This window comes from Thalia democratica, chromosome 5 (genome assembly GCF_965202585.1).
Source record: "Thalia democratica chromosome 5, ktThaDemo2.hap1.1, whole genome shotgun sequence".
Lineage (NCBI taxonomy): Eukaryota > Metazoa > Chordata > Thaliacea > Salpida > Salpidae > Thalia > Thalia democratica.
Window position 1 is genome coordinate 47,093,375 of NC_139169.1, and position 72,089 is coordinate 47,165,463.

At 24.5% G+C, this 72,089-nt stretch overlaps 1 protein-coding gene across 2 annotated transcripts; it reads right to left on the reverse strand.

Annotated features, from left to right (window-relative positions):
• Window positions 1-2,357: 2,357 nt before the first annotated feature.
• Window positions 2,358-36,174, reverse strand: LOC145835671 (pleckstrin homology-like domain family B member 2). 2 transcript variants are annotated; one of them, XM_082943362.1, is made up of 25 exons: window positions 35,971-36,174; window positions 28,521-28,612; window positions 28,087-28,218; window positions 27,487-27,563; window positions 24,495-24,672; window positions 24,194-24,367; window positions 22,589-22,749; window positions 21,196-21,298; window positions 19,302-19,571; window positions 18,997-19,049; window positions 18,602-18,712; window positions 16,346-16,483; window positions 14,708-14,836; window positions 13,420-13,575; window positions 11,079-11,189; window positions 10,534-10,785; window positions 10,277-10,367; window positions 9,670-9,927; window positions 8,788-8,911; window positions 8,443-8,617; window positions 8,170-8,343; window positions 5,030-5,154; window positions 3,702-3,796; window positions 3,302-3,384; window positions 2,358-2,949 (listed from the first exon to the last, which is right to left on the reverse strand). In XM_082943362.1, the coding sequence occupies exons 1-25, from the start codon at window positions 36,153-36,155 to the stop codon at window positions 2,794-2,796; spliced, it is 3,603 nt and encodes a 1,200-aa protein (XP_082799488.1). In that variant the 5' UTR covers window positions 36,156-36,174; the 3' UTR covers window positions 2,358-2,793. The 2 variants fall into 2 exon arrangements, with proteins under 2 accessions (XP_082799488.1, XP_082799489.1); XM_082943363.1 differs by lacking the exon at window positions 9,670-9,927.
• Between the last annotated feature and the right edge of the window lie 35,915 nt (window positions 36,175-72,089).

Below are 72,089 nucleotides of genomic sequence, written 5' to 3' on the forward strand. Positions count from 1 at the left end.
TCTAGTATATTCTTACTTATTTTACCTAGATGATTCTTGCTTGGGTTGATAGTTCTGCACTCGATGCTAAGTGGGAACTCTTTCTTATGGTCTTTAACCGTAAGGAATGCATCAACTGAGAAGAATTTAGGTATTTTCTTGTTTTTCTAGGTTAAAATGTTTGGAAGATATGATTCTCTGGGATTCAATGTTGATTTTTTCTATAATATTGTTATCAGACACTTTGTATGAAGAAGTCAGGCAGTTTTTCATTAGCCTGTTGTATGATTCTGCGCTGATCTTGTACATATTTCTACTTTTATCTGTGAATACAATTAGTTTATCTCTTTTGAATAAATTTCTCAGATCTTACCTTAAGTTTTGTTGAAATTTGGGTATGAATTTATTAAATTTAACTTAACTAATCATTTCAAAGAGGTCTTTTTCGAATTCCTTTAATTCGTTGCTGAACGGGGCCGAAAAATCAAGATTATGATAGTAAAAAAAATTGAAAAAATAAAGCTATAAACCGTGTTTTAGCTAATTCTAAAAAAATATTAGTTCTGTATGAAAAAAACTTTTTTAGGTGTTAACTAAAGAACACCTAAAACTGTTTCTTTATATTTTCAATTGTATACTACTTTTGGAGTTATAGTTCTTTAAACTTTTTTTTGATAATTAAAATTGACGGAAATTGTACAGTCGTGCACCAAAAGTTTTTTAATTTACGCTTTATTTGTTTTTCTATTTTAAATCGTTTCTTGAGTCTAGTTATTTTACAGTTTTTACATCTTAGATTGACCAGAACTTTAGTATTTATCTTAAACTTAATTTTATTTGTTTGATTGAATTTACACAGCCCGTTTAACAGAATGGAAGTGTTTAACTGTTTTTGGTATTTATATATGTTTAAATATCTCTAATTTAAAACCTTAACGAAGGTTTCAGCTCTTAGTATTTTTAACAGTTTTTGCAACTTTGAAATAGAATTAAAATGTGCTTTTATATTTAATTTGTAGATTAAGATTTATTTACTTAATAATGATTTAACTTTTATCAACATCTTACAACAAGAAACGCATTTTATAGACTTTATATATGAACATATAATGCATTTTTATGCTCTAGTTTACTTTAATTTTTCTAATAGTCACTGAACCACTTATTTTTACTTAATATTGTTTTTTGCTTTTTCTTTAATGACAACAGTAAATTTTAAACGTAGATGATCAAAAATCTGTTAAAATCGTAGTGTAAGGGAGGAAATGGTTCCAATTGTAGCTTGCGTTTTTCATTGTCAACGTGGAAGGTTATAAGGAATGCTTACAACAAATTTTAAATTAAAAAAAAAACTGCTTAAATAAAATTTTATTTCTTTAGTTTTAAAAACAAAATTACAAGACTGAAACTTTATTTATATACTTTAATCATATTTTTTTTCTTAATTTTCAGATTTTTTTAATTTAAAATTTTCATTTAATTTTAATCATTATATTTTTTTTGCTCGAGTCGTGCACCCACACATTTCTGTAAAAGTAAACATTTCTGTTTTATAGATGAGTTACTGTATAAAGAAATATTGGAAAACCCTGTTCTAGATCCTTAAAAAGTTTATTTCTACTTCATAAATTATAATCGTTTAGTTGTTTCTGCTTTTATGTCCTAAAAATATACAAATTTTAAAAATTACACAATTGTAGTTTTTTATTACTGCAAAGAATTTTAATTATAACACTTTGCAGAAAGTACTTTGTCAAAAAATGAATTATTATATATTTTTTTCTTACTCAAAAAGTTTTATAAAGTAAACTTTCTCGCTTGATAGTCTAGTTTGTTTAAACTTTCTTGACGTTTAAATATACTTTTTTTTTAGTTTTAAAACTAAATATACTCAATGAAATTTAAAATATAAATTTTCATGTGTAAATTTAGTTTATATCTTTAAACTGTTAAAATTAAAAAAATTAAATTAGTGAAGTATTTATTGTACTGAATATCAAAAAAGTTAGAAGTTGAGAAAGATTATTAGGAAGAAAATCGATAATTAAAAGTCGTTTGAGTTCATACCAAATACAATGAAGCTATGATTATTTTTAAAACACAAGCATACATAATACAAATGAATTACAAAAAGTAATAAGTAAACATTCAATATATAAAATACCTTATAGTTCATAGAAAGCACTTAAGAATACAATTTTATATAACATAATTGAAAAACTGCACCATATATAAAATTTTTAAGCAGCTAAATCTTAAAAAGAATATATATAATTAATTAATTTAAGATTAAGTACTTAGTTTTTGTCAAAGTACGTTGTAACTTAAACTTCAAATGTTTTAAACAGCTAAAAATTCATTAGAATTTGGGAGTTTTAGAAAACTTTTTCAATAAGTATAATTGAAATGTGATTTAACAAAAAATACAGTTAAATATTTTATGGATCTTGAAATGAAATATAGTTTTTAAATCTAAAAAAATTATTTATGCAGAAATTTGAATTAAAATTTTTCAAACTAATAAATAAGGTTTTAAATATTCAAACAAAATTCCAATTCTCTTCAAAAATTAGTAAATGTTACTTCAATCGATATTGAAGAAGCAAAAAAAAATTACGTTACAAAACATTTATCGAGAATAAAAAACTGTGTACATTCAAGAAGATACTTTGATACAGAAGTGATAACCTTTGCACTTAAATCTCTATGTAAAAAATAAGTCGTAAAAATATATATGCTAACTACTTTCAAAAATAAGAGTTTGAAAATAAAACCATAATAAGTAAACTACTTCATACTAGCAACATTAAACGTTCAGTTGTCTAAAGTTTTCATATAATCAGTATACCCCTGCGCACCTGTCCATATAACATCCATCCAAATTCGCATGCTGACACTAGTTGGCGCAACAACAAAGTACTGACGGCTGCGACACTTGATGCAGAACGTGTTAGGAGCGTCTGGACTATTCTGTATGCCAACATGTTTTGGTTAGAACTTTTTTTAAATAAAATATACTTGTGTTATATTTTTTTATTTTCTCAGTAATTTTTTTTAGCAAATTATCAGTTAAACAAACTCTTTTTTAAGTACTGTTTAAATTTATAACTTTAAAAAGAAAAATTGAATTCTAGTAAATGCTGCTTATAATTAAATTAATTAAAGACTAAAAGCATTTAAACTAACAAAATGACAAAATAAAGTTAATAGTATTAAATATTAAAACAAATTTTTTGTAAGTAGTGTTAAACTTTTATAAATTTAAAGACTAAAAAAGTTAAAAAACGTTCGTGAACGAAATTTTCTTAAAAAAATATATAACCTTAGCTGTTTTAAGATGATCGAAAAAAACGTCTTCAATTTGCTGAAAAGGAATAGCTCCACGAAGTTTAGTCTCATGCTTATCTTTAAATACATAATATGTCTAAATTTTAAAAATGATAAAAAACACTCGATGTTAAAATGTAATAAACTACTATTTTTAAATTCTTAATACCAATATATTTAGTGCAACAAAAGTATTGAATCTTAAAGTGATAAGTTTATAAAAAGTTATATTTAAAAAGTTTTTTTTACAGAAAATTATTTAAAACATATTGCTGATACTAAAATGACTAGCTTAAAGTTCATTTGTACAATTTGCATATTTATTTAGTCATTAATGTAAAGTAAGAAGTATTTTATTCATATATTACGTATATATATATACCTAAAATACTTACTTTTGTAATAATGCATGGTTTTGTTTATTCTGTCAAAAACAAACCATCTTCGTTTCCACGTTTTTATTGTTCCTCCCATTTTTGTTAGGTAACCTCTAAAAAATATTAGCATTTAGTACTGGTCATAAAGGTAAACAATTTATATTTGTTGAAAATAAATGGTTTAATAGTTTAAATGGGAAAAATAAAGATTTAAAAAATTGTGATGAATGAAGACTTTTGAGTTTTAAAGTTTATTGTATTTTTAAAGAAAAAAAAAAGTATTACTAAATTATGCTTGAAATTAATCAAACCATAAACTTTAAATTTATATTTCAGTTTAAATTTACTTTTTAATTTTAGATTTTATCTAAAACTAATTTCTAAACAGAACATAAAAAATTCAACCTTTAATCGTTTAAATATTGCAAATATTAACAAAATAATAAAAATTTCATTGAACAGTGTGTAAAAAACACTTCATAAAAATTTATTTAAACTTAATTACAAAAACTAATACAAAGACTGTAGTTTTTGATATTGATTTTATTTGTTTCTTTTTTCTACAGTTTAAATTATGATTTAAGTACAAGTTTGCGCATTAGGAATTATAGAACTTAATTTAGAAAGACTTACAAAACTTTAAGGTAGCAAAGACTTTTTTAAATTTTATAAAAAATAGCTTCTCAGCTTTTTTTTGGAACAGGTCAAACGTGCACGAAGACATTTTTTCACAAAGGGACATTTTTGCACGGAGGGTCATTTTTGCACGATAGTAAAAAAAATTAAAAAAAAGTTACTTACCGAGAGTAAGGGTTAGGGGTAACAGTGATGGTAAAAAAACAAAATATAAACAAAAAATAAAGTAAAAATAACAAAACAATAAAAAACATAAAAGAAAAAAAAAGTTACTGACCGAGGGTAAGGGTTAGGGGTAACAGACATATTAAAAAAAAACCTTATAAAAATTATTAAAAAACAAAAAAAAAAAAAAAGTTTCAAACAAAACCAAAAACAAAGAAAAGAAAATTACCGACCGAGGGCAAGGGTTAAGAGTAAAAGTGATAGTAAAAAAAATCAAAATTAATTAAAGTTAATAAAAAAATAAATTGAACACTTTCAACCCGTGCAAAAGTGACCCTTGTGCAAAACTGACGACGTGCAAAAGTGTTTTCGTGCAAGAATATCTCTTTTTGCAAAAGTGATCCTTCGTGCATTTTAGATTCCTACTCGTCTTTTTCTAGTTATTTGTAATTAAGTAGTAAACAATGTACTATAAAGTAAAACTTTGTTTAAGTATGCAAAACAACGCCAGTTTGGTAAGAATAAATAATAAATTGGAATTAAACTTGCAACTGGTAGTAGTAATGCTGGTGTTGTTACACATGTGAGGTTGGTGGCCTTGTTGCTCAATGTGTTTTCGTAAATCAAAATTTGCTGTCATCACTGGAAGAAACCTGGTCATCGGACGATTCTGCGTAGTTACAAGAATTGCAGTCAAATAAAGATCGTTTAAAATCTTAGCGTTGTATCATTTTACTAAAATTCTAAATATCTTAAAAAAACATATTTAAGTTTTGTATCAAGCAATACAAGAAGTCTTTGTAACAGTTTATAACTTTTTTATATTTGTGAAAAACCACAATAAGTATAATATATTTTCATTGGCGAAGATCTCTTAACAGTTGTAACAGTGGTACGGTAACCTCTCGCGAACCTACGCACTTGCTTGGTTACGCACTCTTGCATTTTAGAACTCTCAAAAAAGAAAAAAGAAAACTGAAAAATTCTTTTAGGTTTTTCAGCAACAACGATAAAAAGAACATTTTAAGAAATTTTAAAGTAAATAGTTTTAAAATAAATATTATAAATTTTTAGTTTGTGCTATCCATAAGGAACCTATTGAACACTATGGCTTTGTTCTTTATGTTTTAGATGTCTTAGCCCCCCTTAGAAATATCTTTCTCTAATACAATGCAAAACAAGTTTAATCTTAGGTGGGCAAGGAACAAAAAAGAAAAAAAAAACATTGTTAAACATATAAACAAATTTTATTATAAATATTATTGTATTAAACATTTTATAAATAAGTTATATTTCTTTATTAAAATAGTTCCACATTTACGTACAAGTAATAAAGTTTAATTTTGTAAACAAATAAAGTGGGGAAGTCCTCAAACTGTATTAATTCAAATCCATTATAAGAAAACAGCCAATATGGTAGGTATATTTGCTATCTCTCGTTTACAATGTGCGTAGATTCGCGAGAGGTGACTGTACATACAAACATAACATCTTTGCTTTGTTCAAAATTAAACGCTTTATAGAGTCAAACAAAAAACATTCTTTTAAATTAGGGTTTCCCAAAGTGGGCCAAGTGGGCCCTTTGGCAGCTATGACAGATACTCAGGGGGCCACGAGGAGTAAAGGAGCCACAAGGGGGCCATGAGGTCATAATTTGTGAAACTTACACTAGATATTCTTGAGTTGCAGAAGAAAAGCAAAAAAAAGGTCTTAGGTGTTTTTAATGGTAGTTTAGAAACTTACACTAGATATTCTCGAGTTGCAGATGAAGAGCAATAAAAAGGTCAGGGCCATGGCTTTTTAAATTTCTATCTTAAAAGGGGTCCATTTGCAAAAAAGTTTGGGAAACCCTGTTTTCAATTAAAAAGTCATAATTTGACTACTAATTGAATGTTCTACTATAACTAGTTTTTCTTCTAATACTTAAAGTATTCCTTTGTATTTTAAAGTATTTTATGGTGTATTATAAGTTTTAGCTACACTAGTTGTAACAATTCATAAAATTAATACTTTATTCTTTTTTAAACATTTGCTAAATTATTATAAAATTTATTTCGTTTTAAATAATTTTTACGACAATTTTTATCAATTTTTTTTCGATGCTTATCTTTATCAAATAGCAATGTGGTGAACAATTTTACCAAAAACTTATGACTTTTTTTTTATAATTTATATTGTAGTGCAAACCTTTTTTTTAAGGTAATCTTAAAAAATAAGCTTTTCTTTAAAATCAATAAATTATTTAGGTAACTTTTTAAGCTTAATATATTGGAGCAGGTTAGAATAGCACGGCGTAACTTTAGCACGGAGGGTCACTTCTGAACGGCGTCATTTTTGCACCATTTCTTTCTCTACTATTTTTGCTTGAAGCGTCTTAATTTTTTTTTCATTGACTGAGCGTTATTCTGCACACACCAAACCTTTTTAAACCTTCATTTGAAAGTTTTTCGATATTGCATTTTCAATTATAATATTTATTTATAATTTATAAACTAGTATTTATAACTCTGTTATATTAAACACGTGTTTAAAAACTAAATTGAAAAATAAAAGTAAACACGCATTAGATTCGTTAAAAGTTCAAACTTAATTTACAACTTTGCTTTGGAAGTATTTTAATATCTTGTTAAATGTAGTATTAAGGAAACTATATCTAAACAAGTTTATGTTGTATGAAACTAAATTCAATACTTAAAAAAATTTAGTTGTTTCCAAAAATATAGTATAAAATTGTCATTTTTTTTGGTCTGATTTTTTTACTGAACTTTCTAGCCGAAAAAGAAAAGAAAACTTTAGAATGTTAAGATTATTGTATTACCATATGATATAAAAAATTAAAAAAACACTATACATTAATTACAAAATCAGTAAATAATAATACACAAGTTTCAAAAAGCGGACTTTAATTTGTTTTTAAACAATTTTGCTACTTTGTATTCTTGTGTTTTTTTACAAAGTTTTGAAAAATATCATTTTTTTTATAATTTAAAAGAAATATATTATCGTATTTATTAGTTGTTATGTTTACTATCCTATCGTACTATTTATTATTTATTTAGCTTAAAATGTGTATTATTATTAAGTACCAACTTAAACATTTTCAGGTTTGATATTAAATAATGTTGAAATATTTAATACTACTACATCTACACAGTACTAAAAAATTTAAAATTAAGTTTTCCTTAAAAAACTAATAGATAAATTAGAAAAAAAATGGTTTTAATTAAAGCTTAAAATTCCTACAGTTTTAGAGTATCAACATTTATTTTTCACCAGTTAAATAAAAACTTTCATAATTCTATATTGAAAACCTTTAACCTTTGTAAAAAGAAGGTTTCGTGCAAAAGTGAACCACTTAGCTAAAGTGACGCCGTGCAAAAGTGACGCACCCTGCTGAATTGACGACCTGTGCTAAAGTGTCGCTGTGTCATTCTGACACCCACACTGTCCTGGACAAGACATTAAAAGGTATCCAAGTGGTGTGAGACTCGATAACCAAAAGGATTTTTCGTGCACCAAGTCTTAGGACCAAACATTTTGAGTGCTTTTATTTGTCGTTCAATAAACTTTGCTTAATATATATTCTTAAAACCAATATATTTTTAATAACAAACGACTAAAGTTATTAAAATATATGCTTGTAATCTTTAAAAAATATATGTTAATAAAAAATAACAAAATTCACCTGTCTTTTACTTGCAGAAGTTAAACTACTAGGAATATCGCTATTTGAAGGTTGATGACGTAACTTTACAGGCGAAGTGACACGAACACTATTTGTTGGTGAAGATAAGTTTTTTGTTGATGACATCACATTGATCGCTTTTTGTGATGATGATACTTTTGAAGCTTCATTTTCCTGATAAAAAGATGCTCTTATTTAATGGCTACATCTACTAGTATGAAATAATTGAACAAAAAATAAGTTACAAACTAAATAAGGATTTTTTTAAATTACTTGAACTTCTCTAAGCAGCTTGCGTTTGACCATTGTAGCGTCAGCAATAAGCTTTTCCATTTGTCTTACTTTTTCCATGCTGTCCATGTGATTGGCACTGTGCACTGATGTGTAATGGCTCGATAGTGAAGTTTCCAAACTATCCATTGATCCAATTGACATGCAGTCATTCCATCTAAAATTAGCAACTTACTTTATAATCTAATTTATAAAATATTAAAAAACTTTATGTTTGTTGTACTAACATTTAACTTAATCTTATAAATTTAGTATTTCAAAGAAAAAAATTCACAACATAAACCAGATAAATTTTTGAAACGATGATTTTAATAGCTGATGACTTACGTTTTATTATCAGGATTGTAAACACCAAGAATAGCAGCATGGTTGAGAAGGTTGTTGCTTGGGTATTTGCCACCTTTTCTTCTATTCAAGTATTTATTAGAGCCACTTGAAAAGTTAGGCGAAGCTAAAAAACATTTCTTTTTAACATTTGATAAGTTGAAAAAAAAACTAAATAAAGAAAAAAAAATCTAATTAATAGATAAAGTTATTCAATGTAAGACTTGAAAAATAAACTGTGAACATTTAAGTAAAATTGCGTTGGGTTAAGTTAATCATACTTTTTTTTATTATTAAATACATAAATACTTAAAAATTTTAGTTAAAAAAATCAAAAGTTGAAAATTTTAAAAAGTAATTAAATTTTAACCAACAAATGAGCAAAACTTTTGAATTTAATACCTTAACATGAAAGAGAAATAAGCAAAAAAAAAATTTTTAACATAAACGGCTTTAGAACTTCCCGTTGATGATAGTAGAAAGTTTAAACAACCTTAGATAAAACCATCATAATGTTACAAAAATTATCAAAGATTTTAAAAATCATGTAACATCTATAAAAGTCAATAACAAACTTTTAAAAACAAAGTAAAATACGTTAAAAACTTATAAGCTATAAATGATTATTTCAGTTTAAGTTTAGTACAGTGAAGTCATGCAATAAATGACTTAATTAATATTAAAGTGTTAAAGAAAACTCTGTACTTTTTAAAATGATAAATGAACACATAATAACGTGACTGGTGACAAAACTGGCATGAGCGTCACACAATAAAACCACGTGTCACATGCTCATTTCAACTTTAAAAATGGCTAGTACCGCAAAAGATGACACATTCAGCTATTACGAAAACTCAGCAAAGACGGTTACCGTGTACTAACTACCCTGCAAATTTCGTGAGCTTCCAGAACCTTTTAGAGCTACAGATTTTAAAGATTTTGAAGAACTTCCAAGAGTTCCAGACAAGCTGAAATTACTGACAAAGTTTCTTACAGGCGCAGCCCTGAGACGTGGCATAGTATTAATTAGAGATTCATCGTTTGATGAAGTGTTTTTTGAAGATGACGTCATTTTGTTACGTATCAGAAGCTGATGATGCTTAAGCGGTGTCCAATTTTCCATCATTGAAGACGTAAGGAATACTTAAGAGAAAATTGTAAAGAAAAAAACTAGATTCCAAATGACAACAGCTATAGTAAAAAATATTCATATGTTTGTCTAAGTCAGCGATAAAAAACAGATGCAAAATTTTACTTAGGTGTAACTAAACTTATTTAAATTAATTAATTTAATTTTTCATTTTACTAAAATTAAAATAAAATAACAACTGATAGTTTTTAATGAAGTTAGTTATTTCCTAATATTGAGATATAAAACGCAACTAAGTTAATCATGTTTGGCGTTATTGACTATATCTAAATGTTAAAACAAAATAAATGTAAATAATTTTACCAATTTTATTTTAAAAATAGTGTAAGCAGACAAACTAACATGGAGTCTCATTGGTATCGATTTTTTCTTCTCCATTACTACTTTGCGGTGAAGTTGGTGACTTCAAAGTCGGTTTTTCACCAGATGAAACCTTTTTTTTAATTATTAAAGTATCAAAACAGTTAGTTATTTTGCTATAAAATGTTTTGTTCAAACATCGATATTTAAAAACTATCTAAATTGAAAAATACTAAACACAAAATACATTTGTTAAAGCCTTAAGTTTTGAACAAGACAACAAAAAATAATAAATTTACTATTTTGTTTTGTGGCATCGCTTTTGAAATGGGTCTGATATTAAGAACAGGACTTGACAAAATATTTCCGACCTCTTGATTGGAAGAGTTCGGTGAGCTGGGCATTTGATTTAGTGATTTTGGTGAGTGGGCAACGTCAAGCGGATGATTAGTAAACGACAACAATGACGAGCTCGAAAGTTTTCTAGGAGACGGAAACTTACCAGTTATCTGATAATACTTATCTTCGAGTAACGTAGATTCTTTTTGTTGCTGAAATTAAAATACACATGCTCATTAAAAATAAAAGATGATAAGACTGTAATATTGGTAATCATTTTATAAGTAATTTGAGTTAATGTTATGTAGTTGTTAAAACTTTTTTTTGAATCATTCTCGAGCATAACAAGAAACATATTTATAGCAAATTTTATTTTATCTATTTTTGCATTTGATAATTAAAAAAACTGCATGTAATTAAAATTAGTTTTGTTTAAAAAGAAGTTTAGTTATTAGAAGTATAGAAAAAATCTTAACAGTAAAAAAACTAAACAGTAAAAACAAACTTCCTGAAACTTTGAAATCATACTATCTCGGTCTATATTGAGTTTTCTATATTCTCTTCTATGCTGTTCATCTAGCCTCAAAAGTTGTTCTTCATAGCTCGCAATTTTCTTCTAAAATTTTAGTTTATTTAATAACTGTATCACTAAACATTTTTTTAATCAGTGAATAACTAATGAAACTGTGTAAGTGTCACTTTAGCACGAGAGGACACTTTTGCACGGCGTCACTTTTGCGCGAAGACACTTTTACAAAAGTTAAAAAAAAAAATTATTAACTTTATTCTTTATTATCTTTTTGCTTTCACTATTACCCCTAACCCTTACCCTCGGTTGGTAATTTAATATTTTATATTAATAGTTTATTTTTTATAATTTTTTTTTATTTTCCTGTTATTTTTTTGATTAAAAATGTTTATTAGGTACAATTTTATTCTATCACTGTTACCTCTAACCCTTACCCTCGGTAGGTAACTTTTTTTTTTTTTTTTGTAAATTTTTATTTTTACTTTCACTGTTACCACTAAGCCTTACCCTCGGTCGGTAACTTTTTGTTATTAATTTATCTTTTTATTTTTATTTTTTTCTCATTTTATATATTTTTTACTCTCGTGCAAAAGTGTCCCCTCGTGCTAAAGTGACGCTCTTGCAAAAGAGTCGCCGTGCAAAATTGTCAACTCGCGCAAAAGTGTCTCCGTACAAAAGTGTCCCCTCTTCAAAAGTGACCTGTTCCCAATAAAACTACGCATGTTTAATTAATTTATTTTTTTCAGTTTACATTAGGTTTATAATGACATCAATCTACCTACTAGTACTATAAAAACATCAAACATCCAAAACTTTTTTACATCATTATTGCAAATGGTAATTCAAACTATCGCTAATTTTAGCATGAACAAAAAACAAAAAGAACGATAATTTAACGTAGCTAAAGGGAGATCAGTTAAATTAAGTGTTATTTGTTTTATAACTATTATGTCACTTTAAAAACTAAATCAACAAAAACATCGGCAAAAGTCTACAGAGCCCAAGCCTGGACTATCGTATGCCGTGAGACAAGCTCAAGTTTAACATAAACGTTTATAATTTGCAAATTTAATAATGATAAACGTTTATGTTAAGCTTAACCTTGTCTCACGGCATACGAAAGTGATCTGATGATCGAATTGGTATGATCAAACATTATATTGAAAAATTTAAACATAACATTATATCACTAAAATTAACTGCTGTTTAATTTCTAAATGTATAAAATATTGCTATTATCAAAACTAAGCAGAAAACACTTAATACATTTCGTTTTCTTAAACTTAAAATACAGTCACAACTCGCCAATCTACGCACTCTCGTTTAGTTACGCATTTAAAATTATTTAGAAAAAAATTACTCAAAAAACCTCGTAAAGTTACGTTATCTCGTTTACTTACATACTTTTTCTGTAGACACAATGTGCGTAGATTCGCGATAGGTCACTGTACTACATAAATAAGATTGTTTAACTTTACATAAAAAATGTTTACTTTAAACTCTTGAAATTAAATAAATTGCCATTTTAAAAAGTGATATAAGCGTTTTTAACAAGTTATATGATTGCCACATAAATTAATTTACTTTTTCTACATAATTATCTTTATCAACTTTATTTTAATTTATTAATTTTTATTTTAAGTTTATTAAAAAAAAAAACAGCTAAAAAAATTGCTTCATACTTCAATCTTATTGTTTGCTCTTACTTTTTCTTTTTAGTAACCTTTTTGATTCTACTAACCTTGACTTTAAAAATATTTATCCAAGGTCTAAAATTTTTTATTTGTAATATATCCTTGTACACAAATTTACGTTAAATTATATTAGATAAAGTTTCAGAGAACCTAACACAATAAAATCATCTTATTACAAATAAAATGATAATACTTTTGTAGAAAAAAAAATTAATTTCAATAAGTATAAAACAACAAATGGTTACAAAAGCTGTATGCATACTTATGGTTATCAAAAAATATAGTCAAACTGTTTTATATAAAGTCAAGAAAAATTTTATGTATAATAAAACATATATTTAAATAAGGTAAACATATTAATTTATCAGATTATAATTTTTATATATGATAATACATATTATAGACTATTTTTTAATAAACAAAACCATAAATTTTTGAACATAAAATATAATTTTATAAAACCATAACTATAAAAATATTGCTAATCCTTTTAACACACAAATGCATACAAACAAACAGTGTTATTATTAAAATCTTCAAAAAAAATTACTAACTTTTTGTTTACACAGTTGCTGATATTAATATTTTAGGAAACAAATAGAAATGTTTTAAAAATGTAAAACCTTCCTCATATTGATGCAATCTTGTAAGAGCTTTTTTTCTTTCATGAATACTTGTTCCTGATCTTGGTGGCTTTCATCCAATTTACTACAGATTTCAAGTGCTTGGAACTCCAAATCCTCAAAATTTGTCGATTTTTCTCGATAATTTTCTTCTTCCTTTAGTTATAAAAAAGTCACTGGTTTTACTTACGGAGCTTAAATGGATATTGTTATATCAAAAGACTAAGCTTAAATTATTTTTAATCTTTCACCCACTGAATATTTTATAAAAAAAAAATAATGAAACATGTTAATTCTAAATACTTATTATCAAAAAAATGTATGAATACCATGTAGAGATGTAACAAATTTGCTCTTTGTTATCAAATTGTATATCAGTTTTCGGTCATTTTCGTTATGGGTTGGCGGTTAATGTTTTTATTGTATATAAGTGTTGTTGATGTAATTTGGACTAATTTTGTACATATTCTTATAAATTATTCTCTTATTGCTGTTATTATAATTTAAAACAAAAGAGATTAAATTATTTGTAACTCTGTAGGACTTGTATTTAATTCTATAAAAATTAACTTAGCTTTTTTACATAAAAGTAATCCATTAAGACAGGCCGTAGAGTTACAAAAGATATATAACATACACGTAAAAAATATGCTCGACAAAACTTATACAACTTATAGTTGTTAACAAACAAATTTGTAAAATACTACGTTTTGCTTTATATGATTCTTCTAAATCTAATATATTAATTATTATTATGGTTTGAAATTTAATTAAATACTTTAATCAAACTAAATATTTTAAACTTTATAAATGAGTTTATCTCAGCTGTTAAAATATCTACTCATTAGAAATTACTCAAATTTACAATAAAATCATAACAGTGTTACTAACTTAAATAAACATAACTAGAAAATTAAATAACTAATACAATCAAAAACTATTATGAATGTGTATTGAAACTTAAATGCTGTGTTTGTTTACTGAAAACTTTACAACATGTGAAAAACCACCCAGGACTTTAAAAATAATTATATCTGTTAAAAAAGGAACTATATTCATTGAAGTAATTTAAAGCATTTTTTCCTCTTGTTTGAATGTAATTTTTTATTGGACACAAATGTCCATAATACTTTTGAATTTTTAATGCAGTATACTCTTAAAGCTGAAAGTTAGGAATAATCTTTACAAACATAATAATAAAACTATACTTAAAACAACGGATAGTTTAGTTAGTTCAAACATAGCTAGGCTGCTATATTGAAAAAAATGACTAAAACTTAAGTTTCACCTGATTTAATTTTTCCTCCATTGAACCGCGTGTGCTTTCAGGACACTTATCTATTTGTTTTTTTATGCTTGATACATTACTTTCTATTTCTATCAACCGATTCTTTTCTTTAGACACAATTTCTTGTTGCTAAAAATACAGGTTATTAACTTTCACTAAAACAGAATGTAGACTTTATATATACTAAACACTATAAACTTATGCTATTAAAAACATTTTTCTTTAGATAAAAATAAATTATTTTATCTACCACTAAAACCAACTCTAAGACTTAAAATAAATTTACCTATTTCAACAATAACTTTAAAAATTTAACAATTTATAAAGAAAAAATAAAAATAAACAAAAGACTTGTAGCTATGTAAATAATAAGATTATGATTACGTCACAATGTCGAGTTAATAGACAATTGAGTAGTTACAGCTGTAATAATGTTATTACGGAATAACAATTTGAAAAGAGCGTTTCCTAACGAAAATAGTTAAATGATATACTAAAGAAATTAATGTGTTTGCAATCATCACAAACTAATTCTATTATATATTAAACAATATTTAGTTTTTTTGTTTTTATATTTGCGCTATATAAATATATACTTAAATTAATAAACCAATTATTCTAAACAAAAAAATATAATGATATATTTTTACAAAGGAATAAATCTTATATAAATTCTAATTAGTAAAAACATTTTTAATATCAGCACTTATAACCACTGTTGTGCCTAATATATTTAAAATACTCCAACTATTTTACTTTTGTAAATTAAACTCAATTAAAACAAATATAAACAGTTCTAATTAAGTTTAAAAATATTTTTTTATTTACTACTTAAAATGTTTTTTAAATTATAACAAAATTTTTAAAAGTTAGCAAACTCTTTATTTGGTAAAACTTCAACTAACAATCGGATTTGTAGATATGGAAACATTCAGTTATTATCAAAATAATCAACTTTAAAAAAGGTTAATTTAGGTACATTTATTTTAACAAACTAAAGAAACAATTCGAACCCGGAATAAAAACAAAAACTAGTAGATCAAAAGAAAACTAATAACTATTAATTTGATATCGTGTTTATTGATTTATCTAGCACTTATGTCACTTATTTTTATATAATTTTTTCTTTCATTGTCATAATTCTTAGTTTTTTAAATGACACAAAAACTTATTTTTAATCTTAAGAACTAAATGCCTTAGATGTATAAAAAAAATTTACAAACTTATAAACATGTTGTTTACGATATAACTAAAATTTAAATACACGTATAGATAATAATTTAAAGTTATAGTTTATGCGAAGAATAAATAAGTAAACGTTCAACTAAAAGAACACTTTGTTGTCTTTAAATTTGTTTATAACAAAGTGATTATCTTTTAATTAGTTTTAAAATTAACAATTAATACTTTTTACAGAAAAAAGCTGCACGAAGTGTAGTTAAATTAATTACAATGGATTCGTGTAGAACTAAATGCTGTTAACTACTTAAGTAAAAATAAAAACTTTGGTTTAATAAATCAAATTTTAAAATCTTATTAACTAATATCAGGCAAATTTATTTTTTAAATAATGTAACTATTAAAGCAAAACTCTTCTTAGTCAAAACTTAAATTCATGTGTAGTACAATATAACAAACCTTGGCTCGCTGTTCATGGTACTTTTCTGCTTGATACATGATCTTATCTTTTATTTTTTCACAATTTAATTCTTCTTTTTGCAAAAGTTTATGCTCGGTATTTAGCTCAGCTGTCAATAATTCTTTCTCCATATTATACTGACAAAAAAAAATTATAGCGTTGTACATCTATTAAGTAACATAATAGAAATATAGTCTAAACAAAAAATGTAATATAATTAAAATTGTACAAATTTTTCTTACATTACAAGTTTTTATAATTGCCATAATTAATTTGAGAATCAAACTCAAAGGTTAAAATTTTGAAAATTATTGCAAAGTTTATTTGTAAAAAATAAATATGAACAACAATCGAATAATTTATTTAATAAATAGTATGAATCTGGTCAATTAATATTAATCTAGATAATGATATGTGATATAAATTACAGAAAAGAACTTTAAAAACGTAACCAAAGGCAAACTTATGTGAATTTAGACTGCGCAGTACATATATGCAGCATAATTACTCAGGCAGAACCATGAAAGGAAACAGTTAGTTTTTTCAGACATACTTGCGGTTTTAATTTGTACTGGCAAGTCTGACGGTTGTCTTATAACTAGCTATATTCGAAATTGTCATAACGATAATATTATAAGTCACTTGTAGATTATTTTTTACTGGCTTTATCAAAAAATTTTTAAGAAATACCAATTTTATATTACTGACTTAACATCACAACAGCTTTAAAAAGGTTGTGTTTTAAACAATTTATAATGATGTTAGACTTTATAAAAAATACAGCCGAGCCTTATAAACACTAAGATAAATTTAGTCTTTTTGTGTTTCAATTTGGTAGCTTAAGTTAAAGTTTTTTATTAATTCCTGAATGTCTCTCAACAAAGTATTAATGATCTGTAAAACCTTTTGTACTGAAAAGTAATAAAAATACTTAGCCTAGTAAAATAAGACTTTCTTAGTTTTTTTGATATACTTTCAGAAGTATAAAGGACAACAGTTTCATAATATAGTAATATACTTTGAATCAGAAATTTTCTAAAAAATATAAAAAGTTCATCCTACATACTGAACTACCGAAATTTGATTCATGTTAAACAAACATTAAACTATAAAACAAATCAACTGCTTTTTATTCAGAAGCTCAAAAATATCATAAAATATTTTGTTACACTTCAAACGGCAATAAGGTTTAGTAGTTTATAAGAATTTAAAAAAATTGCAATGAAACTAGTTTATCTAATTTAAAGCAGTCTGCGTATCAATTTTGAAATGTTAAACAACTATTATTTTTTATAACTAACTTAATTGTATTGTAACCTCAACTTATAGTGTGTACTTTTAGTACACAATATTTTTACTAACAAATAAACATAACTAGAACATTAGTTTTACGGTATTTAAAATTTCTTTTTCATAAAAAATCATTTAAAGAAATATCATTTAGTGTATTATAAATTTGTTCTACAAAAGTAATCTGCTTAATTTTAGTAGACAAAATTATATCTAATACTTTTAAGACCAAGTAAACACAGCTTAATATTTTATCAAGTTTAATAATCAATTAACAGCGTAAACACGCTTATTACTACAAATTTAGAATTTATTTATTACTATGAATTACTATGAAAAATTTATAAATTATAAAAATGTCCGTAATAATATTTAATTATATATTGTGAGTCAACAACTCAATTCTAAGTAAGTCACCCATGCAAATTTTCAAAAAACCTAATAGTTTTTATAAAAATTGAAATACTTTTAACGATAAATTGTACATCTGTATATTGTAGTAAACATTATTGAAATAGCACTTTTAATAAACAGGTTTTTTTTAAACTTTAAGGTATTTAAAAACTCTACTTAACTGATTCATTATCTTAAATTAATTAATTAAGCATTAAAATTAGTAAACATTAAAAAAATCCTGGAATTTTTAAATATTTTTTTTAATGTTAAGAACAAACAAACTCAATATTTAATTAATTATTTAACATTTACATAATATGTACAAATAATGGTTTCACGTTATGTTTTGCGTTCATTGGACTATTAGTAGCTATTAACTGTGAAATCTTTTTATTGAAGTACATCGTGCTAAATAAACATAAATAACATTTATGTTATAAGTTAAGCAATATATGAAAATAATTTAGAAAATATTTTCAGATTAAAGATTTTTTAAATATAATTTTCATTGTACTTTTAAGTATTTGTAAAAAAAAAAACATTAGACTTTTTAATTAAAAAAAACTTACCTCTCTAACAGATTCACTAATATCTTCTTCTTTATGAAGTATATCGTTTTGAACAGATTTGAGATTTTTTGTATTTATATCTCTCAATCTCAGTATTTCATCTAAATCTGCCTGTTAAAGTATAAGATTTGGTTATTCAACACGCTTGAAATAATGAAAATTGTTAGTATTCATTTTGAATCTACAACTGCAATCAGTATTCAAAAAGTTTACATCAATAATAATAATATTTACATCTCTGAGACTATCAGCTTAGAGCTAAATAAAGTTCTTTAAAAACCAATAGATAATATTTTGTCTTAAATAAACATCGTTTTTCTGTGTCAATAAAAGATAATCTACATTACTTTCTGTTTTACGTGTTCGTTAAGTTAAATTTCATGCTAAACAAATACCTGTCGTCTGTTAAGGGGTGATTGATATGTTTTCTTTTGAACTCCATTGGCATCTAATTAAAATTATTTTATGAACTGATACAATATAAACAATTTTTAAATACGTCAGTTTTTTTCAATTGTTTTGGTAATAACATTTAAAAACTTGAAGTTATGTTATTCTCCTTATTTATAAGTTGAGAACTTTTATTGTAACAGCAAATGATAAAAGTAAACAGTGTATTTTTTGGTATTTATTTAATTTTAAACAAAAATATCTAAGTTATTATATTATAAAGCTAAAACATACAATTTTTTTAACTAACCAAATTCATGAATACCGTCAACAAAAATTGATGTAGTAGCTGAAGAGTCTTTTATTACTTCATCCTCTAACGATTGAAGTCTTCTTAGTTGGGAATTTGTGCTTGAAACTGGGAAAGCTGAACAATTGGTGCTGAACTTTGCACTGTTTGGGCTGATTGGTGGTTTATTTGATGTGTTCATTGAAACGGAATGATTATTTTGAAAGTTTATGTCGAGCTTTGAAATACTTTTTCTTGCTGGTTTTGTTGGTGGTGTCGGCTTTTTAAACTCTGTTTTTATATTTAAGATATAAAAATAAAGATTACTTATTTAGAGCAAGCTTATTTTACAAAAATAATCATATTATTCTTACGAAGTTAAATTGATAATAAAAGTTAGTAGAAAACCAATTTTTTAAATCTTAAAAGTTAAGTCTAAAAAAATATCATAATTTAAACAACCACTGTGCTGATTAATTATTTGTTATCAAGTTTCCATAGTGTTAAAAGTTTGAGGACGTTTTAAAATATTTGTGACATAAGAACACACTTTAACTTAAATATCATGTTTAAAATGTTCCAATATAAGTATTACGCACAATAAATGTCTAAAACAAACTATGATTTTCAAAATATTATATCTTAAGGTTTGTTAGAACAAAAATTTTGAATTTTTTTTTTTAATTGTTAGTGTTTCACTTTATAAACTAAGTTCTTTCAAGCATGTAATTAAGGTTAACAGACTCGTTATGACGTCAATAATTGCCGTTAGAATCGCATTAAAGTTTAATGTATGTTCATTGTTTCTAGTTTATTTTGTTTCATTTTATCAATTATTCATTTATCTAAACATTTTAAAGTTTAGTTAATACCAGACACGATACTTTAACAATAAAAAACCCATTTTTATAAACAGGATTCAAACATGCGTAAGTGTAGAAGTAGCCACTGCAAAAAATGTACATCTCTTGTACAAAAAAAAATATTTAAAACTCATTTTTTTATCTAAATTTATAAAAATTTATGTAAATTTAATAAAAATAAGTAGTTAGCTTTCCTATTAACAAATCTATAAATTAACCTACTCTAATAAATATATATATATATATAAATTATATATCTTAAATATAGTTTCTTTCTATAAAATAAAATAAAAATATTTGAGTGTTTACAATGAATATATTTTATATACCATTTGTAACTTAATATCAATAGATTATTCGTTTTGTTTTTTATATTTTATTACACAAAGCTTTTCAAAACCATACGAGTTTCATTCTCAAGTGATAAATTTTAAATGAAATTTGAAATTATTTTTTTGTTAAGTGAATGGCTTAAAAAATAACTTTAAATTATGACGTATGAATAAATTGAAATAAATACAAAAATTAGAGATTTAGAAATAAAAACTAAAGGTATGTTTATTAATAGATTGTTAATAATTCTGTTTTTCTATTTAATGCTACTTGCGTATTTATATTAGGTCGCTCTTCCTCAAATGTTTTCTTGAATGCTATTCACATAATAATAAAAAAATTTCAAATTTCATTTAAAATCTATCACTTGAGAATGAAACTCGTATGGCTTTGAAAAGCTTTGTGTAATAAAATATAAGAAACCAAATGAATGAATCTATTGATATTAAGTTGCAAATGGTATATAAATACGTTCAAAAACCTTCCTATAATAGTAAATATATTTTACATCCAATTAGAATTTATTATAATAATATTAAATTTAGTTCAGTAAAGTTATATATTAAAACTTCATCATTCAGACTTTTAGATGTGCATAAAGTTTTAATATTCTTGGCATACAGTTGTAATTATAATAAAGTTAAAACTTTAAATTATCTTTAGTATAAATATACATGTTCTTTTCATTATACATTACTAAAGTTGAACAAAAAACAAACTAGTTGTATTTTTATCAGGTATATAGTTTTCGTCATCTTCAAGTTCTGTACCATTCATCAAAGATGCGCACATATTTACTATGTTTTGTAGCCTTTCTTTTTCCTGTTTATTAGATATTTTAGTATTAAAAAAAAAGTTTGCTAAGTATAGAATATGGTATATAAGAAAGATTAATAGTAGTCTTCAAATCAAAGTTAGGTAGGTTGTCGATAAAAAAAGTGAAAAAAGTACATTTTTAACAACATGAAAAGTTCTTTAGATGATATTTTTAGCAAAAAATACTACAAACAAAGTTAATTAAACAATTAATTAAAAGCAGACAAAAAAGCGGCAGGAAAGGGGTCATAAGTTTAAAGGATATAAAGCTTAAATGAACGTTTGAACTCACGTCTACTTCAATTAAACCATGTATTAAACTATGAATAAGAATTTGTATTTACTACAAATATTTACTTATTTAACACAAGTACCATGTTTTATATTTTCCAACAAACTAAAGAAGTTAATGAAATTGTTAGTGAATATTCTTTTATTTTTGAAAAGTCAAAAAAACTTTGTAGAATTTATAAATCAATTTTTTGAAAGATGAGCAAGTAATCATTGACTAACTTCTTAGCGTTGTTTTAATTTAGGCTTTAAAAGAACGGAATCAATAAAAAACAGTATCATTTTAGGATATACTAATAATAAAAATATTATCTAATTAAACTTTTTGTAACAACTAAGCATAGTTGCCATTGTGGCTATGAGCGTAAAGCAAAAAGTTACTCGAGAATGATAATCTAGGTTAAAACAAACAACTATCCAGTATTTTTTAAATTATGAAAATCCTGCAACTAGGTACAAATTAAAATATATATTACAGTAAAAGTTAACCAAAAATGTTATTTTTAGGATAAGGATGTTAATTCTAAAATTATTTCAAGTAAGAATGCTTACTTGTTGCTTAAAATGTAAGAGTATTGTTATTATTTTATAAAAAACTTGCAAAATATTTTAAACCGAAACGAAATGTACAGGGTTGCTACTGTTTAGACATAAAAGTCAATCTGAGTGACAAAAAACTTGCCGGAGTCGGACTGAGTTTATAGAAAAACTGAAAAAGTTTAATATAAGAGAAAGAATTATTTTTAAAGTTAGTCATACTTAAATACCAAAAAACACCAAAATAGTAAGAAAAAATATAATAAAATCATTTTTTTAAGAAAAAAAATAATTCAAATCAAAAGATTATCCTGAAATCAAAAAAAATATTGAAACTTGCCTAAGATTTGCAAAAATCAAACAAGCCTGAGGTTTCCAAAAACTTTAAATTAGCCTGAGATATCCTGAGTGCGTATAAAACTTGCAAATTTACAGTTAATACACTGATTAATTATATAGTTAACTAACAAGTTGAGCAATTTTAACATCATTTTTTCTTCCTCTTATGGCATTTTCACGATAATCCTTTAGTTCATCTTCATAATTTTCACTGTCAATAGATATCAGGGACAAACTGCTTCCCCCAGTCCTTTTATTTGTTCTGCCAAGTTGCAAGGAACGCATGGAAGCTATCAAATTTTGTTTTCTTATTCTACTTTTACTTAATGTAATATAATTTATTAAAATGAAAGCGAAGAAAAACAGTTAATCTACCGGAACTTTACAACATTAAAACAAAATATCTTATAAACCAGACTGATACTTATTTGACATATACTTATCTAAAATTAGTTAATATTTCCTTCAAAGTCCTACGCTACTACTAAAATATTAAAAAAAACAATTTGATAAGCGAAAATTAATAGTTTAAATCTAAACTTTTATAACTCTCAGAAAGCACTAAACGGCACCAGGCAACCATTAACCTGATTTCGTCCATATTAGCACTTAACAGCTTGACATACTTTCGCACTGATATGTTCGTTTGGGGGTACAGTGCAAAAAAACTAAACCACTTTTAGTTTTGACTGATACAACGGTTCATTGTAACTATGTCTGCCTGGTGAGTATTAATAAGGACGAAACCAAGCATCATGTTTTGACATGGACTGGTTTTGATGGTCGTGCGGTGCAGTCTAATGCTTATTGCATAATGGCGTAAAAACACCTCAGCTTTGGTAAAGATAGCCGAAATGACTACTAGTTTAATCTTATTGCCATAAGGTTAACTGATTAAAATAAAGTATAAAATAATTTGGCTATAAGACTACATATTGTTAACCTACGTCCTAAATAGGCACTTATTCAGTAAGATTCAAATTTAATAAAATATCAGTAGATTGTTACAAGTTTTTGGCATAAATTGTTATTTAAACTGACATAGGTATTTAAATTAACTTTATAGAAATCACAACCTTTCTAATTTAATAAATAAAATGTAATTAATTATAGTTACAAAAATAAAAAATTTAAAACTGTCTAACTATTTTCAAAGTAAATGACTAAAATAACCTATTACACATTAGACTTATAACAATGTTACAGTATTCCCAAAGTTTTTTTTGTAAATTTATTCCAGGTTTTTTAAGATTAATTTTTTTGTTTAATTTTTAGTATAAAACTAAATTTAAGTTGAAAAATGTTTCAAATAGTATAACAAGATTAAAAAGATACTTCAAATGAGTTTTTTAATAATAAAAAATGTTATACAATTTTTTTTTTATAATAGATTTTCGTATCTAGTTGAAATTTCATTACGTTACATACAAAAATAGTTTAAAATTTAGGTTTTTTTAGTTTTTTTTTTTAATTTCTTAAATCAATGTTTTTCCAGTTTTTTTTTTTGCCTAAATTGTCAACTTCCAGGTTTTTACAGAATTAAAAGTTCAATGGCAACCCTGTTGTTAGCTTTTACTAAACTTACCGAACTACTTCTAATTTTTAACACTTTTGGTATTCTTTGAAACTTTATTTGTTACTAATTCTTATTTTATAATAGAAAAAATGTGCTTTATAAACAGATATAAACAGCTTTAAAAAAACTAATTATTTCGTTATAAAGTCTGAACATACATGCTTTAAAACCAAGTGTATTATAAGTAGAATCAGATTGGTTATTTACGAGAAAGTTTTCTTGAGAAGATTGTTTGTTTAAGCTACTGCTTCTGTTTTTACTTCTATTTCCTCTTTGTAAACTTCTGTGATTTTTTGATTGTAGTTCTAGTTGTTTTTCTTCCTTAGATGGAACTGTTTTATAATACAAAATAAATTTGAACAATTTTATATTCCTTAACTAGCTTATTGTGATATTTTTACATTTGTTAATAAATTCTTTACAGCATATATAAAACAAAATATAGAAAATGTAACTGACTCGTACTGTACTTTTTCGTTGTTGTAGGGCTGGTTGGAGCACTTCTATAAATGTTTTTTCTATTACGAAGAATGTTCTTGTGCTTGCTTCTTAATTGTTGTAAGTTTACTTTGTTACTTGTTGATTTACTTGAGTCTGTAGAAATGTTCCTTTGTAACAATGCTGTCTTTGTAGAAACCTGTTAAATGTTTTTTATTAAAACTTTAAAATTCTCCCTAGAATAATAATGAAAGTTTAAACTATGTTTTTGTTAAAAAAGTTCTACATAATAAAACTACATCAATTAAATAAGATTTTTTACATAAGCATAACACAGTTTATCTTTTGTAGTTGAATTATTTTTAAATGTTATTACTTTTTAGCAAGATCATTAACAGTTTTGTTAAACGACTTAAAAATTTATTTAAGATAAAAAATTGATAAAACGATTTACTTTATTAATAATAAAAAACAACTAAAAGAAAATAGTAAAACTATTTTGATAAGTATATAACTTTGAACTTACTAAATTAATGCTGATACTTAAATTAAGTTGTTAAAAAAGTAATTGTTTCACTAATCACAGAAAGTTTGTCAAAGCAAAAAAACTATCAACATAGATGTTTATTCTATACACAATCAATTTTAATTATAATTTTTTGACACTTAATTTCAATTTCTATCTTACTTATAACAATATAAACAACTAAACTAAAATAAAAATATATAAATATTAAAATGTTTTTTTATTTAATGTTAACATAACTGTAAATTATATAGTTGCCTATATATTCATATAGACTCTATGCCATAAAGAACTTTATGACAAAAATTTTAGTTTTTAAGTACACCCTAAAAATTTTTATATTATACTAGTGAAGGATAAACTATTTTAAAATAAATGTTGATAGACAAAAAGTTACATAATAAATTTTAAAGAAAATTAAAACTTATTTTTTGCAAAAAAATACGAAATAAACACTAAAACACGTCTAATAGTTACAATCATTTTTAAAAAAACATATTTATAGATTTGCTTGAAAATGTTCAATAGTAAAATTTAAGTCAGAGACTTGTAAGTTATTAAAAAATAAGTTTATAAGACTAAACTTTTTATATATTTATAATAGGGGTAGAGATATGAGCAGTCTTGATTTGGATGTGTTTTGGTATCATTAAGAAGAATTTAAAAAAAAAATTAAAAATTTCTAAAAAAAAAAACTGCACCCCAAAAAACTGATCTGGACCCAAAAAATCACATAATTTTTGATTTTTTGACTTAAATAGTAATAAAGTCACTCATACACGTCCTAGACTTATATTTTATATCTTAAATTAAAGCTAATAATTATAGTCATACACTTAATGACATTTCAACTGCTTTTGGAATATTATGACGTCATAATCACACAAAATATGTAAATTTTATCTGTAAAATGGTGCGTTTTGAAAAATTAAGAAGCATAGCTGGTTGTCTAATCTAATTAAAACAAAACATTTTAAAATAAAACTTTGTAGATATACTTACTTACCTTTAAAATTTAGGTGATCTTGTATGTATATTAATGGGATATTTGATGTCGTAATTCATTTAGCTATAAGTATTTAAAAATAACCTAAGAATGTTAGTCAATTTGCATTACAACAACATAACAAAATACAAAAAAGTTATAATTTATTATAGGCAACACAATGTTGTATGGCATTAAACATTAAGTTAATGATTGCAAAATAAATAGAGACTAGTATAATAAAGAAATAAAGAACATTGCACAATAAAACGAACATTGCACTGTATCATTTAGTATTAACACTTTTCATTACTGCAAAATGACTGATACTTTTAAAAATACTAGTATAAAATAACTGTCAAATGATTGATAAAAATCTAACTGACTATATGTACATAATACTCATAAAAATACATAAAAACTACTTTTTAACTTTATGTAAAAGACATCTGTTCTACTATTAAATCTATTTGGACATGGTTTCTCAGTGAAAAAGTAATAGATCTTTCATTAGAAACATCCCATTCCCCATCAACTTTACAATCAAGAATAGAATTTTAATGCAAGTTTAGCAAATCACGTTTAGGTGGGTGTTTCCACTTCAAATTTCTTCTGTCTTGAACTCTAATGAGGTGGTCCATCTTATAAGTCCCATCATCATTTTTACCTTCACACATAGCAATATACCATGTGTCTGATGACCCTTCACTAATTAATGTGACATAAAAATTCCCTTCCATAATATCTTCATTTTTTTCTTTCTGTATATTGGGGGAAGAACCCCCTACAATTAATAATGCATCAGTGTTTGTTGGTAAAGGATATAGAGAGCACTCATCATCTTCTGCAACGAGAGCACATAAGTTTAGAAGTCTTTCTTCGTGAGTATTACCATTAACTTTAAAAAGTTCTGGATTGTATAACACTTCAGATTTGTGAGACTCTCTAAAGTAAAATAACTCATTACGAACAATAACTTCATTTCGATCAGGATGAGATTTTAAAATAAAACGCAGCTCTTCCACGCTCACTACAGGCCCACCCCAACTTTTACACAGTTTGAGACGTTTCTGCACATATTGATCCCTTTTTTCCCTTTTTCAATTTTTTCCTTTATCTGTTTGAGCTTTAAATTTTTTTGATCTGCTACCCACCTTTGCTCCATCTCATTCAGAAATTTAACAACTTTATTAAAAATTTTTTCATGTTTAGTTTGAAAAGATTCAGATATAAGTAATGTACAGTCATTTCTTATCCCTTTTGCTGTGAATCGTTGGTTCCTAAACTTTGCCACTGCTGCTCGCCTTCCAAAACCAGCAAGGTGTCTTTCAGATTCCAAGTTGTTTGTTGGGAGTCCAACCAGTTCTTCATTACTTATTATAAACACCGTTTGTAAACGCCAGAAGCTATATATGAATATATATAAATATTTAATTATTTAACATTTAAAATTTATGTTGGAATAGTAAACTTAGTTTAAATCAATAACAACAATTTCTTACAAGTAATTTTGGACTAGTTCCTTGCAAAATCGGCTGATTTGAAGCACTATTGTTGTTCTTATTTAGGTAGTCTGCACCTTTAGTTATTTTTAGATAAAAAAATTAAGTTTTTTAATCACTGCATAATTTAATACTTATCTATATAAAAAAAATAAACTTGTTTTGATTAGTAGCATGTCTATTTTCAATACTACTAACTGGTATTTATTTTTATCACATTAAAGCAAAAACTTTCTCACTGTTATAAACTAACTATAATATATATATTAATATAAAACCCATTTTACAAATTACTGAAAAATTATCTTTTCTTTAAGGTAAAAAATAACAACATAATTTTATATACTAATTTAAAGGTTTCAACAGTTATCAATTTTTTAAGCTTGAAGATAACTTAACAAGTAGAATTAAGATTTACAAATTTCTTTTGTAGCCTAAAAAAAATCTAAACTAAAAGTTATTTGTTTGCATTATACGTTTAATATTGGTTTAATAAATTAAAATCTAAGATACATTCTAAAACTACTTTTTAATCTGTTTCAAAAAATTTTCAAATGTTTCAGAAATTAAGTGGTAAGGTTTTTAAAACAAAAAACCAACTAAAAGCAAATATATCAGCGGAAGAAGTTGTAGGAATTTCAACACCCTCCATAGTTTCTTCTGATGCAGGAGTCAAGTTTAAGTCTTCAAACCACTTAGCAAAATTTTTCTCAATCCCTATTTTGTCGTTTTCTGAAAACATAAATCTTTGTGTAATATTCTAATTTAAGCTTTAACAAAACACTATTGAAAATATGTAACGAGTAAAACTTGTTATTAATAAGTATACAAAAAGTTTTGTATGATTAAGAGTTTGGTTACGATTGTTTTTCAAGCAATATATTAAAATTTATCATTACTTTTAAAACTAACGTAGTAAAAGATTGTTTAAAAAATCTAAAACATTTTTTATCAATTCTAAAATTCTTCTAGAGAAACAAACTATTTTTATGGTATATTAAATGCATAAATGCAAAAAGTGTCATTAACATTACCTAAAATAAATTTTTCAAACTCTTGTTCTTCTTTTATTTCAGATTTAGTAGTCTCAAATTTTGGTGTTAGAGAGGAATTCAAATTAATTTTTCTGAAAAAAATTAAACATTTCAGTTACATTGATTTTTATCTTTTTTTTGTAAAAGAACTAAAAATTTTCGTTTAGTAATTAATAAATAAAAAAATTACTACCATAGAAATTTATTTTTATGTGACTTATTAACAAAGTATTAATATTTTAAAAGTATAGTTTCAAATAACTATGTTCATTGTTCATACACAATTTTATTGAAACCTTTTTAAATAAAGAACTTTGACTTTAAAATATAAGAATTAAAAGGGTTGCCAATGGTTGTATTGAAGTTTTTTTTGTACTATATAATTTTCTTCTAGGTTTTTCATAAGAGGTTTTCAAAGTATATTCTAGGTTTTTTTTAAATCAATTTTTTTGTCTCTTAAGTAAAATTTACTCAAAATAAAAAAGGTGTTTTCAATAGTTAAATTCACTTAAAATATACTGCATTGAAGGTTTTAACTTATTTAATTCATTGAAACCTAACAATTTTTTTCAATCATGTTGTTCAAAGTCCTATTCTTAATCATTTTAAACTATAGAACTAATAAAACATAAACAGCCTTAATTGCTAAATACAAATTAAATTTAGCCTTAAAATTATGTTTGATTTTCTAAAAATTAGGACACTAAATGCTCTTAATAAAAATGTTTTTTATGTACATTTCTAAGTAATTAATAAAAAAACTCATGTTTTAATAATATAAATAAATAAATAAAATTCAATATTTTGAAGAATAAAACAAATAGTAAAGCTAGAAAAAATAATTAATTAAAATGTTTATTATTAATTACTGAGATATCCTATTTGATTTGCTACTCAATAGTGAGCAGTTTTAAACAATCACTGTTGTTTAATGATGTTGTAAAAATTAAGTTGTTTTTCAAATACTTTTTATGTACTAATTTTTTTTTTTCAAAGATATATATTGGTTAATAGCAATATCATATCAAATTAATTCAATATAATTAAATCCCTTTAATAACCTCAGAACATTTTTATCATAAAGAAGTTTCATAAAAAAAGTTTATCATAAAAATAAAGTTTATCATAAAAAAAGTTCAGTTTAAAAATATGTTTCTCAGTAGAAATAGATTATTAAAAAAAAATTTCAACATTTAATATTTTTCCAGGTTTTTTGTTTAAATGTTTCTTTTTTTTCAAAGTTTTCAAATTTTAGACCAAATGACCACTCTGTATTAAGAAATATATGCATTATCAACAGCTATCAAAACATAATTGCAACTTAAGAACAGGTTTAGTAACTAAACTCATAAAAAGGTTCCTTCTACTACTATTATAAACTGTCACTAAGTTATATTGTATTGAAAAAATTGTTTGTCATTGAACACTTTTAACTTTTGTATTCCTAGCATCCACTTAGTAATATTTTTTGCAAAAATTAATGTATATATATATATATATATAAAAACAAATTATACAGTAATCTTCCTTTATTCTACCAACATATGTTTCTGTGTGTCAACGAATCAACACACTTCAACTGGGTTGTTAATAGGAAAGATAACTCAATACTGTATAATTTGGATTACTGTTAATGATTATAATAATGGAAGATTACTGTATAATTTGTTTTTATTTATATTCCAGTGAAGTTACTTTACTAGGATCTTTTATTAGCAAACAATTAAAACTATATTTTGAACAGTTATATATATATATATCGATTTTTGTACTGAATATTTGTAATGTACAATATTACGTCATACTGTTTTTTGTTTTTTTGCATAACTTTTGTATCTTTGTTTAGTACAGTGCTTTGTATTTTGAATTTAACTGGCTGATGATCAAAGCTTTATGAAAAATTAAAGCTTTGTGAAACATATGTTCCAGAATTTTTAAAATCGCCATTTGAATAAATTATTTAAAAGCCCTTCAAGTGGGCTCAGTTGAAAGTGTTTACGTTTAAACATTAACCTTATTTTATATATATATATGTATATATATTTATTTATTTAATTATATAAAAACTATAATTCAAACAGCTGTTTCACACATTGAAATGTAAAATTTCATGTGATCTTCAGTTTAATTAAGCTCCAATTTGATTTGTCGAGCACTATCGATCAGAACTTTGTATAAAACCTTTAATATATGTATATATATATATAAGCAACTTTGTAAAAACAAAATTAACCTTATTGAATAAACTATTAAGACAACATTTGAAGCAAAAAATCTTAAATTATGCAATAAAAAATAGGTTGACTAACAGGCATTTATCAAAAGACAATTAAAAAGTTATTGTATTATAGTAAACATAATAAATTATAGACTTTTTTCATGAGAGTAGTTAGAATTTAATTAGAGTGTAGTTTTAAATAATTAGTTTTGTTAAGTCATCTATACTGTGTGATTAACTTAAACTTTGGTAATTGTAACATAAAGGTTATCATTAGTATGTATAAAATGTTCAATACTTTATGTACAGTATACAATAAAGATAGATTATACTTAAATAGTAAAAAAAATAAACAAAAGATTATGTCTTCTATACATTTTACAGTGAATTATTTTCTTAACTTTTATTATATATTTTTATCTAGTTATATTATCTACCACTATGTTTTTATCTTACCAAACATTTAAACTTTATAATGTGTTTTAATAATATGGTTTTATAAAATCTTCCTAAGTTGGTTCTTATAAGTTAAGCAGTAACAACTTTGCCACAAATAACTTTTTGAGGGCTGTATTTTGTTATAAACTTCTGCAAAGCAGTATGTAGATTGCAGACAGATGAAAAACTGATCTGCTAGCTAGGTAGTGCTGATCAAACTTGATTGCTAAAATTTTATCTTTGTTTATTTTATTTTTGTTATTACCAAAAGATGCTACTTGCTGTATGTTTTAGTAAGGTGAGTTAAGAGTCTAGGCTAGGGGTGGGCAACATACATTAGTGTGCCAGATCCGACTCATGGAATGAAAATTACTAGTCCACCAATGTTTGCAAAACTTGAGTGGAATATGTCCTGCAAAACATAAAACAGCAGCCAAGAAGGATGTAAATCTGGCCTACTTAACCAAGTTTTGAAAATTACTTTATTTATAGATTCTAGTTTTGTAATGAAGAGCAAAAGATGTCTCAAGTCTAACTTATAGGAGACTAAAATTTTACTTTATATATAGTAAAAAAGAAAGGCCACATATTATTTTTTATAAGTGAATCTGATAACTGTGAAATTTTATATAACTAAATGAATTCGAAATTATCTTGTCGACCGAGAACTAAATTGTTACACATCTGGCCTGCCAGCTAATAAAGATGCTTACCCCTAGTCTAGGCCCTAGGGATAAATGTTTAGATCACTATTTTAGGGTAAAATGAATCAGATATAAAGATTTTAAATTTTAACTCTGTAGTACAGAGTTGTACTGTAATGCTGTGTAACTACTTTTCTCATTAGCACAAATAAGTTTTACATAAAATTGATGAAAAAATTCCCAAAACAGTACAACTGCAGCCAGCCAAAACTGTGATTAACAAATAAAATACTGCATTCTAACAAACTGGCATAAACTAGCTTAGCTAAAGCAAAAAAAAAATTATCCATTTATTTTTTTATTCTTTAAACCTATCTTAACAAGTAATTCATAGAGTTTCATAAATATGTGTTAAGTATTTCAACGAAGTTTAAAACAAACAATGTCAGTTAAATTAATAAATAGTCTTAATGAAAAAATTTAGTTAATAAAAAACAAGTTCAAAAACTTAAATTTCTTAGGTATAAGTTTAATATATACTTATTAAATTAAGCTGTATCTAACTTATTTGTAACTGAGTTAAAAAGAAGAAATATTCTCCAGGGATTAATAAAACAGAGTTCTTTACTACCGCACAGCGGTTAAATTGTTTACTAAAGCTGAAATTTAATGCTTATAAAAAGCTCATAAGTAAAAATCTATGTATAAAACTTGTTGGAAAATTTGTAATTTAAAGTACAAATAAAAGATAATTAAAATGTTAAGTTTTCTGTTTATCTAGTTTTTCAAAAATTTGTAACTTTTTTGTATTCTATTTTGACCACAAAATATAAAAAAACTAACATTATGTTGACCAATTTATAATAATCTACTACAAAACTTTTGAACTTACAAAGAAAAATTCACTTTATTAAGAAAATTATAGAAAGTTATTTATCCTAAATATACTCATTAATCTTATAAACAAAATTTTTAACTGCAAAAATTAAAATCTAGGTTTTTTTAAATAACTACATTAAAGTTTACTTGCTAAGCACTATTGTTTTTAGTAGTGGTTAAGTACAGTTTTTACAAACTTTGATTTACTTATAAAACTATAGTTGTTAGTTCATTACTTATAGTAAAAGTTCTTTCCAAAAAAACAAAGTGCATAAGATGGAAAACTGATAATTTTTTGCTTTTTTTATTTTTTAACATAGTTGTTTTGTTCAAGAACTTGTAAAATTTACTTATATCAAGCACTTACCATTACACAAAAATATATTTTACTGTATTTTTAAAATATTGATTAAGTTTTAAAATGCAATTAAAAACACAAAATAAAACTAGTTCTTTTTAAGCACTAAATTTAGTACAAATTTAAAAGCTTTTTTTTATCGTAACCGTGTTAGAAAATACTATTCTGTTTAAAACTCCTTAAACAAATCTCCTGTTGACTATTATTTTAATTAAAAATATAACAAATAAAAACTTTGTTATTGAAATTATTAGCTACGTTATTATTACTTTTTGATATTTGTTTATTGTTTACGAAAAATATTTATTTTAATTTATAAGTGCAAAATAATAAATAATATATTAGCTTAGAATTTTTTGGTCATATTTCTTTTACACATTTTTGTTAGAGTTAGTGGTTTATTACTTCAATACAGTGTTTCATAACGTATGCAACTGCATACAGTAGTTTGAATAAAATCTATTTAAATTCACACTGATATTTGATTAACATTAATATACCAGTGACATAAAATCGTTATTTGAAAGATTTTGACAGGTTGAAATGCCTTTATTAAAAACATAAACAAAAGTAGTAGCAAAAAAAATTTACAAGTAATCATCTAGTTTCCATTGATTGCTTTTTAGTAATTTACTTTTCAAAGCATTTAAACGTTTTGTGAACCACTGAGTCACGATAACAACCGTACAATATTTTAAATATACAACTGATAAAAAAAAATTGAAATTTTGTTAATCAGTATTTTAGATTTAAAATATATTAAAACTAAAACATTAATATAACTTACAAATTGAAAAGTATAAAAGCATTAAAATATATTTTTTACCTATGTAGAACAAAATTTAATTTTAATTTTATTCAAAATTTCAAAACGGAATAATCAAATAATTTTTAGTTTATAACCAGTCTCTTCAAATTAATACTAACTAAACAAAAATATAATTTTAGTACTAAACGTTTTAAATTATATATTTAATGTTTAAGTGTTATGTAATTCACAATATTGACAGGAAATAGTTTTAGTGGTGCTGTTTACAACATGTTATCTTTTAGTTTTGTTGTAAATATTTTCAGTATGTATGTAATTTTGTGAACAAAATTTTTCTCGTGGAGAAAAATTACAGTTATTTTGTTTAAAATGAAGGCCTAAACGTTTTATATTTTTCTCGTTCACGCTAGAGTAAAAGTAAAAACACACGATTTTATAAGATATGACGTTATTTGTTTTTTACTATTATTTTTTGTTATGCTTAAATGTGTATAGATATATTATAAAGACCATGGATATGAAACAACATAAAGATAGTTTACTTAACTATAATGTACCTAAAATGTATGTCTTGTTTGGTCTCTAGTTAACTTTGAAAAGACTATAAATATTATAATAAAAATGTAAAAGAACTGGTATTAGTTCAAAGTAAAAACATAAACTATTAAATTTGTCATATTAAAAAACAGTAACTTTAATATTTTTGAAAATTAAAACAGTTGTCTGGTATATCGTATGTATTTAAAAAAATTAAACGGTAGTAACGTATTAAAAATTATTGTGTTCTTAGTTTTATCAAAAAATGTTTAGCTGACCTTTTTTATAGTAAGGTTATTTAAAAAAAAACTCTAAAAATAGATTATGATGTAGTACTCTATATTTTAAGTTCAAGCGGATTGTCTAATCGCGGCTTTTTTAAAGCTTTTGCGGCAGACCGTCGATAGCTTGATTTTACTTCTTCATTATCTACGACAAGTTTAAGTTTTAGTTTTTATAATAACTTCGCTTACTTTTTTTTTTATCAAATGTGTAACTTTAGATTGTTATGTTTTGATAGAATATAACATTCATTAAACCCATGCTGTAAAAAATTAATATTTTGCTAAAACATTTATAAAATATATTAGGGAATAAAACTAAATATTTCTTAAGCCCATAAAACAGTGTAATAAAAGAATAAAACATTTTATATTCATGTAAATAACAGTAAATCAACTTTTACTTTTTAAAAATTTTTTACATACTTAGTAAATTTTGTAGATATTAAAGCATTAGTTACTAAATATTAGATTAGAAAAAAAACAATACTTTATTTAACTCTTCAGACATAAGTATTTTAAAATCAAAACAACAGCAGTTTTATTTCATGCATTTAAAAAAGACTGTAAGTGTCACATTAGCAAAAACATCGATGGTCATATTACGTAATGACTATTTATCAAAGATAGCTTTGTTTCAGTGAGCACATGTTATAAGTATAGAGAAAACTAAAAGCAACACCAGTTAAATAAATTAAACAAAAACATGAGACATTTTTCTCTACTTCTATTTAATTTTTCAACAGTTAACAAACAATTTAAGACAAGTTGTTACAAAATTATTTTGCAAATAATGTTTTTCATTATGTGACTGTGATAAAAAGTTTTATAGGAAAAAAACTTTATCTTAAGCTATTTTATTTCCATATCTGATAAAGTAAAATGCTATCAGTTGCTAAATCAATTTTTATTTTTTTAAGTAGCTTTTGTAATCTTTTTAATGTTAAAATTTATCACGTATTCATCGTTTAAAACTTATAGGATTTTAGTTTATTGTATTTAAAAGAAAAATTTAACGTCTACTAAGTTAAATTATCATGTTAACATAAACTATAAGCAATTAACTATGGTATGTGTAAGTTATCGAAACTTCTATAATTTGACATATCCTTACAAACTTTCACGACTAAAACTTTTTTAGTATTATACATCAAAAAAATTTAAACCTTTTTTTTTGTCTATTTTAATAAGAGTGTTTAGAAACTTATTTCGCTTTTTTTTTTGTCGTTTTTATCGAGTTCTATTGTTTAAAATTTGTAACAGTTTTGATACACACAAAACATAGCAAACATATCAAGATTACCCCACTAAATTTTCGTAACTAACTTGTCTGAGTTGTAATGAAACACATCGTCCTCAATTTCCTCAGTTTTATTAACTGGCGTCATGTTACTGTCTTCTTTAGATGAAGTAAAGTTTGTTTCGAAAGATGCTAAAATGTTGTTAAGCTCATTTTCTAAGCTCGCAAATTCAACATCGTTTTTTATTAAGTCACAATTCATATCTTTCATTTTTATCTAGAACTTTATATTTAACCTAAATTAAGCAACCTCTTTAAATTTGATTTTAGTGTGTTTTTATTATTCTCAAACAAACTTTGTCGTTTTACGAAAAAACCCACCACTAATGTGTACTATTGAAAATTATAGCGAATTTATATGTTAATATTCTAAATAGAAACATATTAAGCTAAAAAAAATTCTAATAAAAATAAGCTTTTTTCAGCTTTAATTAAATTATATAACATATTTGCATAAGCTATAAAACTATTAAAAACTAAATTTTCCTTAATGTTACTTTTATCAAATAAAGCTGAATAGTATAAACTTAAACTGTACAAAAACTTGTTTACTGTTCTAGTAATTTAAAAATAAAGTAGAAGTAGAAATGCCTTGTAAAACACTCAAAGGTTTTTAAAAGCACTTGTATGCTTATAAACTTTATGTGAAAATTTGGCACGCCTTTGCTAGAAAAGTATTCGCATGTAATATAATAAATGTTTCCGTTCTTTTGTAAAAAGTCACCTGTTTAGTAATAATTTAAAATTTTTCAAAAACGGACTGTCTTTTTATAGAATTCCACAAGCTAACAAAATCAAAAAACTTATTCATTCAAAATGAAACTAAATGCTGTCATGTCTCAAATTTACAACACAAACTTTTTCAGTTGTAAATATTCTCATCGCTTCTACGCTTGAACGAGCGTTTGGATAAAAGCATATTTTGGTGCTGAACTTTTTAAGTTTTCAGATTATTTTACTTTTTCTTTGAACTTTTAGCCCGACACATACAAGTTTATGTAAGCAACCCTTTGATCTTAAAAATGTCGAAAAAAAAAACGAAAATGTATCTTTTTTTTCTTATTTAAGGATCTAAATAATTTTGCAAACGCTTTTGTTATACCTCAGAATAAGCTTTAAATTAGGTTTAACTGCTTTAATTTTATAAGGAATTTTTTAAAAGTTCATGCTCATAACTGTTGCTCTATACTTTTCCTTACAATTATTTTCTTAAATGTTACATTTTTGATTGTTTTACTTTAAGATGTATAAAAAAACGGGTAATGATTATGATCGAAAACAACAAACTACATTTAAATTAAAAGTATACTACTAAATTTCTAACTTCTATAAAGCTTGTAAACTGTTAGCAATTTATTTAACGCTTTGATTTTCTTTAATTAGTTTTAAGGTTGTACAAAGAAGTGACTCTTATGCTGCTGTACAAATTCGTCAAAAACTAGAAAAATAAACTAATCTATCTACTTTAGTTTCAAACAAGTTAAGTTTGTTTTTAAAAGAACAAAAGTATAGCAAGAAATTAACCGATCAAGGTTAAAAAAGTGAGTCAAACAAGCAAAACTAATTATTCGTTGATTAAATATAAACAAACTAGACTCAATGAAAAAATTGACAACTAAAAGAAATTAAAAACTATTGAGTCTTTAACAAATATTTCTTTTTTTAAATCACATACATTTTCACGATTTTATATTATACTTATGTTTTAAAATATTTTTATTAGCTTTATGTCTAATTGAAGCATTACAATTTCGGTTTTATTTTTACACTGGTTGAAAAATTATCAATAATAGTTTTAAATAAACAAAGTTTGAATATTTAAAACTGTGCTTGAAAGTAAAAAATAAGTTTATTTAAGTTTTAATGAGCTAACAGAACTAAAAAGTAAACATCTTATTAAAAAATAAATTTTTCTATTATAGTGCTAATACTATATTTCTTCAGTTTTACTTTATAAAGTAAAAAAAGCGAATTATGTAGGACAAAATTTTTGCTTATTTTAATTAACTTGACAATTATTTAACATTTTCAGCGGAATAAACTGATTATATCAAATTTCAAACAGCTTTTAAATTTCAAATATAACCAAAATATTACTGTGTAGATATAAAAAAGGAGTTTTAGTTTATTTTTAAAACAGATACAGAAGTTTAATAAGTAATTATATTGACAGTTTGGCTTTTATTAAATTAAAATATTCTAACAAAGTTAAATAACTTTTAGAGAGAAAATGATTGTAGGCTTACAGATGTTTGGTATTTCGTTTGTTATAAATTTACGAGGAGTTCATTCAGATAAAAAAACATTTTTTATCTCAGTGGATAATATTTTACAAACATTAAAAAAAAATTCTTTTGTGCAAGCATAAGTTATTCTATGTCACATACATACCTTTAAATCAAGCTTTTTTTTGTTTTTGTCCTTTTTTATTTATTTGATCCTTAGTAGTTTTTAATAAAAAATGACGACCAAAATCAGACTATAAATTTTCTTAACTTAAAAAAGTAACTTTACATTAATTCATTAATTAGCAAATGATTCATTAATTAGAGAATGTATTATTTAAGGTTATAAATCAAAACATTAAGGTAATACATGTCAATACAAATATAGCATTTCAGAGCAAGAACTATAAAAATTAACACATAACATTTTATAATATACATGGAATCTTTATCATTATTGTGTAGTATTAAGTTATTTGTAATTTTAGTTTTTAATATTAAACTGATATCTTGGTAGCTAAAACAATGGAGATTATGTTGTCGGAAGGGCCTTACAACTTAATATGACTATATTTGACGCAAATGTCATACATAATTTAGACCAGAGCAATTTCTAAATTGCGGAGACATCGCGTCAAATGTTTCGATGTTTAGAAGTGTTGCTGTTCTAAAAGAAAGACAATACAGTGCTCACTTGCATCATTGCATACAGAGTTAAAACTCCAACATCGATAACAATTTAAAAGTCCTAAAGAGGAGTGCTAAGGTCGCTTTATAATTTAGAAACAATGCTCATTAAAAAAAAATAAACAACCAAGTATCTGAAAATGGAAAGATAGCCCTACCAACAATATATTAACTCAATTTTGTCATTAATTTTAGTTTGAATAGATCTTGAAAAATCTTCAAAACAATTTTAAGAAAAATCTAAAATAAGGTTCGAAAAGCATCAAATTTATTAGTTTATAAACAATATTTATATTAAGTTGCAAGTTATTTTTAAACAATGTAGATATTTTAATAGTAACCCGCTTGGTAAGATCTCAACAGCGGTTTCTCGCGACTATGCCGGTAAAGTTCATTCTTTCTTATTTTAGTTACATGATGTTTTGAATTTAGATAGAACAAAGTTTTGGTCAAAATTAAGTTAATGAACATAATTTTTTCGACTAACTTTATTATCTATTACAAAAGATATTCTTCAACTAAGTTGTACAAAACATTTGTTTAATAAGATAAACTTTTATTTAACATTAGGTGCAGTCATTACGAAATTTAATAAAAAATAATTAGTTTTGTCTCTTTAAATTTTATTTAAGTATACACGTTTTAATACATGAAGTTAACTGTATTATACTCTTTTTTTAACCTACTTCAGTCATAACTTTTTCATTTACAAGTATTATTATTTTTCAAAAAATTCCTTTATACTTTTAGAGATAAATAAAGCAAACCATGACATTATAAGAGTATTCAAACTTGTATTGCTGATAAGTTACAACATACAGTTGTGAAGTTTTCTTACATTGCTTAATTGATAAGTGCATTTTTAATCTTTATTTTTAACTAAAACCTTCAGCTTTAAAAAGTTGTGACGTTTTCCAAAATTAAATATTAAGTGAAGTTTAAATTTATACCATAGTTGTTTACACTATGGATTTGGTGCAAAACTATTTTAATAAACTTTTTTTTTTTTAATTACTTTGTTCAAGGTAAAACGTTTTAGTCTAAAGTTGATATTAAAAGTTTGTATACTCTTAATAAGCGAAACACAAAAATAAAATGGTAGAAGTATTTTACTATGTATTTTGTTTTAGATAGATTTATACATGCTTTAAATGGTTTTCTATTATAAATAACTTTTTTGAATTAAATAAAAAACTTTTAGGAATATTTTAGTCGTGTACTAAAAAATACGTTAAATTTTTTTTTATGAATTTAAATTAGTCTTTATTATTACCTAATATTTTTCGAATAATTTTTGTCAGACATGTACTTTAGAAAAACTTTAAAACATAAATAAACTTTAAAAAAATAACACAAATTTTTAAATACAGAATAGCTAATGAGAAATAAAGCAAGAATCTACAAATTGAATAACTATAAAATAATTAATATAATCTATTTTTTAGTTGAGTATTTAAAATAATTATATTAAGTTGTCAGTTTGTTTTTATTTACATAAATTAGAACTACTTAAAAATAGCATAATTGTCTTTTTAACTAGGTCATTCATACATTATTGCAATGATGTAACATTTTAAATTCTTTTTTTTTTTGTTTTTAGCATATATATATTTTATTGATCAACAAAAAAACGCTCAAACAATTGGTCATAGGACCTGGTGCACGAAAAAACATTTCGGTTATCGAGTTGTGCACCGCTTGGATACATTTTAACGTCTATTCGAGACCATAACTCATTTATTTAACTTAAGTTCTGCGATAGAAAACTGTTTATTTTTTCTTTATTTATTAAAGTTTTTAATTTATTAACTGTTTTTTCTTTTGTAAACTTTAAAAATCTAACAGGTACAGGCTTTTTGGTTCTGGTTTTTAAAAGTCGTTTCTCTGACTTCTGTCACAGAAGCAGTTAAACTTGTTAATTTTAGAAACTTTATCAAAAGTGGATAACTGTTTATTCATTTGTAGTTGAAAATAATTATTGGTATAATTGCGTTATATGTGGAATGGTTGACTGTTTTCATTTTTCTCAATAGTGTATTACAAACCACCTATAAATGGAAATTCTTAAAATGCTATTTTTTATCTAATTCAAAATCTTAATTCTATTAACAATTTTTTCTGTGAGTTTTAATTTTGTTCTTACTTTAATTTTAAGTAACATAGGATAAATTAACCGATTTGTGGTGTTACGTTTTTATAAAAATATTATTAGTTAACACACTTTTCTTAAACTCTCGTAGAAGTTAATTAAGCTTCAGTAGATATATTTAAATTCGACCTAATTTTAATATTTTTTGTAAAAAATACATTTTCTGATCTGAAGGCTGATTAATAACTTCTTGTATTGCTTCAGTAGAACATTAAATTTAAGTAGGCTTTTAAGTTTAATTACGACTATTAAAATAAAAAAACTATTTTACCAAAAATTATATTTATAACTGTTGCTTTAAAATTTTTCAATAAAACTTTATAAGCAAGACAAATTATTGTTCATTTATCGTTTGAAAGATTAAAGGAATTATTGATTATAAGAAAAAAATAAAAAAAACTCATGTGAAAGTAATCTTTAAATTAATATTTTAAACTACAAAAAAAAGAACAAAACAAAAAATACAACTTTAAACCAAAATATTACAAAATAAGTAGTAAAATAGCACTGGTAAAGAGTATCTATTAAGTTAAGAGCCTAATTGTAAGTTTTTATTGCAAAAACTTTATTTTCATAAGTTTGGAAAAAAAGTGTGTTTTTAGCTGAGTAATACCTCGCGGGCCGTAGATTTAGACTTTTAGGACCGCATTTGCCGTAGTTTGCCAACCCCTGGCCTAGATCAAACTTATTTTTTGAAAATTATTTAGTGAAGTACAAGCTTGTACTTTTTCTTCCTTACTTTGCCCTAAAGTTATAATAATAACAAAAGTATTATATACCTTTTAAGCATCTAAACTAGTGGTTCTAAACCTTTTTTCATGTTTTAGCCCTTTTTGTAAGATTTTTACCATATTTACCCCCAATATACGTATTGTTTAATTTTGAGGAGAAAACTATATTTTTTGAACTTAAAGCTTATTAAATATGAGAATTTGTAAAATCTAAAGAGTTTATTTAACACTACAGTTAAATACTACCTTATTCATTAAAAAGACAAGTAAAATGTAATAAAGAAATTTTACCCCCAAATAAAATTACCCCCAGTTGTAAATTTACTTCAGGTAAAGAATCACTGGTTGAAACTGTACTTTAGAGTGGGCAACATACGGCCTGCGAAGCACTTTTTAGTTTTAAAAACAGTATGCGTATCACAAAAAAAGTTAAATATTCTTAGGCAAAATTTGCAATGTACTCATTATTTTGTGAACATTACGTTCATTGCACAATAGTGCTTTATAAATGAAAACTTTATAACATCTTTAATTTGTAAAAAAAGTTCTTGATATTTAATGTAATTTACTGCGCACAAAATATTTTTCAAGGTCAATTTGGCCTACCGACTAGGTTATTGCTCATTTCTACTATAAACTTTCATTTAAAACAAAACTTTACTTAACAAAACAATTCGTAAATTAATTCAAGTGCTGTCTTATAACTCTTAAAGTACCGACTAATAGAATTAAAAGTAAATTGCTTAAAGATGGGTAAAAATTACAATTTTTCGTGAACAGCAGTTTTGGTTAAACATAATATTTTGACGTCTATTGCACTTTATAGCAGGTAGAAGCATGTAAATTAAAATAAAATTTAATAAAACTTCTAAAGATTTTTAGCTTTTAAGATACTGTTTTTATAGTTTTACCGCAATTTTTTTTTTAATATTAAGGCTATATTAAGTTTTTACAAAAGGTTATAAAAAATTAATTACTTTTTTGAGTATATGTATGTTTGAAATTTCTGAAGTACTTTTTTAATATACAAGTTTATATTACACATTGGTTAAAGTAAATTGTAAAAGTAACTTTTATAAAAGTAAAATAATCGGTTATTAAATAGTCTTAGTAGAAATTGACAGGAATAAACCTATTTGATAGAAAAAGACTTATCAAAACTGACTGTATAAGAATTTATGGTGGTTTAAAGAAAAAACATAACAACAGTTTAAAAATTACTTAATTTTTAAAAACTAACAAAGCTCCTCTATGTTAAGCTAATAATTTTGTTCGATGAAATCCTTTAAAAATATAATTACTTCAAAGAATATGAAATATAAAAAGGCTCTATACAAATGTATGTTTTATAATTATAAATAAATAATGCTGAAGTAATGTATAAAAAATAGTTAGAATTTAAAATAAATTTTAACAAGCAGCTTACTTATATTAATTACATATTAGACTTGGGGGGGGGGGTAGCTTACAGAATAAGTGGACCATGACGTATTTTTTAGTTTAAAAACAACTTGTGCAAAAAAATAAGTTTATCTATTTTATAACAAATAATATAGAATTTCGTTTGTTAAATGTTCAGTACACATCAGTTCATATTAAATATCTTCTTTTTCTTTTGCTCTTAATGAGATTTTTGTACATAAATTCTTCGAAGTTCTATGGCCTGCGAGAGCTTTTTTCTTGAAAGTCCGGCCTTCAAAGGACTTTTGTAGATGAATCTAGCCAGCTAACTAAAAATTATTCCCAACCTTATATTTTACTATAACTTTAAGCTTAGAGTGTAACTGTAAATTAAATGCCAAACACTTTTTTGTTTAAAATTAAAAAAGTCAGTTTTAGCTTCATTGTACATAACAAACAGTTTGTCTTTTTAGGAGTTAGATTATTTGGATATTAATAAGAAAATATAAATTATTGAAAGAATTGGTTTTATTTCCACTTAGTTTCTTATAACTAATTAAATCATAGTTATTCTTAATTCTGTTTTAATGTAAAACAAAGTATTTTAACTTTTGGGCCACAAAAATCTACTATAAAATCTAAGATCTACAAGTTGCCGATAAAAAATATTAAATTATTTTAACGTTACAGATAGTAATAAATTTTTTAAAAGATGTTAATGATAGTGTATATGTAAGTTATGTGTAATTTAAGTTTTTTGTGTTTTAGTTTTCTTGTAAAAAAAAACTACTTCATCGTATTATAACTAGTGATTTTTTTTTATTTGCCACTAACTCAAACACAAACTGATAATAAACATTAAGAAGAAAAAGTAAAAAAAAAAGAATGTAAAGTTTTTATTTCAGTTTTAAGTAACATTGTTTTAGAACTATATTGATCTAAAATGTCGCTTTTATTTTATTTTAAATAGTATCATCTTATTATTTCTTCATCATTTTTATGTTCTACTAGTGATACTGTAATAACACAAAAATATCTTTACGATGTTTAACTAACTTCAATACTATAAATTAAAACTTCCTTTTCTTAGTAAATTTTTTATCTAAAACTTAAAAAAAAAAACGAAAACTTATTATTTAAAGCCTTAAAAAGTGATTAAACGCACCAAGTTTTTTGCTTGTTATATTTTTTGTAAAATTTTGTATTTGACATTTTAAAAGTTATTGATCAATAAGATAGTATTGACTGTTTTAATATAAACTAGCTTCTTATAATTTTTATAATAGTTAGTTTTACTTTTTACTAATAAACAATTATAGCGTTTAAATACTTTAAGTACAGTGGTTATACTTTAATTTTATCAAAAACAAATTCTTTACATGTGAGTTCTAAGCTTTTTATTTTCGTATAACTTCATGCTTTGCTAAAAGAAACTAAAATAGGTAGCAAGGTTAAAATTGAGTTTTTCTTTGCTATTTAATTTTCAAAATTTTAGGTTATGTATAAAACAATTCAATATTTCGTTATATATTAACCAAAAAGTCTTTTTGTATATAGTACACAACTATACAAGTTTACAAGTATCTTTTTTATAAATAGGTTAGTTTAAATAGTTTTATCTAAGCAGATTAACTACATGCTTATAAATTGTATAAATTCTTGTTTCAAAATATTATGGTCACAAAATATAATATAAAAGTTTTTGGAATCAAAATTGGTATTAAGTCTTTGTATATAAATCTTTAAAAGGTACTTTCTTTTTTTAACTAATGAAACTAGTTAAGTATTCAATAAACTAGTTCAATTAATAAAAAAATACTTTTTTAAAAGGATAGAAAGTTTTGAACCAGTAAATTTTAGCAAAAGAATAAAGTTGTAAATAATATTTTTTAAATACAAAGAAGAACAAATAGCTGTACGTTTAATCTGTCTTAACTATCTTGAATATAGTATACGAAACAACTTGTTAAACGAACGAACTTCTTACATAGCCAATTAGATAAGCGCTAAGCTAAAAATAAATATCTAAAGTTTATGAAGCTTTAAAATTATTGAAAATAGTAATAAAACAGAATTATCAAATATTTGAATACTGTTAAGTTAAAATGCTGTTAAATTTAACGTCTTGTCCAGGACATCTTTAGTAAATATTACATTCGTTCGAGCTATTTTTAATCTGTTTCCATTTTCTTCCAATTTTAAAGAAAACATTTTAAGGCCTATATAAAGTTGTAAAAAAATAATACTATAAAACATAATAGCAAGCTTTTTGAATTTTTTTAAAACTATTTTAATTTATTTTAATTTAAAAATATAACAGCAGTATGCCTGAATTTAGATTATCAAGCAGGTTTTTAAATACCAGTTTTCCAGCTAAATAATTTTTGAGTTTTGACGAATACTATGTTTTTTTAATTATTCTTTTTAGATTTAAGTTTTATAATACCAAAATTTATTTATACATATGACTTAAATCACTTAAAGTATTTAAGTGGTTTACATCTCGAAACCAAATAATCTTTCTTCACATCTATTTTTCTAGTTGGTGTTTTTAGTTTTGTTTTTTAGATGTGATAGATTATTATTTTAAGTTCATTATCTACATCAAGGGCTTGCAAACTATAGTCCGCGGGCTTCATTCGAACCATGAATGCTGAAAATACGAGCTGTGCTAATGCAAACATGGCCTGCAAAAGAAAACTTTGAAAGCTTACATCAGTTATTTTTAAGTTTGAAGTGAATGAAAAAAATAACAGTCTAAAGTACAATTTACAGGAAATTTGAAAAATACAATAGATATTTTTTGGTTGATAATGAATAGTAAAAAATAAAACTACAATTACGGCCCGCGAATATGTTTTTTTATTCGCCTATACCAAATATCTACCAAACCCTAGTCTATGTCGTTGTGCTAAGAAGTTTCTTTTTTTTTTTTCGTTCTTTCATTTCCCATCAAATCGGTTTCCAAATAAAACCATTTGCAACCGTTTAAACAAAGTTGAAATTAATTAAAGAGTTTATTTGTTTTTAGTATAAAATATTTTATTTATAGCAAATTAGTTTTCGAGACGCTTTTGGGTCCAAAATTCATGTTATTTTAACTTCTCTCAACTTGTTTAATAAATTATTTTATTTTAAATGCATTATAAAATATTTTAACGCTATATACAAAGAATATCCGGCAGATTTTTACAAACCTTTCAAGAATATAATAGACATAAAATGTATTGTTAGTAAGTATAAAACGCCAATTACCATAAAATATTCAAATAGATTATAAAAACTAGATACTTTAAAATAGTTAAAATTTATCAAGAGTTTATATACATTCTACAGCAATTGTTTTCAAGAAAGTTGGCCGAAATAGTATTAAGTAGTTGTAAATAGTTTTAACCAGAATTAAATAGAAAGATATGTATTAATGGGAATTTATTGGTATAATACTTATCTCGGATTGTAATTGATCAAATGGAAATAGATTGAAATTTTATTAGCTCAGCATAAAACTAACCAGAAAAAAAAAGAGTGATCTGATGGAAATGATAGAATATATATTATCCAGGGATAGAAAATAACGGTTTTTAATTTCATCTATATCACTACCAGTAGCACTGCTACAAGTTTATCTGTGTATAAAAAAAATCTTCTTAAAAATGTTTAAATGGTATTGATTGAATATGATTATTTTCATGAACAAACTTAAAAAATCTTATATTTATTGAACAACAAAAAGCACTTAAAAAGTTTGGTCTTACGACCTGGTATACAAAAAATTTTTTTTGTTTATCTAGGTGTACTTAATAGATACAGTTTAATGTCTTGTCCAGGACTTTATAAACAAAGCTTAGTTTTGTACTCAAAAATAAAAAATTATATACGCTTTCGAGTCAAAACATTGTAATAAATTACACCTACGAAATTTAATTACAAGTATGCTGATTACTTTCACTTATTAATTGTTCTTCAGATATAACATTTACGACATTTTTTCATTCTATTAAATTAGTTTTCAAGATTGAGCATTGGGCTTTAATAATTTTTAACTTAAGCTTTCTTGGAAAATAAAGTTTCAACATTTACAAGCAACAAATTAAACATCTAGAATTTTAAAAGCAATTAAAAATTATGTTTATGCATTGATAAAGCAGTATTGACTTTTTTTTTTAGTTTTAGTCTACCAAATAAAAATATCTTTCAAACAAACATTTGCTTTAATGAGTATAAATAAATCATAACACCTGCAGTTTATATTTTGAAATTGATAAATTTAGAAAACGAGTAAAGTATCTTTCAAATTTACAAAACATATTTTCATCATATATGTTGTAATATATATATAATTTATTTAATTTTAAAGCAACATGACAAGTTTATAAAATGAATTAGTGTTTGTTCTATATTTTAAAATTGTTATAAACTACAAAGAAAAAACACAAAGTTTTTAGCTACTTCTGATGTGTTTTAGAAAAATGTTTATGCATGGTAATAACTTTTATTACTTAGTTATACCACACTACAGACATAGCACAGTTCAAAATAGACACAGATGCTAGCTTTGCTCACGTTCCACAGTTCTCCGTCAACCTTATGACGTAATAGTTAGAGGTAGTCGCAGGTGGTGCGTCACTAAATCAGCACGTTCCTTATGCTGGAGGCAGAATGAAGAACAGTTCGAATGTTGCTGATGTTTTGTTGTTTGCCGGCGATGTTTGATCAGCATTCAGGTGATGTGATCAGCTGTATTAATTTGCAGAATTACGTGACTTGTCGTCTAACAAACTATGAAATAGCTTCTTTTAACTTTCCTGTTTGTAGTCACGTGTGTGATTAATTTTTCTCACATCGATTTGAGCTTAATTAAGCTTTAAAGCGAGCGATTTTAGTAAACAATACAGTTATATTTTTGCACTTAGTTGTTTTGAAGATTTCTTATAAAATTATGAATCTTATGTTCGTCGAAAATGTAATAAATAGTTTGTCTTGATTAACATAAGGATATCAAACTTTAGTTTAATTAAAAACTCTATTAAAAAAGAAACGAATTTAACTTAACTTTATGAATTACTTATATACTTTTTAAAATGCTTTCAAAATAGATATAGTACCAAGTTATGGATTTTTTTTGAAGTAATTTTGAATCTTTATCTATGTCAAAACGAACTTAGCTTAAAAAGTTATCGTAAAAAAATATGTCCGCAAAATACATAAACAAAAGAAACATCAAAAGAAATTACAGTTATTACGGAGCACAGCAATAAAAAGTAATATAAAACAGCTGCGATTGTTTACCCATCTAAGTATTTGGCGTAAGAAAAGCAACCTTGATCATAAATTTTACACCTAAATCCGCTTACGAAGTTATACCCTTATAATTTCAACCAATACATTTGCACGGGTGTTTACGTTGATTTTTAACGCTTTTTCGGCCAAAAATGCACAAATATTTCGATATAATTGAGTTGAGCCATGCGCACAGATAAACAAATAACATTTCATTCCCACGCGAGTAGAAGTAGAGCTTAACTTCAGAGTTTTTCACAGCTTCTGTACTAGAAACAAAAAATTTCAATAGACATGGGTTTAGCTTTTAATAAATACAACCTTCTACATTTAAAATAGTATTGCTAATTTGATTGAGTTTATTTTTGAAATTGTAATTTTATGGTTTTACAAAATTAAAAGTGTCTACAAAAAGATGTTTTAGAATCTGAAAAAAAAACATTATTTGCCTTTTACTAAAGTTTAATAATTAGTTTGGTTTTATAGATTCAATAATTTCAATTTAGTCAAAAAAGACGAAAATGTTGTATGCTCAATTTTTTTTTTAAAGTAATGTGATTTATTGGGTACAAGAATTACAACACTATGCTTTATACACTCATGACGTAATAAAGCTTGCTTAAAATGTAGTCTAAGAAGAGAAATTTAAATAAAAGCGCTAAATCTCTTAACATCAAAGGAAACTTCAAAGTGACCGAAACACATTACACCATCAAAATAAATGGACAAGTTTACATAGAAGTGACGAGCACAAACAACTATAATAATAACAATGTTTTGAGATATGCGAAAAACGAGGTAGAAACGGTGCGTTTGTTCAGTTAGGACTCTTATATAGCTGTAGTTAAACTAGAGCTTGAACAGTTTTTGCATTAAAGATATAAGAAAAAAAAATTATCAACATTTAGAAATTCAACAGTTTATTGTCACAAACAGATTGTTTTTGTAGTATTTTTTTATCTTAAGGGGCAAGATAAATAAAGATATTTTCAACTGTTTTAAGTTTATCAACAACAGTTACAAACATACTCACAATTTTTTACAAAATATTTTGAAATATTTATTGCATATGTACTTAAGTTTAACATAAGTTTTAACCTAAAATATTTATTTTAATTAACTTGATCAGAATTTCTACTATATTAGTTATAATTTAATTTTGGAAAAATCATACTTATTTCGAAAAACGAAGTTATTCATTTATAAACTACAGCTTTAGTTATTAAAAGCTACAATGATAATTTCTTTTCACTTTACAAACAAAATACAAAGAAATTATTTATTAAATTTTAAAAACAACCTTAGAATTATACAAGTGCTGGACAAGCAATAACAATCCACAGTGACGTGATATTTTACTACTTGTCGCCTTTTTCTTTTATTTGTGCGAGCACCACCTTTTACTGGCTGCCATATTTTAAAGCAGCGATTATAAAGCAGCGAAACCGAGTTTGAGTGTTTAATTGTTTTTAAATTTAAATATACATAGTATCTCAAATTTAAAAAATAATAGAGTTAAGTTTAAAATATTTTACACAGTTTTTTTTTTGTTTAGTAACTTAGTTAGTTTTTTACTGTAATGCGCTTTTTAAACATGTTAATGTTATATACTAGATATAAAGTGATAGAAGAACGAAATTAAGCTATAATATAATTATAAGTTTTAATTTAGTTTTTTGTAACTACTTATAAAAAGTTTAAAGTATTTTAAATTCTTCGATAAGAGATATAGTTACAAAAGCAGTTTAGTAAGTACTTTGTTCTACAGAAGATATCAATTTAAAAACAACATTTATTATTATAAGCTTGTTTAAAAAAAGTTATTAATAATTGTTTTATTTAAAGTTAATAGTTCAATATGACTAAACGATTTAGACAAAAACAACAGTCTTTATAAACTTTTTTTCACGATTTTACCTCAGAAAAAAACATTAGCGTATAATATTTTATTTTTAAATTATGTTCTAAAAATGTTAAATGCTTTTTAAACTTTGTAAACCTTTGAATGTAATTTCTGATAAAGTAAGTTATCATCTTTTCAGCTTGCTTCTAATATCAACGATATTGTAAATTACTAACCTGTTTTATGCTTTAATTTTTTTTTAAATATATTTAGTATCTCATATACATTAAAGAAACTATTGATTTTCAGGTTTATTGTAATTTTTAGTGATGGTACCATCTTCGATGTTTTTCCAACCCGGCAAGCTGCAAATGCAGCCACCGGTCAACTTGACTTACCACCACCCCGCCAACTTTAATGCGGAGCAATTGTCATTACTACAAAACTTTCAAGAAACAAAGCTTGGAACTTCTGGGGCTCATTTTAACCCGTTTCTATCAAACATAAATGCTTTTCATAATTTTGTATCGTTATACCAACAGTACCTAACGGCCAATTTTGCTGAAAAGTTTGCCAGTATGCATCAAACCTCACAATTATCATCCAACACTACTGTTATACCCACCGTAACGAGAAAATCTTCGTCTTCTGACATTTTTAAAAATCAGCAGCTGTATTGTCAGGACGAAACAAAACGATCAAGTCCTGAAAATCTAAAGTTTAGCGTTAGCAGAATCCTGTCAACACAAAACGAGCTACCAAAAGTTCATTCATACACTGAATCTAATTCGACAGGTTTATTATTTTATCTTTCAGTATTTAACACATTTAACTTAATAAATAAAAGTTTTTTTTTTGGTTTACAAAAGCTAAATGATTAAAATTTTTATGCTAAAAAAAGCCTAACTAATTGATCACTTTTAAAAGTAAGCATTTAAATTAAATTAATCAAAATTTTTATAATAACTAATTTTGTTTTAAAAGAAAACTACTGTACCAAGTATAAGATGTAACGTTAAAAGGCGTTAAATCCTGGAGATCCTGATAAGCTAAGCTTATCGGAATAAATACCACAGATGTTCTTGTGCTAAAACTTTATTTCAACTAACGGCGTTTCACTGCTCTCAAATAAATTTGAGAACAGATCTACGGAGTCTCAAAAAGCTCTAAGACTCTTAGAGCTTTTTGAAACTCCGTAGATCTGTTCTTAAATTTATTTGAGAGCAGTGAAACGCCGTTAGTTGAAATAAAGTTTTAGCACAAGAACATCTGTGGTACCAAGTATATATTTATTTATGATAGTGATTTAATTACTGTAACTTAAAATATTTTAAGTTTTTAATCGCGTTCGAATACCACTGTTCACGTTTATATGTTCGCTAAGCTTTCATTACATCAACTACAAAGCTTATTGTTTATTGAACGACAAAAAAAGCGTTGAAAAATTTTGATCTAAGGACCTGGTGATAAAAATTTCGGTTATCGAGTCACACACTACGTATACAGTTTAATGTCTGTCCAGGACTAATATAATTTAAATAACACATAGAAAATTTAAAAGTTGACTGATCAAAATTAAACTTATATGAAGCAATAAGCTTTATTTCATTTTTAGTTTTTTATAGTAATTTAAAAAATTGTGTTTTTTAACTTTATTTTTATTCGACTGAAAATAACTAAAACTCTATGAATTTTAAAACTCCATACGTAGGTTAAAGTTTAAAAACATTAGTTTAAAGTTAATACAGTTAATGAACACTAATTATAACTTAGACAAGATAAAACAACACAAAAAAAATAAAGACAAAAAGCTTATTTTATTAATGAACTACCTTGATAAAATAGCTTTGTTTAAATTTCTAACACACTTGTTAGACTGTATATAAAATTTTCAATGCAAATATTCTGAAAAATCAATAAACCAAACTTATTTGCAATTTAACAGTACAGTAACCTCTTGCTTATTTACGCACATTGTGTCCACAGAAAAAATGAGTAAAGATACGAAAGATCGTAAAGATACGAGAGGTACCAAATATACTTACTATAATGGCTGATTTTTAATATGGCTTCTAGTTAAAAACAGATTGGGGACTTTCCAACTTTTAACAACTTGTTTACCTTATTTATAATTAAATATGTTTACTTAATTTATAAAAGAGATTTAAATCTATATAAAATAATAATACTTGTAGAAAATTTCACAATTTTTATAATAAGTAGTTTTTATCTTTATACTTATTTGATACTTTACACTTATATTCTATTCTACTTAGTAACTTCAATTTATAATTAAGCATTTGTTTACAATTAAGAAATGGTGTGGTGTCTATATTAAAACTTGTTTCTATAGCCTTTTACAAAAATATGCATTTGGTGCTGTATGGATTTCTTCTTTTGAACAAAAATATATAAAATATAAGAAAAATGTTTAATAAAAATTGTTTATGTTACTACAACTTTTTTAAATTTGACAATTTTCCACATAAAGATAAACCTGTCTTGCATTGTATTATAGATATATTAATGGATTTTTTGAGTAGGAATGAAATTTCTGATATACTGAGGTATAACTAAATGTTTATAAATTAGTAAAAGAACATAAATTTACAAAGTCTAAAGATATAGAGAATGAGTAAGCATTTAAAAGCATATTTTAAACAAAAAATATACAATAAACGTAATTTGTGCAATATTTGAAAAAATTAAAATTTTTATTTTTTGAATTTTTATAATTCTAAAATGCGTAACTAAACGAGAGTGCGTAACGTCACGAGTGCGTAAAGATGCGAGAGGTTACTGTACTATTAAAAATTAGATTCCTATCAATTTAATTAACGAAATTTTTTACTGTTATTTTTCTCTAAGCTTTTTTTTTTTTGTAGTTATGAAGGTTATAAAAACTAAAATTAAAATGTTTTTATTCAAATTTTGATTTCGAGGTTAATGTTTCAAAAGAACTTCCGGCTGTCAAGTTTTAAAGAATTAAGTCAAACAACAAGGACTCACTGATTTAAATTATGCAAAGTATTAATTATTGAGACAGGCTTTCAATTGAATAAAATTTGTGATAAATAATCTTTAAAGCATCTGTTATGATTGCTGAAAAGAAAGGTAAATTAAATACGAATTTCAAGCTTTTGACCTTCTCATTAATATTTCAATTTGCAGGAAGTATCAAATTCAAACTTTAACTCACTAATGTGTTTTGATTCTATTTGATTATGTAAACAATAAATTTACATTTAAGTCATTGTCGTTAAACTTTTTTTAAGTTTAGCTAGTTATGGAATAAGTTATTTGAAGTTTTAGAAGTTAACATGTGTTATTGAAAACGTTATTTGACTCGTTAGATACAATTTTAGTATAATTGATTTTAATCGATACTTTTGTACATTTGGATATTTTAAAACTCCTAATAAAGAATTAATTCTGATTTTAAAAATTAAGTCATAATAATACTTTTTCTTGTTTTATAATCAAATTTTTTTACGCAAAGATATTATGAGTTTTTATTTAGTAATGTAATCATTTATGAGGTATTAATTATCTCCAAAACCTGTTAATATACATTATAACTTAGTTACATATACCTTAGTTTCTTAATTTTAGATTGTTTTTCATAATCAAATATAGAATAGTGCTAAGCATACAAAACTAATTAGCTTTGAAATAGATATAACAAAAGGAAAGTTTGCTTATGGAGTTCGTCTTTTATCAACTAAACGAGCAAATTCGAATAAATAAAGTAATACGGTTTAATTCACTCATAATGAAAGGCCTAATTTGTTTGCATTCGTATCGCGAGATTAAGTATGTTTTCTTTCTTAAACTGTTTGCTAACTGTAAAACTTACTTAGTTGGAATTAAAATAATTTATCTGTTTTACTTTCGAAATGAAAAATAAACTTTTCCGACAAAAAAAAACATTTAGTTTCTACTTTTTACAAAAAATTATAAAAGCTCTTAGTTTTATCAGATCACTTAAGCGGTTATAGTTTTTGTGTTTACTTAGAAAATTATCATCAAAATAAACTTAAAGTGTAGAATAATAATAAACCAAAGAGGTTAAAAAGAACAAGCTAACAATTAGTATGAGTTTAATTCTAAAATGAACAAAATAACTTTGTTCTGTTTATCTATATAAATACTTGTTATCAACAATCACTTAATATAGTCTACCGTTGCTACTTATTAGCATCGACAAATGTGTTTTCTCGCAGTAAACTTAAAAAAGTTAGCATATTTCAAGTAAATTTTGTGAAAAGTTATAAAAATCTTAATATTAAATAGAAAACAAATTACTTTTTTTCTAAAACAGTAAAAATGCAGCTGGCACTTTAATTTTTCACATTACTATTAAGATTTATAAAGACTATTTAAGAATCAGTATTTAGGTTTCAGATGCAAGTGATCCTTAGTTTTTAGATTTTGATTTTAAATGAAAAAATTATTAAAAGTATATTCAAGATTTAGAAAAAAATGAAGACTAAAAGTTAAAGTCAAATACTTTATAAATCTAAAGCTTTAAATTTTTGGATTCTTAGAAGACTACTGATTTATTAACTTTATAAACAATATACTAATATCTTTTTTTAATATTTTTTTTTTGAAACAATAATTTAAAGTGTAATTTAAGAACTGTTGAACTTAAACGAGTTATACAAGTTTTTGTATCACCTAATTTTTATGATTTTCGAGTTTTAACCTATAAATGCAAACTCAGTCAGAAAACGGGGAACTATGAGAAACTCAAAATACTCCTAGTTTTAATTAAGAAGCAATTGCAAAAATATAAACCAAATAATATAATTTTTAGTCATGTTAATAATTGTAAAATTGAAAAATAATGTAAAAGTTTATTTACCATACTAATACGATGAATTCAATTAATGGTCAAATGTTTATTAACGTTTCTTCTGTAAGTTAAATTTTGATAATTTTTGTACCTACTTATAAGCTACAAAGAAACAACGTCATTATTTAATAATACATTTTTTTGTTTTGGTTCAAATAAATAAACAAGAGTTTTATATTTGTTAAAAAACTTTTTTTTTAACAGCTTTAAGACATAACATTCACAAAGGATTTTAACCTGTCTGACTTTAAGAATAAGATGAACTTTTTTTTAATATTTTTAAAGACTTTGATAACATTTGTTCAGCTGTTTTTGAAACATTTTGTAATAATATTGTTACGAGAAGTTAAAAGTGTAGGTAATTTACAATAGTACTTATAGATCATTATAAGCATAAGTATATATTAATTTATACAATTTTTAGATTAAAAACAAGCATTTACTTCAATAATTTTTTTCATTTAAAACTTAGTGTTAGGGTAATTAACACAAAAAAAATTTCTAAACAAAAAGGTTTATGAAATAACGACTTGTTTTTACTTTGAAGATTAAATCTTTGAAGATTAAATCTACTTTAAATCTTTTTCAAGTATCAATCATAAAGGTGTAAAACATTGAAATAAGAGGTCAATTTTTTTACATAATTAGAAAAATCTAAGAAATATGTTGACAAACTTACTAGCAATAATAATATAAAAGCTAGATGGTTATTGTTTACGTATGTGAGTGCGTACAAAAGGTGTAAAAGCCCATTAATCAAGCTTATTTGTGTTGTTTATTTAACGTGCCTGCTTTTAAAGAAATTTAATGTTCGAATTTGATTTCATGATTTCTACTCTAATACTTAATGCTCTGTGTGTGACATTTGTATATTATTTTTTGTTTTGTTACTTTCTTGCTTTAACTTTTAGCTCAAAACCGATCTAAAAAAATCTAGTTTAATTAAAATAAACTAAAAAAATAAATAAAAAATACAAACAATCATTTTAATTGCATTGGAAATATTCGTTCTTAACTAAATAATTATTAATTAAGCAAAATTTTAAAACACTTGTTTAGTTTTAGATAAATAAAATAAGCAAACCAATAAGCTTGCTATTAATCGCTTTTCTATTTAGTGTCATCGAGCTTTGGTATACAACAACTAATTTTTACATTAGAGTAGAACTATAAACAATTTTAAAATACTCAATAAAAATAATTATTTTAATTATTCTAACTCTTTTTGATACTTTTAAAACTACTTTGAGTATAGGATTTTTAAGTGTTATAATATACATTTTTAGTCCATACTTATTACATACTTTTAATATTTTACTGTAAATTTAAAAGTATATAAGTTCCAACTTAAATAAAAGTTAATAATAAAAAACTTAATATCATAAACTTCCTTTTGTGTAAAATCTGTTGTAAGCATCACGTGCGCTTTTTATCGAGAGCAAATACAATAAATGCAAAAGCAAATTAGTTTTATTTTGCTTTCTAAATTTTATGTGGCATTGTGGCCACACAGACATCAGTTTAAGAAGGAGCAGTTTCCAGTGTTTGAAGATATTAGCCTGGTCATTGTTCGTCGCATTAAGCCAGGTGCAAGTACCTTGTAAAATAAAAAAGTTCGCCACCTGCTCAAATACGAATGAATTTGCCATTTTTCAAAATATGAATATCATACGTTGCGACTACAGTTGAATTTAAAAAAAACATAAAGACAACACGTAGAGGCGATTACGGCTATGAACTTTCAGCAGCCAGCGAGATGCTAATTCTTAGCCGAATTTTCCAAGCACGCTTCTTTTTCATCTGACCGACGATGAAATTTTTATTGTCCTTTTATTCGACATATATTTGTGTTTTCTGGCAGTAGTTTTTGACGCAGTTGCTTTCATGTCGCAAACTTTAAAGAATTTTGTTGTGAGTTTGTAACAACAAATTTGCATTAAGAATCGAAACAGTTTGTAAATCTAAAAGTGCTACATATTTATGGACTATAAAATTATATATTTTTATGCACCATACTATGCCTTAATATATAATAACTGATTTAAAAACAAGCGCTAAGACCTTTTAGAAAATAAATAGAAATAAGTTTTACTAAGCAGTTAACCTATAATGAGTAAGGAAACTACAAGCACTAAAAAAGGTGAGTATAAGTTGTAATAAGTGTTTTAGGACATATCTGTTAAGATTTTATTTTTTATGTAGTTTCGTATATATGTTAACAAAGTTAAGAAAGAAATATTTCTGAAGTTATAAATGACTATAGAATTGTTAAAGTTATGTACCTACCTTTTTCAATGTAGTTTAAAAACTTCTAAACATACAAAAGTTAATACTGCTAACATATTCGATGTAAACTTTTTGTGAACACTAGTGCAGTATATCCACACTTATTTGTTAACAATAACATGTGTTATGAGCACTTAAAATTAAAATAGTATGTTAAGAAGATAAAAATGTTATGTACTATTGTACTTAGAAAATATTTTTCCCTCGGATTTTTTTTAAGTATACTCAATACTCAACATTTTATATATTACAGGCTAATATGTAAATTTTTGATCTAAACTGGCTTGTACAGTACATAGAACAAAAAACTTTAACATTTATAGTATATAAAAACATAAAAAAACTAATTTAACAAATTATTAACATTTATAATAAATAATAATATAAGTTGTAGTATAAAAACTAGATGTAAGATAAAGACATTAATACAATAACAATAACTATTCTATAATAACAAAATGAAAAAAAAAATAAAAAATGATAGTTTTAACCCTTCTATATATTGATTTAGTTCTACTCAAGTAAAAGTATTTACTATCAACTCTTTAGTTATTTTCATTTTTAGAATTGAGAAAAATATTTTCTTAGAAATTAAGAATAAATTAAAACGTAACACATAAATAACTTAGTTAGAGTAAAAAACTAAAATAAGTTCGGGATATTTGTTATACATATTTCTTTTTTTTAGGCTACAGTGTAGTCCTAAAACTTTTTTAAAAATTCATGGGCGATGAGTAATGAATAAATTATTTGTATAACAACGTTTTAAGCGTAAATTCAAATAAATAACTTTCTATTGTTATAAACTTATTGACTTTAATAGTTTTAAATATAAATAAGTATGTGTCAAACTATAAAAGATAGCTTTAATTATTTATGTCTTTTTAAAAATATATAGTCCTAAATTTGCTAAATACAGTAAAGTTTTTATGCTCGTACAATTGTTTAAACGATTGTTTTGAAAATATTAATAAGTACAAAAGAAGATGTTGTTTAAACTGTTTTTTTTTATTGTTAAAACTTAATAATGTTGTTCTTAATTTTTAATTGTTTTAAGGTTTGTATGCTTTTAGCTAATTTCTTGCGGTACTATAAATACACTTTTACTTCCATTCTTCTTTTTTTGAACCTTTTTAAACATTAAAAAACAAAGTTAGCAACAATTTGCGTGCCAAGCTTATTAGTATTACTTAAATAAACTATTGCTTGCAAAAGTGATAAAATCTAATGAAAAGCTAAATTCTATAACGCGCCTTGATTGATTGTTGGCTTGTTTGCTGTTAAAATCTGCTAAGTTAAATGTTATTACAACACCGCTCATTGATATTTATTGTTCCGATCACTCGATAAAACATGGAGAATTACGCTTAAAATTTGATGGATCGAAAGCAGGTGTCGCTGCTTTATTAATGATATGCGTTTATCACGCCCTCAATACCAGTGTAATGTCCATTCGACAATCACGAGCGGTTTTAGTACGCAAGTGACTATAACAAAGATCTCATACAGGACCTATCACGTTTTCAGCTGTTTGTGTTTCCGTTTATGAGAAAATAAATAATAAATTATGACACATGAAAAATAAGTTTTGAAACTGAAAGCCTTAAAGTTTGGTGTAACTTAAAATAGCTTGATGATATTTAAGTTTATTAAACAAATATGAAGGCTTCTAAATAAATTAACAAAATATATTTTTTGGTGAACAACAACTACATACTACTTATATACTTATATACACTATATAAGTTTTTGAAAACTTTAAACATTGTTTAAACAACCGTAAAGCTATAAATGGTTAAATCCCTTTTTTTTTTTTAACATGCCCACATAACAGCTTGCACAAAATTCACCTTTAAAACATATAGTCACAAAGAAAAAATAAAGTTGATATATTATGAATACTTTCAAAATTAAAAAAATTATAGTTAGCATAACTTTGCAAATTAAAAGTAACTAGCGCAAAAATAGTATGATTTAAAAAAACAAAAATGTCAATGACATAAAACAAATAAGTGCCCGTTTTTAAAATGCATGTCTTCTTAAATGTTATGATAGGTTATATTTACACTTATAAACTTAAAGAAAAAAAGTTGATATAAACAAAAACAACCGGTATCAACTTTTTGTTACAGGAGTGATAAACAGCTTTCATATAGAAAAATTCAAATTAAAATGAGTAAAATGTAATATAAATAGTACATTACATACAAATAGTTCATTTATAAAAATACCACATTGGAGGTAATACACATATCAGTATGTACTATCCTTATACTTATGAAGCAGTTTTTCAACTTTACTTTACTACATTTTAAAACATCTAGAAAAAGTAACTTATACCTTATTTAAATTTTTAACCCTTTTAATCAATAAAGCGTTAACACTAATCTAAAATTTTCTACAAGTTAAATAACATTTTTTTTTACACTAAGCTAGTCTAAGTTAAACGTCATTTAAGTTTCCTTTAATTGTTTGTTTTATTTCTTCTTATTTACTTAAGCTTTTAATTTTAATGTAAAAATGTTTTTATATAGATAAATATTAAAAGTAAATAAGTAGTATGCAATTTGATGACAAAAATATCTTTATATTTATAAGTTAGTTTGATCATTTTTTAAGCGTCAATTTCTTTACTGTATTGAGTAAACATTTTAGCTACATAGTATGTTTCTGATATAAAGGGCTATAGTAAAATATTTCAATATTTTTACATTCTGTATAAATTTTATTTATAAAGACATTTTGTTTCCCCTCTTATATCACAGTCTAATACTGTTTTCCTAAAAAGTATAACTTAGTATGTATGCATATTTTTTTTTAAGTTTAGAAATCTTCTGTTCTATAAAAAAAAGTTTCGTACGAGTATTTGTGCGCATAGACTTGTTGTTAACACATAATTAATTAGCTCTTTAATTCAATATTTTTCTAAACAGTTTTGATAAAACTTACTTTAATTAATAAAATTTAAACTTTAAGTTAAGCTTTCATTTTTAACATAACAAAACATATTACTTTATTATAATTTATAAATAAATTTTTGCTTGAATAAACTAACTTTAAGTTCAACTTTAACCTATGCTTTGTTTACAAACAGTTCCTTGTTCAGAAAACTGCTTCCCACCAGTCGCTCATCAAACATTTCCTATGTCAATCGGTTTTTCGCCACAACAAAACCACTCTCTTTTCGCTCACATGCAAGGAAGTTTTGTCAGAAGTCACTTTGGACCTCCTCCACCTCAACTCCGACGAGGTATGTTACGGAGGGCAGTTTTCTCTGCACGACAAAGGGAAAAGTTGGAGGAAAAGTTTAGACAGCTCAAATATATCGGAAGGAGTGAGAGGCAAAAATTAGCAGATCAACTGGGGCTTAAAGATTCACAGGTAAACTAAGATAAGTTATAAATTAAATTGAAATTGTTTGACTATAATAACAGTCTATAAATTTTGTTTGAAATGTTCCTGTTTTTTAATAAAAAAACATTTAGTGCAATACTCATTAGGTACTTTTAATAGTACTTTGATATAAATATATGTACAAAAAGTTTACCTTTACACAGAAAGTTTTTTGTGAAAAAGCTTTTTTTAAACATCTAAGCTATTTATTTATTGGTAGTTATAAAAAGTATACATGCATAAAAAAATTATATCAAGTTTATTACTGCCACCAAAAACAAGCATATAGGATAAGTCAACAGCAATATTTTATTTAAGTTTTAACTATTGTAAAACACGTCAATATTTTAGTTAGTTTCCTTTTTAATTTTAGTCGTAACTTTTTAATTTTTTAAGTCCTTACCGCTGTTTTTTGACTTATTTTCGTACATTTTTCAATTTAGTTTGTGCATGAAAACCGACTTTACTGTAAAAATTGATCAGTAATAAAAATCCTTTAAAAAAAAATAATAAATAAGTCTTATTACTTCAGGTTAAGATCTGGTTTCAAAATCGCAGAATGAAGTGGCGAAGCAACGAAAATAAATCAAACCTAACGCCTCAAAAGTAATTATAAACAAAAAATATTGAAACAGTCAAGACTTTTTTATAAAAGTAATATTGCTGTTTGATTGGTACTGCTGTTGATAATGATATTTTTTTTAACTGTACTAATAAGTTTGCATTCTTAATGTTTTTTATTTTCCAGATTTTTTATACAAAATACTAAAATTTATTTATGATGAAAAAAATTTAACAAAAACTATTTTAGGTTTATTTCAGTTCTCGTGTACTTTGTTATAATGATCTATATAAGTTTCGTCAAGTAAAAATAAGCTAAATTTTAAGCGAAACCCTTTTGTTGGTCGAACACATTGACTCAAACATTTTTTAATTTTTGAATGTTAATTTTATTTGTAGAAGCTACTACATTGACAACTAAAACTTATTATTAGTTTAAAACAATTTTTGGTCTTTTTTGACATTCAAATTGAAAATATAATAATCAATAGATCAAAACTATCATTTTAATAAACAAATACACATATCGATAGGATTTAAAGCAACGAAAAAAAAAATTTTAAGTTTTAGTTTTAATTGTATCTGCTTATAAGTTATCATTTGCATTTATTAAGCAAAAAACAGTATACTTTTGATGTTATTTCCAAAGCAAAAAACTAACAAAAAAGGTTAAGTAGTGCTGTTCAACTGCATTTCCTACATACTTTAATCTGCTAGCATTTAGTCTATATTTAACTAGTAGATTTTTGATACTCTTAAAAAGTTGTTAAAATGTAGACTATAAACAAAAAATTAAAACTCACCTAAATGAAGCTGTTCTAATAAAATTCCAGTATTTACTGATTGTTTTTAATTTTTAAGTTAATGAAAAATATTTTTTTTATCTACATAAATATATTTTTTCAAATTATAAATTTAAGATATTTTCCCAAATTATAAATTTATAAATTTAGATAATAAACCTAGTTGGTGGTAGTTTGATAAATTTTAAGTAAGTAAAATAAATTTTAACATATATAGTTTTTCACTATAATCTACTTATCAAAAAAAGAGACTGTTGTTTCTTTTTATTTTTTGAAGTTCAATCTTTTTGTTCTATCACGAAAATAATCGTTATGCATAGTTTTTAAGCTCTTAAAACCTTTAGAAATAAAACAAAACTCAGTTTATTCGAAATCTTAACTTTTGATTCAATTTAAATTTTTTTTATTGCATGTTAACTTTTATTTGCATTGTATTTAATATTATGATCTAAAATCTGCAAAAAAAAACGTTTTCAGGTACTTTTGTTTCTCTTGTTCTGAAATTTAGTAAAATTTTTGGTTGTTTTTAAGTATGTCTTTTTTTTTATCTATAACAAATGGCAAACGTTGACAAGCTTAACAAAATAATGTAAAATGTTTTATAAAAAGTGCAATTAGGCATGTTTTACTTACTTCATTGATTAAGTATTTTATTATTTTACACAGCATTTTTTTATGAATTATCGAAGTTAATGTAGTTTCTAAATGAATTATCATATGTTTTTAGTAAAGATCCTAAAACTTCGTTTTTAAAATATATTAATAGTTTATAATACATAAGTTTACAGTTAGTTTTTGTAGTATGTGTTATTTTTAACATTGATTTCTTTCCCGATCGTTTATAACAATTACTTTGTTTGAAAGCATGTAGAAAAACTGTGTTAGTTTTTAAACTAGCTATAATTAATGCTACTTGTTTATATTTGCTTATAAAACTCTGAAATGCATCAAAAAAGTCATAACTAAGTTTTTACATCCATACGACCAACTAAAACATATGAACAACTTAAACGTACTATTTATTTTATACAAAATTTGACGCACAAAACGTTCATAAATGATTTATTCTGCTACAGTATAATATATATTCCGACTAACCTTTATCGATTACAATAAAATTTTATGTAAACAAGTAACTTGTAGCACTTAAGTGTTTTAGAAGCTTTATTTAAAAAAATAGCCTAATTTATGTAAATATATTTTTTTTATAAGTCTTGTATTTGTAAATTATTATTAAAGTGTTTTTTCGTTTTTTATTTAATAAACAAATGTAGTTTATGCTTACTTTTATCTTTAATAACTTTTATTGACTTTTAAAGTCAATAATGTTTAGTATATATTAATTTTTTTTTATACTGCAATTAAAACTGCTTGCTTGCTCAAAATTTATTTTATTTAGTTGCTAACATTTGTAAATGATAAAGAATAGGCGAAATATATTTATCATTAAGAATAAATCATTTATCAACGACTTGTTTCTCAATTTTTTGTACAAAACATAGAAATAAAAATAAACTTTAAACTTTCAGTAAACAATTTAAATTTTAAATAAGTCAATCTTATAAAAAATTGATTATATATTTAGCAATTCACTTACCTGGAGCGGGACAATAGAGAAACTATTTTTTTTTAAGCTGAAGTTTTTTAAAATTTAATAAACAGGTTTTTTACTAAAGCTAAAAGATTTATTAACTTAAACAAGTCGGTACATAATTTTATCATATTGAAAAAATAATGATTAAACTAAAATTTAGAATCATTTATTTTTCTTAAACTACTTCTTATTTTATGCTAAAAAATAATGTGTTCACTAAAAATTCAAGTTTTTTAAGTATATTGACTTCCTTGATAATTTTATTTAAATAATTAGTACACAGTTTTTAGACAATTTTTGAATTAACTTGAAAATACTTTTGGTCAATAAATAAAAATTTTAGTTGTTTATAAACTCATTGTTTTAAAACTTATGTTTTGTTTTTAAAAATCAATATCAAAAAAAGTTTTCAAGCTTTAAAACATTGCTAATATAAACCTAAATAAAAATTGTTTATCACTATACAGAATTGTCTGTAATTTTTATTTTAACCTCTCCACTTTATATAATACAACGTGGTATAAATCAAATAAGATTTCTAATTGACTATTTGATCTAAATAACGCAAAATATACCCTTGAGTTTAAAAATATAAACAAACTCGAAATAGAAAATAACAATTTATTATTTTCAAACAACTAACCTATACCATTTCTATAAAAAAACTGTGAAAAATACCTAGATATGTCGGTATTTTGTGTAGTTTGACCACGTAAGTCATATTTTTGAGATTAAATTGTGGAACATTTATTGGTAAATTTTAAGTTGTAAAAAAGAAAAGATTAACTTTCCAAATTTAAAAACTAACTTTTGTAAACACACTGTATTGTTATAATAAAATAAAATTGCATGTTTTAATCAATATAAATCAAAAAAACTAATTTTCTAAAGGAAAATAAAAAAACCCATTTCATAACTTTAATTCTTTTTCAGTAAGTTTAGTTTATTGGAAATATAAAATGATCTATGTTATGAAATATTAAATCATTTGAAAATCTCTTAAATCTCAAGATATCAACTGGTTTAGGAGTACTGTTAACTAATAGAAGCATATATCTTATACGTTCGATACTACTGATCTTTTTGTCAAAAAACTCTCTAAACATCTGAACTACTTTTGAAGGCCCAATGTAGTTATTACGTTTTAATTTAACAAGCTTGTTTTTACAAACCCGTACATAGACTGTGCGAATAAAAAAAGTAGTCGTCGTTGTATAAACATAAAAAATTAACTTATTCCCACTTGTCAGTGTATAAAAATACTTTTTTAAAGTTTAACAATGTCTAAGTTTTGTTTAAATTTCTTTCAAACTTTTTTATAAGCACTAGACTTCATCGCTCGACCATCAACAACAGTCCATGTGACAACTTTCAACCTGTTTTCATCCTTATTAGGACTCATCAGAAAGACAAAGTCACTCCGAACTGTTATACCAGTCAAAATAAAACATATATAAGTACTTTCGCACTAAAGCGTTCATTTTAACAAAAAAAGTAAGAACGAAAACAGGTTGCAGATTGTCACATGGACTATTGCTGATTGCATTCTAGTACTTAATGAATGATGGTGTAACAGCTTAGCAGAAAAAAGCCAATATAACTACTAGTTAAATGATGAAACAAGCGTAAACTATAAGTTCACATAGAAACTAATAATTTCTAAGACGTTGAAAAGAGAATGATTTCGTCGGTTATTTTTGCTTTACCCACAAACGAACGCTTCAGTGCGTAAGTACACGAGAGCTATTTAGTTTTGACGGGTGATCTATCGGATTTAGGACTCAGTCTTTTTCATTACATCCGAGTCCAATTTTTTTAAATGGATCCAGTTCCAGTCGCATCTTAATTTCAAAAAAAAGATCTGTTTCAAGCCGTGTCCTTATTTTTTGGTTCCGGTAGATAACTAATTCTGACATGTAATATCAAAAAATTTATCAAAATCTAAATATTTAAACCGAGAAATAGTTTGTTTTTTTTTTTGAAAAAAAAAACTTTATAGAAAAAAATTATAACTTAGTTATGATCATATTTTTGTTCATCACTTATAGTTGTTTTCATTTTGCCAGTGTTTAGTATTCAATGGATAACAAGATAATTCAAATTATTACTGTTTTATTTTAGTACCTGTTTTCGCTGGAATAAATTGACCTTTTCAACAATAATAAAATATTTAAAGCACACAAGCAATAGCACTTGTATGTCTTTTCAAACTTATTAATGCATAAAACAATTAAAATATTATTAACACTTGTAATAAATTTAAAAAACCAACCAAAGATCATTTAAACTATATTACTTATAAAAAATTATAAAAATATATTTTTGTAAATAAACAAATCAAATTTTAGGTTCAATGACAGTTTTATATATTATTAAAGATTAATATATTTTCATTCGTATAACAAGTCAAAAATCTTAAAGCACAAAAATACAACAAATAATTCGTAAATCATAATAGTCACCCTTTTCATTACTATTCGACAACAAATTTACTTCAAAAATATCTACAGTTAAATGAAGTTTATGTTAGTATAGATAACTTAGTAGGGTTTGGTTTCTTTACAGTTTAAATTATAAACTTATTCTTATGTCTGCATGAATTCGTTAGTTCAGTTCTTCTTTAAATGCAGTTTGTATCTGAATGGAGTATTAGAATGGCTTCTCTTGTTCAAAATAGAAAAGTTTACAAATTTTAATTAAAGTGACATGTTTCCTTTTTTAAATCTCTAAAAATAAGTAATTTTTATTATATTCGAAAAACGATTACAAAGTATATAATTAGTTGCGTAAAGATTTAAACAACACGTGAAATATAAAAATGATAGCAAATTATGTATATAACTTCTAGTAAAAATTTGCAAAATGTTTGCATTTACTAAATGATTAAGAAACTTAATACTTTTTTATTTAATTTTACTTTATTATTAACTAGAACATCTTCATTGGTTAGGGATGGCTTGATTATGTCTTATATGCTGGATATTGCCCGCCATGTAGAAACCTCTTGCGCGCAATGTACTTTTTAGCTCGAAAAAAACTTGTGAAAAAAAACAATCATTGAACATTTTTATATAAAAATTGTTTTTAAAATGCTACAAATTTCATTTTTTGTTGAAAGTAGTACTTTGAAGAAGCATTATAATTAATGAAAATTATCATTTTAAAGTGTAGTTTAAATTATTGAAGTGTTGAAAAATTTAAATTATCTTGATTTTAAAAACGGATTCAGACTTGGCCGGATCCTATAATTTGTATCCGGTTGATTTCTAGTTTAAAATGACACAACTGATAGCTCATTGTGGCTATGTTTGCCTGATGAGTCGTAATAAGGACGAAACCGGGTCGCAGATTGTGTCATGGACTATTGTTGAAAGTCAACGGTGCAGTTTAGTGCTCATTAAATAATGGTCTAATATCTTAGTTTTGCTAAAGATAGTTAAAATGACTACGAGTTGATTTACTTGTTAAAATGTTGTACTTTTGGTTTGTTTGAAAAATTCAGAATTACATCGCAATAATTTTTGTTACTTTTGTTCAACTTGTGGATTTATGTTAGTTTTTGTTTCTTATTTCAAGATCTGTTACTAAAGAGGCAAGCAGGTTAAATTAAATAAGGTAATTTTTTTGTATGATGTGAATAAACTTTATCAAAGTTCGATAAAATAGGCTTGATACAAAACTAAAATTCATTAAATTTTACCTACTAAAAAAAAAAAATGTATGTAGAGTTTTATTTTAATTAAAAAAAAAAGAAAACAAACTTAAACTAAAAATTAGTTTTATGAAAAGGATTAAATTGATTTATGTTTAAATTTTTATGTGATAACTTTACTTTATTTTAGATAATTTGTGTGGTTTGATGGACTAGGGATCCTGATAAAGAAATTAAAAGTTCTTTGAATGGAATGCTGCAAGATCAAAATTCAGTGGTCGCCAAACATTTAAAAAAGCAAACGCTATGAACAATAATGTTATATACAAATAGTAATAGTACTAAATCTATATAATACTTACTTTAGATCACACTACAAAACTACGAAGTTCAGTTAGAAGTAAAAACAGTTTTTTTTTTTTTGCAATCAAGCGGGCCTTATTTAGCTTAGTTTGTAGATCTTTAAAAGTATGTATTAATTAGATGTTTTTAGAGTTATATTAAAATCATATTACAAAATTTTTTAAATAGTGTCTAAATATTTTTCGTGTATATGTATGTTTTTAAATATAATCTCAAGAAATTGAAAAAAGTTTCATAATGTAAGAATTTCAAAATTATAAGAATCCATTTTTTAAATTAAAAACTATCGGTTTGGTGTTTAAAATCTAAACTTAAATAAGCCTTTGACATTACATTTGTTCCTCTGTCTATGTTTTTATACTTTCTTTTTGCTTGTTAACCTGTTATATTACATAGTTTTTGTGTAAAGATGGTATGCATTTAGCTAGATCTAGGAAATAACTTTAAATTTAAAGTTTTTTAAATTATGTTCTTTGAAAAGAGTAATAAAAATTATTTACTTTTTAAAGTTGTAAGTGCATATAAGTTTTAGATTAAAGCCAGGCAACATTTTTAGTCAGCAGGTCAGATATATGAAAATTTAATTGTTATAAGTCGGAACTAATAATTATATTCTATAGCGGACCGCTGGTTTTTTGTATATTTTTACTATAAAATATTTTTAATTTAAGTTTCTAAAAAGCATTTAAACTACAATATTGATCTTTTTTACTGGTTTTTATTTTGCAATTGAAATGTTTGTTTAATAAAAATATAAATTTTTTAAATGCAATATTTTTTCTTTTTCATTAGAAAATAAATTGTTAGTAATGACATATATGTGCGGTAATGATTACTTTTTCTTAGCATAATTTTTTTTTGAAAGTATACTAATGTTCTTTATTTACTGCAAATTTTTAATACCATTGCAATGCAATCTACTTTATTCAGTTTATAATTCCAATTTAGTTGATTGTTGGAGGTTTTTTGTTTTTGGGTACAATAAAATAAGTTTTTCGACTTCTTGATGAAAATAAAAACAACCTCTTTTAATGTCATTAAATCTTTTTGATTTTCATAACATTTTTGTTGCACAAATTTTGTATTTTGATTCTTAAAAAATTAGTTTTAAACATTTACTAAGCTATTAAAACTTTTATTTGATTTTTCTTAAAATAGATAGAATTTATATTAACTTTCTACTTTAGTTCGTCATTTCTCAACAAAGATATACAAGAAATTGTTTAAAGCTTTTAAATTCTCTATATTTTATACTACTTTATTAATATCAGTAGTGATATAATTTTTTCACATTTAGTTCTAGAAAAAAATTATATAAATTTTTACTCATGGATTTGAGGTGAGTAGCACCAAAACTTAGTCATGTATAAGTTTTAGTATCATGTTTTTAAGATTCAACCTTTTTTAACAGACATTATTAGTGAACAATTAAAGAAATATTTTTTTAACAAAAATAAACTTTATAAACAATCTTACAAACAATCTAAGTTAATATAAGGTAATATTATATTTTATATAAAGTTATACTTAAAGTTTACCCATAACTCGTCAGTCAGCTGCAACCGAATGCGACTGACCGACGAGTTTCAACAAGAAAGGGGTCTCAGTAAATCGAAGGCTTGTGGTCTGATGATTGAATTGGTGTTATTAAACTTTATGTTAATTTTGAGCTTGTCTCACGGCGTAAGAAAGTCCAGGCTTTGGCTCTGTAGATTTTCGTCGATGTTTTCTTTGTTTGTATTTATAACTAGTGTAAGTTATTGTAAAATGTGCAGCAAAAAAAAAAGATACAACTGGTGTGTTTCCCTTAATATAAACATTTCAAGGATATTAATTAAAAAGTATCTGTTCGTCAGATTGCATATGACATCATTTTCACAGGTGTAGGAAAAGCAAAATAGAATGAATAGTTTGTGAAATCAAACACATCAGAAATGGTGTGAGTATAATCTGTAAAACATGCTATATAGATATAACAGCAACTTAAATAGTAGAAAAAAAGCTAATTTTGAATAAAAGGCAGGATTTGTAAAACATCAGTCCATACAATAGAAGATTCTTTTTAAAGGAAAGCTTCAATTATTTCTGTTTTTATATACAACACAATTTTACAAACAATAAAAATATTTACATAAAATTTACTACTTATATTATGTGTTTTCTATCTTACCGTATAATGTTTCAAATAACTTAGAAGTTTTTCTTGAAAAATCGGAAAAACCATGTATTTTTTACCTATCTAGCGAGAAACAATTATAAATTAGAGGTTTCTTAATTCAGACTTAAATATTGATAGTGTTTCTCTAATGTTTTTTTTACTTTGTTTTATTCTACATACCTTAGACAATTTAAGTTTTATATTTCACGTTATTATAAATATTTTTTGATTAGTTAATATTGTCTTACTTTGCGTTTGTAGATTGAAAAAAAATACTTAAAAACTTAAGTATGCAGTTCAAAATTTTTAGTCACATGATGTAGATAAAACTAAATAGGCAAACAGATAAAAAACTATTTATCATTCTACTTGAAATTATCTATTTTTGTAATAATATTACATTGTTTATTATACGACAAAAAAAGCGCTTAAAATAATTGGTCGTAAGACTTGGTGCACAAAAAGTCTTTCGGTTATCGAGTGATAACAGTATTAAAGATAGTTAAAGCATTGGCTTAAACTTAAGAAGATTATATTTTAAATCACTTTAAAAATATTTGAGGTAAGATCTTATATGAAATATTTTTAGCCTTACACGCTAAATTATCTAAATACGTGTATGAAATATTATACTAAACGTCATTATGATATTACCAATCAATAATTTTTTCGTTATGATAATTGTTAGGTAATATTTTTACGCTAGGTTGTATTTACCAAATTATCAATAAAAAATATTATATATTTAAAACTATTACTTAAAAGTTTAAACCAGTAAAAATACAATTTGAAACATATTTTAATATATAAGAATAATGTGGTCTTTTTTTCGATAAAATTTTTGTTCAGGTTTAAAAACACAAAGCAGTTTTTATATTTTTAGAAAATAACTTCAAACCTAAAAGTTGTTTTAACTATTGCTTTTGATATTATATATTTTGATGTTTTAAAAACAATACACAGAGATCTCTATTTCAAGAGGGGAATCAATATAGTTTTTTTTAAATTTTAATCAGTCTAAATGAGTCAACTGATTAAAATTTTGAAAAAATTAATAAAATCTGTAAAAAATCCTTAAATTACTTAAACTGTTTAACTTCAAAACAACTATAAAAATGTAATTATAAGATAAAAGCATGCAGATGAATATACAACTAAACGTAAAAGTGTTACTTATTACTTTCCTATCTATATATACAAAGTGTTTTGATCCTCGTTTTATTATTTTACCTGAATAGCTGCTTAGCTGTGAAACTGTGGTAGTACAAATACACGTTTGTTCTAAAAGTATTATCACTTTAAATATCTAAACCCAATTTTCAAGATTAGTGAATTAAACTTATGCTTTTTCATATACGTTTTTTTTTTTAATGTGAGTTTATATACGATAATGATTAAAACTAAGTAGTTATAAAAATATATTAAACGCTTAAAATTTTCGGATGTCAACTTACGTTTTAGAAATTATAAAACTATAGCAAACGTGAGAACTTATTTATGAAAAAAAATATAAAAAATAACTTATACGCTAATTTAAATTGCTAAATAAGTATGTTGTTAAATTTCATCAATTTTTAGCTTAAATTTTGTGTTATATGTATTTTTAATTATTAAAAAGTTTTAACATGTGAAAGAAAATATCAACTACTGCTTTTTTCAATTTTTTTTTATGAATTAATCTCAAGTTAGAGTTTACAAATAAAAACTATAAATCTGAAATGCAACTTGGTAATTTAACTTAGAAAATTAACGGTTTATATTTAACGACAGGTCTATGAGTGTAATTTTTTTAATATATAAACAATAAACTTAATCTATAAAACATTAAACATTTTATAATAAAAAATTACAAAATTTTTAATAGTATAAGCAGGCTCAAGAATGATCCAAAATCTCCATTCAAGACAGGTCAGGAACTTCAACTTTAAAAATCTATCAGTTTTTCGAAAAAAATTGTTTAATAAATTTACAATATACGAAATTAAATAATTATAAGTAAAAAATAAATGCAATTTTCTTTTTAATTAATTGCACCAGTTTTAATTTTTTATGACTAACTACTCGTAAGGAAAATCTTATAAAAATACAAATCTCTCTACTTTTTTAAATAGTAAAAACAGGTACGAACCTTGCGCTGTTCCAAGATATCAAAATGCAAACT

Coding starts and splice junctions, on each gene's coding strand:
- LOC145835671 (XM_082943362.1), bottom strand. CDS start 36,155: ATGAAAGATATGAATTGTGACTTAATAAAAAACGATGTTGAATTTGCG. Junction 14,837..16,345: donor ACCATGAACAGCGAGCCAAG/GTTTGTTATATT, acceptor CTGTATTTTTAG/CAACAAGAAATTGTGTCTAA. Junction 8,912..9,669: donor AAGCTCACGAAATTTGCAGG/GTAGTTAGTACA, acceptor AATGTTTTTTAG/CTTCGCCTAACTTTTCAAGT.